Consider the following 72,089-nt stretch of genomic DNA (forward strand, 5'->3'; position numbering starts at 1 on the left):
ATCGATCGTGACTGACACGAACGTTTTCAACATTGTATATCTTTGTAAGTACCTCCTGCAGGTTGTCTGGCTGAAAATGCTTTTAGCATTAGGTCCACCTGATTGTACATTATTACTATTGTAAATTGTGCAATAAAGTATAAATAAATAAAAAAAATACTACCTATATAGTTCTATCGTAACTAAATCACGTGATTTCAGAACAGCGAACCAACAGAACAGAAACACTGAATACACTAATGATTCATTATCAAATTGAGATTATCAAGACTATCTGTATGGGTACTTGACTACCAGTAGGGACTTTTCCATGCACCTTAACTTAACACTTGTACAATACCTAAAGACTCCTTATTGCACACAAACAAAAACCTACAAAGTAACCTACAAACATGAAAAGAAAATAAATACTGAGCACAATCGGCGACCTTATTACTAAAAGTAATCTCTTCCTACCTACCCACCTACGATACCTACCTATCTGATAGGTTTTTTTGCCTACCTAGACATTCTATTTTGTCTGTACACTTCAACCTTATAACACCTCGCATTCACCACGGAGGGGTAATAACTCCACAGAGCTGGAAACGCCGCGGCGGCGTCGATCGATACCTTTGTCTGGTCGCTCGCTGGCAGACATTGTCATGTGTTGTTGTTAACCACGCTGCGAGAATGAGAGGTCTTGTACGGTTAGGTGAGTGCGTGTGTGTGTCTGTTTCCTGGCTTTGAGAGGACTAGTCTAATTGATGCAGTTTTAGATTGATAAGTACGAGTTATCGTTGGCTGGTCGCTCGCTCACAGACATTGTCATGTGTTGTTGTTAACCACGCTGCGAAAATGAGAGGTCTTGTACGGTAAGGCTTTAAGAGGAATGGTCTAATTTGGATGAAGCTTTTTGATTGATACGTGTTATCTTTGTCTGATCCTATATTAATTTGTGCCATAGGTAAATAAGTATCTCACTTACCTACCTAACACCTATACCTACGTTTGTATTTACATATCTCTATGTGGAACTTCATTGAAACTTTTATTTACTGAGAGATACTATTCCCATTTCTATACCTACTGAATATTATTTCAGTAATGTATGAAGCATATGTATTGTGGAGGCTTTATCTGTCCCCTATCGTTACACTGTCTGTAAGACTTAGGGCATCAGTACACTGAGCGTTTCTTTTCCTTTTTGAAAAAAAAAAAAAAAAACACGCACTCACGCCTTGTACTAATGTACTCCCTTGCGGGGTAGGCAGAGGTGCATTGCTGCACCCACTTTTCGCCAGAGTGTTATGTTAGTCCCAATGTAATAGAGGGAGGGCCTATTGCCATTTTACGGGCACATCCAAGACCCGAGAACAAATATTTGTGTTTAAACAAATATCTGCCCCAAGTTGCCAAGTCCTCAGAGGCAAAATGACTGGAGCGTATATGGCGGCTTATAGCGAGGAATGCGGATTCGTGCCCTGGGAACGCAACATCCCGAAACTCACTCTCCCACACAACAACCAAATGGTGGTCGTAGCTCAGTGTACCAGGATTATGCTAGAGGACAAAATCCTAGCAAAAGCGGAAACCATTAACGCTACCTGGAATAGCTGGACGATGCCCACCATCGCTTGGGTGAACGGGGTACCTGGATGTGGGAAGACAACCTGGGTGGTAAATAATTTCGATGTGAGCAAAGACACCATTATCACCACGACAACTGAGGCGGCCGTCGATATACGAAACAGGCTAGCGCATAGGATCGGGGACATGGTTAGAACTAGGGTACGTACGATGGCATCAGTCCTAGTAAACGGCTTTAGAGAACATGTCGGATGCCAACGCCTGATAATTGACGAGGCCCTGATGAACCATTTCGGGGCAATCGTAATTGCCGCCCGCCTGTCCCGTGCCAGTGATATTGCTCTAATCGGAGACATCAACCAGCTACCGTACATAGACAGAGAGAACCTATTCGAACTAAGGTACAGTCGCCCAACACTGGTAGCAAACATCACCCAGGAGCTGTTGTGCTCATACAGAAACCCCATGGATGTTGCATACGCCCTAAGAGAAGTATACTCAGGCATATACGCAGCCACAGCGCGTATCCAATCTCTGCAGCTGAAAAGGTTTACAGACGCAGCAATTCCAAAATCCCAAACCAACACTCTATTCCTGACGCATACACAGGAAGAAAAAGAGACCCTGACCATCCAAGGGTTTGGAGAAGGAACGGGATCACGCGTCTTAACCATACACGAAGCACAGGGATTGACGTACGAATCCGTCATTATCATAAAAACAAAAGATAAAATAAAGTTGCACGATAGCATACCTCACGCAGTAGTGGCGCTGTCGAGGCACACCTCCGCCTGCACCTACTTTTCGGATGACACCGAGGACGCTATCGGCAACCTCGCTAAAACGGCAATAACAGCACCGAAGAAACGGATCCTCGAGTACAACCTAAAGATGGCAATAAAAAATCGGGACAAAGAGGTCGTTGCCCAGCAATGAACAGCAAGGCTTTTGGCAACGCAAAATGGAGCGGAATAGGAGAATTTTGATTTTAATTTTATATTGACGGCCAAACAGTATTGCATGTATTTTATAGTTTTGTTATGTATAGTATATAGCATGTATTGTATAGTTTTGATATGTAGGTATTGTATAGTAGGTATATCATGAATTAATATTATCTGTATAAGAACTAACCAATAAAATTAAGATAGTTTTAAGAACACTGTCACACATTAACACCAGGCAAAACAACAGCGATGACAAAAGGAGTGTGTGGCCACTGACAGGCGTCTGTTAAGTTCTCTGAAGACAGCTGACACTGGCCCTACCCTTCAAATGTTTGTTGCCATTATAATTGTAAGTGTGGAAACAAAGAAAAAAAAAAAAAAAAAAAAACAAGAAATGCACAACTGGGGGTTTTTAGTCGGTTAAAGGCCGACACTACCTGGGTCCCCTTCCCAGGTATAGATTTTCCTCTGTCGGTATAGATTTCCCCTTCCCAGGTATAGATTTTCCTCGGTCTGTGTAGATTTTCCTCCAGGAGTGCAAAAAAAAAAAAAAATATTAATAATATATAGGTATATATATATATAAAAGATAAAATATATATATTATAAGCTTCCACATTGAGTAGTGAGTAGTTAAAAGATGAAGATAAAAAACAACCAAACTCTCACAATATATTGATCTCTCAAAAAGGCACGGACATAAAGTCTGTGGAGTGATAATAAAATCTTTAAAAAAAAAAAAAAATATCTGCCCCAGCCGAGAATCGAACCCGGGACCATCGGCTCAGTAGTCAGGGTCACTAACCACTACGCCATTCGGTCGTCGTCGTTTCCTTTTTGAGTATACTAATTTAACATTAGTTTATTCTCGGCGATGCTACTCTTGTGCTCTTTACCATACGATATAAGACTGACCAACGTTAAAACACCCGACATTCCACACTAAAAGTTGCATAACTTTTGAAAGGCTGAACTGATTTTCATGAAACATGGCTAAGAGCACTTGGGGTAACACTATACAAAAGAAACAGATCGAAAATTTGGGAGCAACGCTACCACAGAGACATACACACAAGTACACAGAAACCTACAGAGACACGTTTTAAACTTATAATATCAGTCTTTTTTCCGTCGGTTGTTAGAAACTATATCTGCTTCAAACCACATACGCCAAGTGTGCGGCGTACCTTATTTCCCGTACTGAGTGTCCACTTGGCTTATGATCCTTGGCGAGGTCAAGAAAAGATGACCTGTGACATAAAAGATGGAAAGGAAGTGCCATCGAGGCTTAGATTTACCATTATACAGGGAAAAGGGGCTTTGTGAAAAGTCTAAAAGCTCATTTTAGAAGGCTTTTGAGCGAATTTCCTTTGGTCTATCTTTTTTTGTCATTTTCTTAATTATTAGGTTGCTGCCTTATTTGTAAATATTTTAAGTGTGAAGATATACCACACATCATCCGCTGTATCGGTTTGAGAGAAAATTATGTTAGGTATTATAATATAATTGATTTTAATTTTAAAACATAGCTGATTACGAGTATAATCATAAAAGTAAAGGGGAGTCTTCTCTGACTCGGCTCGCAAATCCAACGGTGCCACAACACTCGCACTCGACATCCACTCCTATTTACCGACAACTTATTTACTAGCAGCCAGCATCCAAACGTCAATTTTCCGCAGCGTTCGGAAAACAAAACCGCGCCATTTTTAACGAGAAACCTCAAGCCAATTTCCGATTTCTGAACGCTTATTGTCCGTTCGAAAACTTTGATTGGATCTCAATTCCTAGCCATGCTCAATACTAGTCAATTATATTGAATACTGGGCCAATTATTCAGTGCTTCGAAGTTTTATTGTGAAGGAACCCGGCGTCTGAGCCAGGGTTCAATGGGGGTGTAATTAAAACGGTGGCTTCGTCATTTGTTTGCGAGGCGAGGCGCTATAGTAAATTATGGAGGTTCAAACGGAGTTTCGCTTAAAGGTTTTACTACAGTCCGCCGGACGATGTTCTGGGATAAGATCGTTACGTGTTTTCTTATTAAAAGTACCTATACAATTTTTTGTTCGCACATTAGTTATTTTTGTTTTTTTCAATACTAGGTACATGGTTTTGCAAAAGTGGTAAGCTATAATCATAATGTTTGACTCGGGGGCTCATAAAACTAATACACATAACCACTTGACGACTTTTTGAAAAACATTTAAATATCGATTTTCCAATAAAAAAAAAAAAATTGGGCCATTAAATATTTAGGTACCTAGGTATGTTCTAAATAAGCCCCTGAGTTAAGCCTTTTCGGCTTACTAAGTAGGTATACTATGTACTTTAGTTAGACACATCCAACAATTTTTTTCAATACCTCCCTAAATACATGATACATCAAAGAGTAACTGCAGCAGCAGACTCCAATCCAAAAATCAATACTTTACGTACGTGAGAACAGGTCGCCTCCAACCTCCCATACGCGAATTTCCATGGATTTGTCACAAGTACCATGGAAGACCCGTAAACTCCTTCACTTTTAACTTCCTACAGCTCTTAACTTGTGCACCGTAGGGGTTAAATTAGAATAAGTGGAGATGTAGGGTGTCCACCACTGTACGTGATTCGAGAACCCTCTCTAGTCGTGCACTATTCATATTGTTATACAGTATGTTCAGTTAAGTTTGAAGCGTGACGTCAATGAAGTAAATCTTGTATCTTAGAAGAGAAATATTTTTTGAAAGAAAATTTGATAATATGTACAGGACTTGAAACGAAATAGGAACTACGGTGCTGTTTTTTAATAAAAAGTGGTCAAAAGAAAATAAATTGCGGCCAAAATCAGTAACTATACTCTGTCCATTATATTATTGGTTTTTTGACATTCGAAATCCCATACATATTTGACGACTGCAAAGGAAAACCAACTCTACTCACCAGACATAAGGAAACGTCTAAAATACAATAACATAGTGGAAGCTCTACAAGTAAAAAAATAAAATACTTGCCTATGCATGCACCTTGTCCAAATCAAAATTTACAAATATTCATAAATATATTTTTATTACCTAATTCACAGTTTATAAATGAATAGTTACTTTGACAAGGTCGAAGTCTGATACGTCTAAGAAGCTGATGATTCGATACGCCATCATCATCATGACTGTATCATTAGTTACTCTTATACACTTATACAGTAAGTAAAGATGAATGAAATTATTGAAAGACGTTAAGACTGGTCAGACAACCTAAATAAGCCCTTGTCTTGAAAACGGCTGAGTCACAACCCTTCCACAGAGACATTTCGGCACGGCCTCTTAAACACCAAAAACACCAAAAAACCTGTGGGAGCCACAAATTCCGATAACCAAGGAGACCATGAATGATATAAACTTTTTTCGAACACTTTTTTCTAAACGGCTACTTTTATAATCACAACCTGCCAGGATTTTTGTCAATGAATTTTCGAAAAAGGAACCCCGAAAGTGTTTTATTGTACCGCCAACTGTTTTTTTTATAACTTCCTCTCCTTTAACTAGGACTTTTTGGGTCGTGTGTGTAAAATGTATTGCGTTTATTGGGCAGGTGTTATTTTATCATGGCGATTAGAATGTTGTTGTGCTAGTCGGTTTTTGTGTGAATGGCGGTTTATGACTGGCCAGTTAGGGTGGTTTTTTTTGTAAAATGTTACTTAATTATGTGAAATGACACTCTTATTTTAAAAATTATCGACCGATCTAGTGTATACTCAAGTATAACCTCAAAGCACTTAATAAATTATCGTGCTGCCGAATCCAAATATTCAAATACTGACTTCATTTGAAAGTTTAAACTAGCGTCTTTGTCTATTAGGTATAGTTACAGTCGTGTATATATATAATTATTTATGTGAGCGGCGCTGTGCGAAGGAGCAGATTTGCCTGACAATGGCTGAACCTCACGCGTTGTCTAGAAGGGGTGAGGGGGAGGTAGGTGTAGAAGGGTGACAATAATTTTGTGAAAATTATGGAACTTTGATAAGAATCTGCTTTTGCAAATAAAAGTTACTCTGCGTGCTTACATATTGTAATGTCATCATCCAAAAATAAATTCTAAGATGCAAATTTCACAATCAGGTATCTATTTATTTACAAACAAAAAAAAGTAATAAACATACATTCGTATTTATGAACATAAATTCACATTTGTGACTTTATTCATTGCTACAATGGTTGTCATTAGGTTGAACTTAAAACGGTTTGATAGTTAACAAAATGCGAAAAGCCTTTTGCTTTGTTTTTGTATGTGACACTGATACACCATCTTGTTCCTAGTTATATGTTTTAATCTTGGCTGGAAGAAATTGCTTTTTGGCAATAAGTCCGCCTTTGTGTGCTAACTTCTTCTTAATTTGTATTTTGTCAGTGTATGTTATTTTTTAAGTATGCAATAAAGTGTCTATTAATAAATAAATAGGTATACATAAAGATGGTCACCCTACCGGCTGGCAGGCGGGGTGTTGCCAGCACAACACTCAGCTGCGTAATATTATAATCGGAGCGGCGCACTTGCCATTAATTAAATTAAAAATTTCAACCGAGGTGCGCCGCTCATCTCTTTATCTATAGCCTTTTCAGTTATTATTATCATTCTTATTGCACGCATTATTATTATACCTTTTTCAGCTTGGGTTTTTAGGGACCCGCGGTGGATGATTAGAAGCTTTTACGTTACAATACTGTATGGTTTTATGTTTTTCCGATTCTTCTTCTTAGTTTTTCGGTGACAAACTCTACAACTGTACAGCCTCTGGTACAGGTATTTCAATTTAAGAAAACGGAAAAAGTTTTCGTTTTATACCGTCATCTGCATACGTTATCTGTCAAAAGTTACGTTTCTATCTGTAAACGTTTATTTTATACTTTTTGACAAACTATCAAACCTGTAGGTACCAGACGTAAGTACTGGTCTAGGGCTCTAGGGTCTGTCACGAACAAAAGATTTAGCCAGTCGTTCAAAATCGTTATACATATCTAAGTATTTGTATTCCTATGCGATTTATAATACTCTGTAAACGGTTAATCATACCTACATAATTACTATTAAGTAGGTATTAATTGGAAACTATTAATTGGCTTTTTGTTGTTTTTTATTTGTGTCTAATTGTACTGATTTAGCTGTAAGTTTTCCAAATAAACTAAAATAAAATAAATAAAATAACTTACAGAACCATGAAAACTATAAGTAAGCATGCTATATCGCTAAACTTTTGTAGTGAATAAGCTTTTAACTGAAAATAAAGCTGAAACAGTTGATATTGTGACAACAATGGAATGTGTGGTTATTGTTCAGATTCACAATAAATAAAAACTCAGAGACTGTAGGTAATTTTATTAAAAGTTGATACTATAAGTTTTGAAAAACTAATTCAACCAAAGACAGCAAGGGTATAATAAAAAAACATTACCCTCCTCCTTCGGCAGTCGGGTAATAAGGGTAATTCTTGGTTTTAATATTTGACAAAGAATCATTTATATGGAGGTACGGTGTACCTGATTCTTTACATGAAATTCAAGAATACATTACGTTTAGTACAGGTTTGATAGATTGTCGAAAATGTCACTTTGTATGCGAAAAAACTATAAAAGTTTCAGTTTTCTCGCATACAAAGTGGCGCCTCTAGCGGAAACTATCTCGAAACTTTTGACAGATAATGTATGCAGGAGACAGAAGAAAACCAAATTTTTTTTAGTTTACGTAAATTGCAAAACCTGTACTGTAGGCCCAGCTATTTTATTATCGCTAAGCTTTCCCCGATTCAAAGTCTAGATCAAGCCCCAAACAGACCACCCACACATGCACACACTCTCGTAGATACTCGTATAATACGTCAAAAGTACAAAACACGACAATACCCGGTACAGTCGAACACAAACGCGCTTCAATCGCGTTTTGTCGCGTACATGCGAGCACACACCCGCTCAAAACATATTTCCTATCGCGCGCACGGAATAAGGAGATGTTCTGTAAGATTTTGTTGATACACTCACGGGCAAAGAACTTTGCCGGTACTGCGCCTTTGGTCATCTTCATTAATTTCATTTGAGCCTAAAATTATCTTTCAGTCATGTTACTCCGACGCGGAGCTAAGAACTACAAAATGTTCTTCTCCACGCTTCTGTAATTATCCTGTGCCACTTCCTTCTAGAGCTTTAAAAGTCGCTCTGATATAACGCTGATCGTGAATTTCTAAAATATCTGCGATCCTTAAGTGCCAATTTCGCCCTAGTCTGTTGTCTAACCGACCAGTTATCATTGATAAAATTATAAGTCATCTCCATATAAAATTCATGACAGATGTGTCAAAAGTCAATCACTGCTCCCTGGTTATGCTCTAACCGACTATTGAGAAATTGGCACTAAGTGTAACAAAGTAAAACCATGCATCGAATTTTGTTTCTTCGAAAACTATCCATTGACATACTTCCATCCACTTATGTCCATACTTATGTCCACTTCTCCCAAGTGCCTTGTTCTAAGTATTTCCTCCTGAAACTCTCCGATATTGTGTTGTACACAAAAGCGTTTGTACGTTATATGAGAGATTTTGCTCGTATAATAATCTAATGCTATGGTGACTATAGCTGAAATATTACTATATATTTGTGTTGAATTTTATGTGAGGCGTTCTTTGAATGCTGTATTACATTTTTTTCCGTTTGAGAAAGGAGTTGTTACGTACTTGGTATTTTTATCGCAATACCTACATAAAGAAAACCAAATAAAATATTATTTCATGTTTTTCATATTTTATTCTACGAACTGTTGTTTGTAGATTTTAGTATAATTATGTAGGTACTTACCGATCCTATGTGTTTACAAAATAGTTATGATTCTAGTAGGCATTTCTTATAGATAGCCTCTAATTACAATAAATATATACATATATATTATAGAAAGGAGATACCGACTTTTATTGCAAAAAAATCTGCTAATTAATTAAAAATTACCAGCAAACCGTCTTGTCGTTACTGGTTGCTAACCCGAGCACTTACAAAACTGCACCCACTATACAAGTACTTTTGTATTTGTTACTGTAAAAGCTCAAACTACGGTAAATCCTAAGATTTACCAGTAAGTCTTAGGATTTACCAACATGAGTTGGTAAATGTAAGGATTTATGAAAATGGGTCATTTTTTTCGGGCTTTTACCATTATAATTTAGTAAATGGTAGGTTTTACCACTGACAGCTAGTAAAAGTCGGAAGTTGTATGTATTAAGAGTTGGTAAATCTTAGGTTTTACCCGTAAATCTTTGGATTTACCATTGTGCGAGCTTTTACAGTAACATATTCACGAATGCGTAAGTAACGCTGGCACTGTTTGGCACACCTACGCTGCCTTAAGCAAACAGGCTTTTATCTTCCACAATAGCACAATTACGATTAGCTAACACGCCACAATGGGTGAATGGCGCTTCGGCCCACATATTGCTCTACATACGGGGTACGGTCTATTGCATAAGTTTATCTAGGGGATAATAATAGGTAACATAAGTTTATATAGGATACATGAAGATTTTAGTTTCAAAACATAAAAATGGCAATATGGTTCGCAAACTATCACGTGAGTACAAAAATGTGCTGCGAAAAGTGGGTGGCTCGCTTGTGAGACGCTTCGGGGATTATAGTCGTGAGTGCATATATAATGTATATATGTATATACATATATATATATATATATATATATATATATAAATATATATACATTAAAATGCTTATTGATGAAATGGTGCTCAATGATGTCGATTCTAATATTTGAGCTGTCAAAACATTATTTCTTTGTTAAAAGACTCTTATGAGTGATTTGTAAATCTAGGCAAGAATCTAGATATTTTCATTCACCGTAAAAGTATGTCTAGTCATTGTGAAACAGAAGGTAACTATAATTATTTTAAATTATAATAATTGACAGGTATTTTATTTGTAACTCACCAATCAGACCAAATTAACACTAACAACTAACAACCCATTTCAAAGCCAAACAACACACATCTTTTTCCAACCACAATCATAATGCTCATTCAATTTTAATATAATTTCAATTGAGTCTTCTGGTAGGCGTGATATGGCGGGATCTAATTAAAAATATTGTATAGCACACGCGTCGATGGTATCTTCGGTATAATAGGACGCGCTGCCTCGGGGTCACTCTAGGATACGAAAGGAAAGCCAATCATTTGGTCGACGGAAATATATCGCCCGTAAAGTTTGCAAAGTTGTCGGACTCTATCGTTATTAACTCAATAAGGACTACACTCACGAGCAATGAAAAATATGGTGATACCAAATGTCAACCAAATGATCCCAATTTTTTAAAACATAATTTAGATTTCATTTTAACTTGCTCTACTGTTTCCTATCTCAACACATGATATTGGCGGAATTTACTGTGCTTGTCACGCACAGTACAAGTGCCATACAAAACAAGAATAATAATAATTTAGATTTACCTTGTTCGAAATATTTAGGTACCTACGTTTTCAGTTGGTAATATTCTGTTTCTGATGCGCTGTTCAATGTACTTCAATACTGCATATACGGCGACATTAAGCTAGGCTTTTCCGTTTAGGAGTAGGTAATTTAGTTTTATGTCCCTGGAACTTTTTCATTGAGTGTATTATTATATATTTACCTATTAAATATTTTGTAAAAGTTAGGTTCTACCTAATTCTAATTTTTTTCATTTATCATATCGTACCGATTGTACTATGCTAGAGTAACCTTCTTGATATGAATGCATTATAATAAGCTTGTGGCTCCTCTTTCTCCCAACTGTTATTATATGAATTGTATGAAGTTATCGGCTGATTTTGTGTATTGTCCCGTGATGACTGGGTGTGTGGTAAGTTTGCTTACTAGGTTTATGAATATCATTGCTTTAAAATAATGAAACAATCAATCGCCTTGAGGTATAAATTGCCATTTAATGAAGATACTGTTTTAAAATCGCCTTTATCATTACTGTAGTCAACTTTTATTTTATGATTTCTACTAGCTTTTTTGTCTACATCTTAAAAAAACATTACCCTCCTCCTTCGGCAGTCGGGTAAATATAGTGGAATGATGAAAAGATTTTATTTGCGATAGTAAAAAAAAAGGAGGACACTTTTAACCCTCTTTTGTTTTCTTGCTCAGCCACTTTTGCCCGTTAGCGTATATAGGTGTAGGTACATTTTGTACATTAAAGAACACAGTTGTAGTGTTTTATGGAACCGTGCACGGAACTCTGAAAAACCAACATGAATTTTCCAACAAACTTCGTTAGAACTTGGGGTTTCACGAAAACACATATTTTTTCGAGCTGTCACTTGCCTTCGACATCCATTGTGCTAACGACGAAGGGAATACCGGTGTTTATATGAAAAACACCTTTTGTCAAGAAACCCGGGGGATTTTAAAAATATCCACCCCATTTTATATTCCTATAGAGTCTTAGATCACCCTCTCAAATACATTGATAATTGAAATAGGAGGACTGTCATGTCATAATAGATTGATGGCATTGTACGTTTCTTGAAAGGAAAAACAATGATTTGGAAGATATTTTCTTTTCACTCCTATTGATTTTTACCGATATCTGTGATGAGTCAAAAGGTTGTTACCTAGATATATGGCTAGAATATTCTATATGATATCGATACATAGTGTTTGAAGAGACAAAATTCGATGCATCGTTTATAGCACTTACTTTTATACGAGTGATGTCATAATCTTCCCACAAGACCTGTCAACATCACTACGTCAAACAACCACTTAAAACGACAGCAGTACATCACTATACGAACTCAATAGATACTCGTATATACTCTCTCTCTCTCTCTCTCAGCCTTCCGCAGTCCACTGTTGGACATAGGCCTCTCCTAACGATCGCCACCCCAAACGGTCACCCGCCATCTGCATCCAGCGGCTTCCCGCTACCTTCCGCAGATCATCAGACCAACGGGTTGGGGGGCGACCGACACGCCGTTTGCCGACACGGGGTCTCCACTCCAGAACCTTTCTACTCCATCGGTCGTCGGCTCTGCGGGCTACGTGGCCAGCCCATTGCCACTTCAGCGTGCTAATCCTTTTGGCTATGTCGGTAACTTTAGTTCTCCTGCGGATTTCTTCATTACGAATCCTATCTCGCAGGGACACGCCTAACATAGCCCTTTCCATAGCACGCTGAGCAACTCTGAGCTTGTGGATAAGCCCTTTGGTGAAGCACCACTCTCGTATATACAGCGTGTCCAAAATCATTACCATCTCGAGACAAACACGAATGGCTCATCTACATCTACTAATAAATTGGGCAACAACGTTGTCCGTCTCTCTGTCAGCCTCGTTAGCGTTGACAGGTTAATGGCTCACTCATTAACAAGCCCACATAAGCAGTTTCCTAGCTTGTCACTACAGTTTTGACTGTATACAGCGTGTTTTATAAAAATACATTATTGAATTGTGCCGATGCAAGTTTCGAAGCTTGGAGAATTAATATGAAAAATACCGTTGTTTTACTATCACCATCATAATCATTAGTCCATACTACTTACTGCAACTTTCCTAATGAGCGTTAAATTTTTTTTACCTTTCTTACCTATCCAGTAAAAAAAAAAGATCCCGACGAATTGAGAAGCTCCTCCTTTTTTTGAAGTCGGTTAATTACATCATTACTTAGGTATCTAGGCACTATAATTAAATATTTAAAATAGTCAACCCAATTTTAATTCATGGATATCGGTATCATATCTAACATTCAAACAATCATCCTGTTTTATAAATCCAATTCTAATTTCCATAACAATTTTCTACACTTAACTGCGTTGTACCTCTATATTGTTTCATAACCATCTCAATTATTTTTGTCTATCATCAAATAATAATCATTTAAGTAGGTATGTTTTTTTATTATATTCGTTTTAGCAGCAACAGTATTTTGCTTTATTGTCATAAATTCATAAATTATCGCAATAATAGACACATACCTAGTTTAAAAGCAAGAACAGTCAGTCAGTCCTGCTAAACGACCATTTAGAAATAACTGCGCTTATAAATAAGGTCTTTCTAACGTTCTTAGTATGTCTAGTACAGGTTTGATCGAAAACTATGAAAGTTAACGTTTTCTCGCATTCAAAGTGGCGCCTGTTGCGGAAACTATTATGAATGTTTTGACACATCCTAACTAATATTATAAATGCGAAAGTAACTGTGTCTGTCTGTCTGTCTGTCTGTTACTCTTTCACGCCAAAACTACTGAACGGATTTGAATGAAATTTGGTATACATACGGTCTAGACCCTGGGAAAGAACATAGGCTACTTTTTATCCCGGAATTCCCACGGGAAAAGTTTTTAAGGCGAAGCGAAGCGCGCGGGAACAGCTAGTAATGTATAGCAGTAGACAGAAGGAAACCAAAACTTTCATTTTCGTAGATCGCAAACCCATACTATAGGATAGGCTAAGGTTGTGGACCCGGCAGTAAGTCACTGTCCTAAACTCCGCTCCCACAACGAGACGTAAAACTTACTATTTTTGACACAGCCCTGTCAAAATCCCGATAACAGTTTAAAGTGCACGCGCCGCCACGTGCCGGTTTGACAGTTGACAGTCGATCTACAGGGTGTTGGGTCAAAACTGTCAACTGCGTAAGGCGGAACAAAATAGCGGGGTGCGATAAACGCATTGTCTGATAAATTGATTCTTGGTTAAGAAAATTGGTTTTAATTTTAACCGCGTGCTGGGCAATGGTTTTGGAAGGTATGAGAATCAGGGGGGGGTCAGTGTCTTAATGGCGGAACTTTTAGTAGAAGGTAGTGCCATCTCTTTATATTACTCTTACTACCAAAAAAGATGTAAGATGGCGTTATCAACAAGACCATAGAACAATAACAAGACACATAGATAAGTAGTATTTGAATGTTAACATTGTCATGATCTATGGCTTTTATGAAGAAATTGCGTGTCAGTGTCAGTTCAGTTGTCTTACAATGTCTCGCAAATAACATTTTTGTAATAAAAGCCTATACTCTCGGTATATCGTTATTTATAAATGTTATATACCTACAAATAAAAATAAACATGGTGTGTCAAGAAAAAGCATCTTTATCCGCAAAAAGTGTTTTTATGAAATTCTTGTGACCTGACAGATTCCATATGGATCCAGGTTCCATGTGGTTCCACGGGAACCGAGCTGAAATGGCGGCACTGGCAAAGAGCGATCGACATCTTCATATCCGCTGAAGATTAAAATACTATGTGTACCAAACTGATAAATGTCGTCAAAGATTTGCCTCGCGAGGATAAATGATGCACTATTGGACGAATGACTTTATCACCACAAGTGACAAGATTTGCTTCTCTTGGGAAACATAAACTAGCAAAACATGAATTGGTTTTCATGGTGAAAGGAATACACACACCCACTCGCATATTATTTTACAAGTGACATGAACAAAACTGAACTGAAACATTGTTATAGGCGAGGTAATAAAGAATTATATAATAATTTGTTTTTTATTTATTGTTGCATGTAGGTAGGTACATAAATAGATTGAACTTAAATTTAGCTGATAAATGTAATAACTGTTGTGTGGTGTAACTACGTTAACGCAAATATGTCTTATATCTTTATAGATTGAAGTTAATAGCCGGATCCCCACCAGACGATCCAACGCGATTCGATCGCGCGATCCAAGGAATCTTACATACTAAACTTCTTGGATCGGGCGATCGGATCGCATTGGATCGTTTGGTGGAGATCCGGCTATTAACTTGTGATAACAATATCTATATATACAGGGTGTCCCAACAGGGCACCCTGTATGTATGTACAATGAGGTTGAGCAATGTAAAGAGATGGCGTTGTAGGCTCAGTATGACGTATAGAGTATGACAAAAAACTCCTCTAGATGGCACTCTTTCCACAATTGTTTATTTTTTCTCTATGATGAGAATATTGTCAGTTCTTGTCACCTTTTGCTTGATATGTCAAAAGGCACGTGTGTCAATAATTGTTATTTTATTTTATTGTAGCTGTACCTTATATTTTCTTTATAACTATGGCAGGTTACTTATGTATAACAAATAACTAATTTTTCACTTATGTACTTATAAAATTAGTTTGAAATTGCTAAAATACAATTTTGTGCTTTTCATAATCCAACCAATGCTTTTTACGTTAAAATAGTAACCAACCTACCTACATACAAACTTTCTCATTTTTAATACAAAAAACAGTATGTACTTACTCCATCAGCAACTATATGAACCTACTTAATATAAATTATAATAGACCCCTAACCCACAATTATCTCTCTTTTCCACCATCCCGCCACTCCAACTAAAAAGTGGCAAAACAAAACAAGCCATGACACCCCCCTCTAAACCACTCACTCAGCCACTCAGTGAATCAGTGTGTCTGAGTGAATTAAATCAGTTTTGTTTATATTAAAAACAATCGCGTCGTATCGCATCCGCCTGGCGAGTGTTTATTTTTGTGCGATTTCGAGTGATACGCCGAGGGTGGAGGTAATACAGGGTGTTCCTTATTTTGTTTAAGGAATGTTTTTCATCCAAGTTCGAAAAAGGACAGTGGTCGTTCTAAGAGAAGACAGACACAACGGGGTGCCCTTATTAAAAAAAATGTACGTAGTCGATTCTAAAGTGAAAACTGTTGTCTGTCAAAACATAAAGTTTCTCTATAGATACTACAATAGTTAGTAACTAGATAATATATCGCTGATAGCTAAGATTTCTCCTATAGTTTAAATTAATAAAATTTCTTATTTTCATCCCGAATAATCTTTAATTTTTTATCCCGCTGCTATATCCTCTGACATATACAAAAAGGAGCACCATGTGAACAGTAATAATATTCATTGGACCGTTTTGTTTATGTTTTCACAGTGTATTTCGCCCACAAAGACAGGCAGTTGTTGTTCTATGCCAATCGCAGCTCCCTCACTTTTCAACTAAATGTATGACTTGCCTTATGGACAAAAATATTAAAAAGCATTTGTGTTTTTAAATGGTGGTAATAGCACTGTGTAAATATACGTTTGAAATGCAATAGCTATTATAAAATGCAATAGCTATTATATTATTATTTTAGGGTTGATATTTTAATATAATGACGTACTCGGATAAAAAGTGTAATAACTATTTTAATAGCTGTCTTTAGAGAAAAAGGGATTATACCTACCTATTAAATATTATTTTGGTTCACATTTTGAAGTTAGATTAAAAAAAAACGAAATAATAGTAATTTTAGGTTACTTTATTAACTTTTTAATTAAGTACAATAATTATTTAACTAGTCCTATAAAGATTCTATAGTCATTCAATCTCAAGCGAACCAAAAATAGGTTTCTTATAATTTCTTTTTTCCATAATCTTACCAATTAATTTAAAATCGTATAAAAAGATATCAGTTCTGGATTTTTTGAATTTGTAAGTTGTAGCGAATAATTAATAACGTGGCAATGTTTCAAGATATCAAAGTCTTTTACAAATTTCTAAAGAAAAAACAAAATAATAATCTTATTAACAGTAGATTCGCTTTATAGAAATTCACAAAAGTCTTTGTTATCTGTCATTAATCTGTGGATATTAAATTTCAAATATGGCAACTGTTATAAATGCTTCAACATAATCTTTAAACCTTTAATTTATAATAGGTAATTATAAATATACCTAGTTCTTATCTAGTTATCTAGGAATTTAATAATCTTAAATAGTTGCTATTTACATAATGACACATCGCGTGAGCCTTTTCTTATATAAAGTAGTAGATACTTTGATAATTTTTCATTTATTTACAAAGTTATTAGCAAATATCGTTGTTCTCTGTCATCATTTTGGACTTTCAATATTTTAAAATTGTAGAACGGTAAAGTTTCCTTAACAAAGTAACTTAGGGCGTCTTGCACAACAAAGTTAAATAAAATTAAATCTATGACCTCTTGCTCTGACATTATACTGTCAGAGCAAGAGACAAACTATTTAATTTTATTTAACTTTGTTGTGCAAGACGCCCTTATTTCTTGAATATGGAAACTTTACTTTAACACAATTGAAATGGACTAATACAATTTTAACAATAATCTACTTTCTAATTCTACCTATTCATATTCTCTATTTACAATATAGGTACAACAATTGGAATGCATTATCTAGTAATATAACATCGAATACTTAATAAATACAAAGGAAAAATCAAAAAGGAACTTTGGATTGCCACGAAACGAATCGTGAAAAAAACTTGCGAAAATAAAAATAAAAGTGTTATCATTATAACTTAAGTTATCGAGTGATAACGTCCTAACAAATACATTCAATCAAATGATTGACAAAAGGGCACATTGAATACTAAGTCAAAACCTTCTTTCACACATAATACGACCTCTAAACAGAGCAAGAACAACATGCGCACTGGCAACCAACAATCGACCGAAAAAACAAATCAACAACAGCCAATCACCTAGGCCTGGTCAGGTCAAAATATGACAGTCAACGGCCTCCGAAACTCTGGCCCTCCCTGCGTGGGCTGCGCGTATTGACCCGGGTACTGCGGCATCGACAGCAGTCCCTGCCCCTGATAATACGGTAGGGAAGGCGACGCGTTGGACCCTGATGATGTACTCCCAGCTTCAGCCCTGTCCTGGCTCTTGACATTTATGTCTGGAGACTCAGCCGGGGACCTCGGGGATAAGCTTGAAGGTCCAGAGTTTAGAGTGCTGCTGTTGAGCCCGGCGATGGCGGCGGACGCTTCAGAGTACATCTTGTTGATGTCCATGGGGTAGGAGCGTTGTTGCTGTTGGTCCATGTACATGTAAGCTTTGGAGAGGGCGGCCGAGTCCAGGTACCCTCGGGAGGGGTCTGGGTACATGCCGTAGCTTCGGTACTTTTCAGCCTCGATCGAGTATTTCGACATATCCATGGAAGAGCCCACCTGTAACAAGGAGGGAATTGGTTAGGTTACTTTACTCAGTGAGTAGGTTGACATTAGGAAACTGTGTGGATTATCCTCAGTTACTTTTAAGGTTTTTAAGAAATTACTTATGTATTACGTATAGCGAAGTTAGGTACTTAACATGGTACCTTAATATCGAGTTAGTCTTTATGCCATGGAAAATGTTACTAAGAAGTTTTTAGGGTATTTTTTTGATGGTTATGTTATTTAATATAATGTACTCTAATTTGTATTTGGCTACACGGCACATTCGTTGTAAGAACAGCGGTGTTGCGCTCTATAAAGTTATCTGCAAAGATGTAACAACTCTATATATTTCCTTCAGAGCTCGCTTACCGCTCATCCCTAACCGCTGCGTCCGGGGCAGCGTCGTTTAAATATCGTTTTAAACGTGAAATACGCGCGGCGGCTAGTCGACTAAATCAGGATTAACGCGCCACAATGCGACAAGAAACGAACACTTTACTGCTGGGGGGTCACTCCAACAAACGCACGAAAGCTGTGATGCAATCGGTACGCTTAATATACAGGGTGTTGCAAAAAGGGTTATACTAAGCCGAAACCAGCATGTGCAGCATGTTATATCTAAGCCCGCAACTGAAATCAGAATTTCAAAATTCGTGAAAAAAAAACATTTTCCATAGTATAGTACAGGCTTAGTATACCCTTTTTGCAACATCCTGTACAACAGGATAAACTGTTGATACTTCGTAATCGAAAGCTACAGTAACCCCTTGGCCGTAAACGATGGAATAAAGTAGGTATAGTGGATGAATACAACACCTTCAGTTGAAAATCAATTCATATCACGAATGTAGGTACTAAGCGTTATAAAAAAACAAAATGATAGATTATAACAAACAAGTCCACTAATGTATTTGAATTTTTTGGAAAAACGGAACGTTGTTTTAAAGACTTTGAGTAGGTTCTTCTTTTTTTACTATCGAATTTGAGTAAGCTATATAAGGAGGTAATTTTTTTGGCATGTTTCAGGTACGTAGAACTATTACAAGTATGGGAAAGCGGTATGCTTGGTAAGATATTCTTAACTATTTGTCAAATTACGTTATATCATAATCAAGGTTTAATTAATACATTATATCAATCCTATTAATTCAGTATGATTTACTGAAGTAGTAGACCAACTGTGCCTATTAGGTATTAAGCTCACTGGATTAAGGGGGGGTTTCGTGACTTCGTTATATTGAGCATTATTCTGGGGCTATTGTTGTCTTTAGTAAGTGGAAACTGTATATTCGTTTATAGTTTGGTATGTGAGATAATTCGTGATCACGATTTGTGCGTTAAATGCCCTATATAGGTAGGTATTCCAGAGTTTGGTAAAGTATGTAGGTAGGTACTATGTATTAATAAAACATTATTGTTAAGGCTAATAAATTATACCGAAACTTTTGTGTTTCCACATAAGTACGATTAATATTTGAGCAGTTTATACCTGTTTAGCTTTTACAATATATTAGCCTAAGTTTAATTAAGGTTGAGCGTATTTTAATAATAACTTTTATAATATTTAATGATTGCACTCACATATTTATAATTTTTTTTTTCATTTTTTATTTCCAAGTTTTATTTTAAAAAATTGCAACGCATCCTTGTACGCTTATTTTATGCTGGATTAAAACTAATTCTAGAATTTAACCGAACTGCCTAATCTAACCTAATCTCCTTACCGGCCGCGGGGCAGGCGTGAAAGTGATTTTGAACGAAAGATAAATCACCTTTCGCGATAATCGAATCCGGAAATCACAATGGTTCGTTAAAATCCGATCGGTAAGGCTGTGTGCATGGTGTTTATTACAGGAGGCTATTTTACTTGACTAAGGAAAAAATTTGGATAGTTTACATACAATCAATCAATTTAATGCAACGTCGCACCCCGTGCTAGGCCTTCAGATAGGGTATGGCGCTCTGGAATATGGTGTTTGTGAAGCTGGATTGATACTAGTTAACTTCCAGTTAAATTGGTCATGTTACTAAATAGTTAGGTATCTACTATCTACTTATAATTTGAATAATAAAGACCTGCACTTATTCTAATTGTATATAACATACTATCACATTAATAATTTAAAATTAAAACGCTTTCTGCCACCACTAAGCGCTTTACCTTAACCGCTACCCTATGCGAAAACGCCGAATCACGTTTTTTAATATTCCACCGCCCCAGGTAAGCGAAAGGGGATTCGGAAGGACTATTCTCCATATTATTTTATACGGTTTCTGTAGAGATACCTTACTTAGTGTTAATACGAGGAGTGAGCTGATTATATTGTTTCACTCCTAATCTGTTAGGGAGCAATTCGGTAGGGTTATCGATCGTGATTATCTGACCATTGAGAACGCTATGGTATCTATGAAGTTTACCTTCTAAAGGGAATACCTACATACTTTTGAAACGTAAAACAGATAAAAATGTATACAAGTACGTATACAGCGTGCTTTGTAGACTGTTATCATTTATTGAACATCTTGCCGAGAGATAATGTACACAAAATACTGAGGCACTTTTATAATGGAGTTTAGATGGTTTAGATGGAGTGTACTGTTAAAATCCCCTGTGCCAACTGCCAGTACAACTTAGTTAAATTTTGCTATTTAAGAATCTAGAAATTTGATTGAGTAAATCTTCATAACCTTTATGCTAATAAAATATTCATTTTAAACCGACTTCATCCAGTGAGTATCTGAGTAAAAAATCAATATTTACCGAGTGATTTTCACAAATTTTTCCGTCACCCTTCCGCCGATCTATTAAAACAACACTACTTGACACAACTTCCCCAACAATTATCTGGGAGGGTCCAATAATTTGGTGGCGCCCTCTGGAGACCTCTCACATAAATCGCATCAAGGCCCTTAAGTCATGGCGGTTTTAGACCTGTGTGACCTGCAATAATGTGCCTTTTTCTTAAACATGAGCATGTCTTTAATTGCACTAAAACTAACTAAAAAACTAACATTTATTAAATATAAGATAATTGGAAATCATAATAAGTACCTATTTAATTTATGAAATCGATAAAAATTCAAGATTAAATTAAAATATCATACCTAGTCATAGAAAACATGCAAATAACTCGCAAAAATATTTTTATTGAATCTATTATAATTTGCATTGTAATTTGGTTAAACCAAACGGGGGAGACGGGTCCTAAACTGAAGCCCGATTTAAAACTCCTCAATCTTTCCCTCCGTCCTCTATTTGACGTTTAATCTGGTGAATGTGATGTAAATACGTTAAGGCCTCTGTTAGTTTGTCCGGGTTGACAACCGGTGAGGTGTCGCCCCTTAAGGGAACTTTATTTTTGGGAAATTACGACACATTACTGATTTGCGACGACATGTTATTGACTTGCAATGGTTTTATTTGTTTTGAGAGTGTTTATGGTTTATATAATTAATGAATTGTTTGTTTTCTTTACACATCCTGATCCTGATAGGAATCAGATCTATCTCAGAATCCCACCGCCAAATTATACTTAAAAGTATTCCTTGTCACTTTTGTAACGTACCTTTAGACATTTTAATATATAATTCTTAATTAAAACGATACATTTGATTAATAATTCTTCATAAACAATGAATACAGGTACAGTAATAAATTACATTCCACATCTACAACCAAGCTTACTAGCGTATAAAACGATCTTGCCATAATTGAAATCTATGCTCATCTGAATGCGTACAACCCCATTCGACGCATTGTTTACTCTCAAGCGCAGTGAATCGTCACAAAATAATTAGCGAGAAAAGCAAGGGGCCGCGTGACAGGGCGAAATTTCACTAAACAACGTGCAAATCGGCATAACAGAAATATCATCCCCTCGCTAATGGTTGTGAGCGCATTACAAGATTTCACGACCAACGCCATCTGTGATCGATCCGCCGAAACACATCGCAATCTCATTATACGCTTGTTAATTCGGTAGCGTCAATTAAATTTTAAGCCGAGTTACCACCTTAAATTTTACGGTGGCTTGCAGAAAAAATGGCGGCTTCCAATTTGATATTGTAAGATGTTAACTTACTGCGTGTGTCAGCATATTTTAATTGTATTTTTCACGTTGGTTATTAAGTTTAGGTGATTTGGATGCATGATTTCTAATTCCACGGTCGTCCCATATTGCATCGATTTTACGGTTTATGTTCGGTGCATTTGTAACAGTCTCTAATTAGTTGCCTTGCTAGACTTTAACATGTAATAAGGAACCATCTAAAAAACATATTTTGTTACAAAAGTGATATTGTAAGAAAAAAGGAATCGTCCCCACCTAATACCTACTGAAAAACTTTTGAAAATTGGTGAAAGCTAAATTCTGATTCCCATAGTAAAAAGTGGCTGGACCAACAAATATAATATTATAACTATTGGGAAGCAAACATTTTTTCCGACAACTTTCCAATGTCGTAAAGTACGTAAAGTTCAAATGACCCCTGACCCCCCTTTTTAAACACCTGTATAGTCTGTATACACAGTACCAGACCAACCGACTACCACTAAAAGTACCAGGCTCACATAAAACCCGAAGAGTTTACCTGAGCGTTCGGCGTGAGTGCAGCCGAGATGGCGTTCTGTTGCGCCGCCGCCGCCGCCGCCGCTGCCATGCTGGCCCCGAGTGGTCCGTACGCCGCTCCGTAGTACCCACCCATGGCTTGACCCATGCCGCCTCCTGCCATACCTGGTGAAGAGGAGAAATATGAGGTATGGTCAATAAAAAATAGATCTAGGTAGTCTCGGTAGAAGGTAGGGCGAGTTGAGTCATCACAACTAAAAAGTACTATATAAATAAATCGTTCTTACAAAAAACTATAGACTAGACAAAGAGAGTGTAGGCCGCCCTCCGGGTAGATGGGTTAACCACTTGCGAAAGGTTACGTACCTTTAACGGGTTCGAAAGCTGGAAATGATTGGATGTGGAAAGCTGTAGATCGCATCCAGTGGCGTGCTTTGGGAGAGGTCTACGTCCAGAAGTGGACTGCTAGGTATAGGCTGATGATGATGAACGGAAGCAGGGTGAAATAACAATACTTCGTGAAATCCAAATCATATACCTAACTTATTCATGAAACCCAACTTTTACAGTCTGACTACCTATAAATAAGTATTAATATACCTACACAACAACAAAGATTACAAAACAATGCGGGCGGCGATATTGTTACCCTTTCACACTCGTAGATCACTAGCCAAACTAATTAACACGGCTTCCTAGTCAAAACGGCAACTATAATTGAGTTAAGGGACTCACCCTTAATAAACAACGCGACTTAAGGCACTGACCGCTGCCAAATTAATAGTACTCGAGGTCTATGGATTAACGTGTACAATGGGAATAATTAATTGGGGCTAGAATCAGAGTTCGCGGCTGGTCATTGTTCTGAGCTCTCGGGGCTATATTGGGTTTCACGCCTGTTGTTGTAGTGTGGGCCACTTTAGGACAGGTGTCGGGTTTGGTAGGTAACTATGTAGTTAGTGGTGTAAGTATTAGGTGTTATTTATAAGCTGACAAGACTTATTTATTATGAAACGCAAAATAAAGTAATTGCGAATATTGATTTTGTTTTTGGTAGCAGTGATGATTGTCCATGGATACAATTCGTCGATGGCAGCACAGTTAGGTTAGATTTAAGTACTTAATTTAATTTTCCTAATAAATATTGTATGACAACTAAATAAAAATAAGTGGGCTGGTACTTAACAAGTCAGTTCCTACTTAAGAATAAGGATGCTTAACACACTTTTTCTTCACTGATTTGCGGCCCATATATTTTAAAACCCAATTTGCGTCACAATTGTCAAAACCAGAATAAATACGCGACAAATAAATTAGGACGTCGTCGAGTGGAGAAATACTTGACACACCATCACATATATAAATCGGAGGCGGCCCTCGCCCAACGGCTTTTTCGTAAAATATTCGAAATATAAAATTAAAAAAATAAATTCACGAGACAACCCTATTATGCAGCCGTCAATCGGGGCCGATTCTATATTATTATGATAAAGTGCGGACGCGGCGAGATTTTCTTTTATTATGTTTTATAAATATTTAATTAAATTCCTGTCATCCCTTGCGGGTTTCCTTCTGTATGCCGCTGGCGGGAAATTATTGGCCGATCGCCATGTTCCCTGAAGTTCTGTTCTGTAAATTGACTTTGTTCATTGAAAAATAATTGTCTAGTTATCTCTATTTCAGCTTATTCCAATGTTATTAGTAATAATTATTATGTGTATAAGTAATGATAATATTTTTAACTGAGTTTAATGCACTAACTTGTATAGTCAGTGGTATTAGCTTGGTAAAAGTAAAAGCTGAAAAAACAAGAAAGCGTTGAACGAACAAAAATAATTTCAACTTTAACGCAAGCCTTACAAATTCACAAAGGATTCATATTTCACATCCTTTGCCTGGCGGTTATAATGACCAAAAGAAATACACTTCAGTGCCAAGAATCGAGTCCCTTTAACGGATAAATTTGAATTTCGTTCCGCCTATTGTTATACAGGATCAGAGCGGTGTAAGAAGGTCCACTTAAAAATATGTTTATGTATCATACATTACAAGAAAACAGTTCCCTACTGAGAAATATATTGGAACAGAACTATTAGGTATGTACAAATTACAATTTAATTGTGGGTTTGAAAAATGTATTCTATCAAAACATTGTAATTGTGATAAGTAGTTATAAAATGACTTTAACATTTTATTTCAAGACAATGTACAAGTTTTTTTTTACATTTTCAATGATTCTATAATTGTATATTCTATAAAATATATTACTTTCTATTCACTATTAAAACCGCCTCAGTCTGAGATTAAAGCTCGAGTCCCAACTTAAATACATAGACAACAACCTAAATAGCAAAATTTACGATGACGCAAAACATCCTCAAGCCACTGCATAAAAATACAGTAACATAGAGCAGAATGAAATGAAAAGGGATTGAATTGGGAAAGGTCGACCACGGCAGCGCTGCAAATGGATTTCCCATAAGGGTTTTCCGTAGTATTCAAATGTACTTTTGTACCCCGCATATTAAAGGTTTCAATGGTCATTCCATATTTTCGTTCTCCAATATTATCAGGGAATTGCTACTTTACTTATTCTATTTTCAAAAGGACAGTATTATAATATCTTGCGATAGGAAGGCAGCTAGCCAACTTTGTAAAACTATGGTTTATTGCAATGAAGTCTTATCCAAAAGTAATGCAGAGAGACACGAAGAAATTCATTTAATTCGCTATTTTAGGTAAGAATAACTAGGTAAAAACATACATATTATATTTTCAAAAGGACTTTATAATATCTTACGATAGAAAGGCAGCTAGCCAACGTTATTGGACTATAATAGTTTATTGCAGTGAAGTATTATCCAAAAGTAATGCTAAAGTATACGAACTTAATAATATGTACAAAGAGACATGTAGACATTCATTTAATTAGTAACTAGGTAAAAACCTTTTTCCCTATTCTAGAACAGTCCTAAAAAGGAGTGTATTTTTCACCACGAGGCTAACTTTTATTTAGATCACCGCAGAAACGTGTAGAAAAAAACTTTTCCAGAGTTTCAGGTCGTTTAAATGACTGGACAAAATAAACATGCTTTGAAGTTTACCTTCAAAGGTTTCTGCAGTTACTAATTTAACCCTTCTTGAGGGAGTTAATTGAGTTTTGTGGCCTCTTTGTTTGGATTGAAGTTTGTTAATGTGTTACAAAGTAGTGCACTGCAAGGAGGCTCGTACCTAAGGTTTCTAATTATAATGAGTTTATTATTAGTGTGTGCGTTAATTGACAATTGAATGGCGTATTGGTGAGAAGCTCTGACTGCTGTGCCGGAGGTCACGGGTTCGATCCCCGGCACGAGTAGATCATTGTTTTAAGTCAAATATTTTGTACTTGGGTATTCAGTGTTAAATTTGGTGTTTCTGATATTTTATGCCCAACAAACAAGTTTTATTCGTGGTGGATGATAGTTAACGAACCGAGACGAAAGTGATAGATTACTCACTGTCTCATTTCTGCCAAATCATTGAATGTTTATAATGTTCGATCCTTACAGTTGTACGAACGAACCAACGAAAACAAAAGAAGATAGTCTTTCGATGGCAATAGAAGCTGATTTGAAAAATACGTATACGGGAATTTAATAACAAATATTTAACTAGTGTTATGACTGAAATTATAACCCCAAATTTTCTCAAACAAAATGACATTTTATTTCCCTAAGGGCGTCTTCTTCCCTCGAGATCTCAAAGTCGACTGTCATGCAAACGAGGTCACGTGACCGGAAGTGAGTTTGGCGCTCGCGGGGAGGGGGGGCGATATCCGGTTTGCGCACGCGATTGCAAACTTCCGGCTGGTAACAAATGACATTCTTAATATGCTAATCATGATGGAGTAATTTATCGGATTATCGGTAATTTCTCGAGGGGATGATGTTTGTTTCTTGTTTGGTAAGTATACTTACATGATAAATGAATTAGTTTTTATTTGGTAATGTTCTGATGCACTGTCAAATGTACTTCAATATTTCAGACGGCGTCTTGAAGTTCCAGTGAAAATAGCACCAATGTTCGCCGTTTAGGACTTTTTCATTTCTCGCGAGTGTTACAAAGAAATCATTAGCAACTGCAACCACGAACATAACATTGGTACCAACACAGTACCTACACGTATGTACACAGTCTGCAATAATTGGGTTATTGTTCCACATGGATAAATGTCACAAATAATATTTGCCTCCCAGTTAACTATTTAACTGTGCTTTGTGATGCAAATTGAAACATATGGACCGAACAATGTTTCAGAAATTTATTGAATGTACCAACAAACACGGCCATTGTGTCTCAGCTATTAATATTGCTAATGGACGTAGAAAAGCATTGTTTTTATGTACTATATTGTTTATTGGCGTCATGATCGTAAATAATAAGAATAAGCTTACGATGCTGTAGGCGTTGGTAGGCAGAAAGAAAAACAACTGAATTTTAGGTAGGTACTTACGTGTATTTTTTAAAGATAAAGATAAGATAAAAGATAAAAATTCTTTATTCGGTACACCACACAGCACACACCAAAAATCCACAAGAAAATACACAAAAAAAGAAAATAATTAGGCAAAGAATTTTCTAAAATATGTAGGCAAAGTAACATCGAGACCTACGTAAGTATACCTACCTATAAAGGTATATGCAACAATTGTTAACGAGCCAGACAGGGAACCAGTTGTATCAATATACAATCCTAATTATTTAATGGGGTGTTACCGTACTAGTCCGGAGCACACACACATGTAAAAATTCTAGTAGGTTTTTAACTATAAGTATTTACAAGTTTATACTTACTTGAACTTATAATAATAATAAAAAACTGGTTACGTGTATAGTTCACGTGGTTTCAGTTTTCGGGGGCATGTCATTTACACCCTGTATATACTTCACTTATGGGACTCTAAAATTAAAAACAAAATAACAAACATTTTAAGTAAATCATTTAATGTAAGTCAAAAAAACATTAAAATGACTATGCTTTACATCTATGCCGACTATTTTGTTTTTTGTAAAGCATCGGTGTTAGTACTACATAGTGGAATGTAAAAAGATTGAAATTGCTCCCATTATTTAGCTCCTCTCAACATAATCCTCGATGTTTGCTTTCTAAATGACAACACTCTGTTTAGTCGCAATGGAAACAAACAATATAAAACACGATGGAATAAAATTCCATTGTACAAAACGAGAGACAATACAATACACTGAATACTGAGAATAAATCCACTTGTACAAAGCTTTGAATTTATTGATCAAATAAAAAAGTGTCCTGACTGTCATTGTTAATAAGGTATATTGTATACTTAAGTAAGAAAACGTGTTGAAAAGTTTCATAGTTGTTTGTCCAGTAATCGTTAATTAAAGTTTGTTAAGTACTTTTAAAAGAAACTGTATGAAGTAGAACATTTATTTTATTTACAACTTCATACCTCCATTATGTAGTAGGTGAGTATATGATTTACATTCTTTAGTCAGACACTGCTGGGCATGCTTTCTACCACCAGCTAACAGTAGCAATATTGACAATCCATCGATTATCTGTCTAATCTCAGATACCTAGGTAAATTGAACGGATCTGACAGATGTTTGATAGATAAGCCATGATGCTTAGGGCCTGTTTCACAATGTCTGGTTAGTGGCTACCTGTAAGATAAAACACATGCTGTCACTGTCAAAAAAATAATAACAGAGAGTGACAGCATGTATTTTATCTCACAGGTAGCCACTAACCAGACATTGTGAAACAGGGCCTTAATCTGTCGATAGCTGATGTGTCGTGGTGGTACGGTAGCTATAAACACTATCGTCTGCGGTTGTCATGCGACAGGAGTCGCCACGTGTGCGGCGACCCTTAAGTTAGGGTTGTCGCACACGGTGCTTTTAACTTAATTGCTGTTCTGAATTTATGTTCAATTTGTGGGGGGGTTAATTATTACGCTGCGCGGCTGCGTCGTTATGACAATTAATTGTGGTTTTAAATTGGTGTTTTTGTCGCAGTGTTCGGGTTTTCAAGGGTTTGTTAAGTTAAGACCCAATGTTTTTAAGGAAGTCGTTGTGTATTTATATAATTCATCGATATTTTGTTCATATCCAACAAAAAATAATATATATACCTAAAAGTATATGAATATAAAATATTAAAGTTTTATTTTGTCTAGTTCAATATCGCTAATCGCTCCATTCGTACCTTGTAACATTCTTATTATTTTCTGCATAAGGATTAAAATTGATTGCAAAAGTTAGATGTTGTTACAATATTTTCCTTCTGTTGATATATTTGAATTTTCAATACAAATGAAGTAGCTCTTATTTCTAAGTAGTTATTCGCTAAAAGCTCATAAAAAGGGCGGTTGCACACGCGGCGCGCGCGTGTCACAACAAGTATTAGGCTGAGGTCACACTAAATTCAACATTAGGGTCGATGCACACTGCACTGTAAGGGCGACGACACACATCCGACTCCGCCCCCGATAGTTAAGTGGGTAATTTTGACCAAAATTAATGGCATGTTTGGTCAAATCAAAAGTTGCGAGTGGAAATGACACCAGTTAAAATACTACAAAATAGGTAACTGAGAATTCATTTTCAACTAAAACTACTAAGGACTTGTTTCAAAATGTCTGAATAATGCCTACCTGTAAGATAAAATACATACAGTCACGGTCTCTACCTAATTATATTTTAGACAGTGATAGCAACACTTTTATCTCACAGGTAGCCATTATCCAGACATTGCAAAACAATTCCTGATAGTAAGTAATTAATTTCGACAAAGTCATCAACTGCTGGACATAGGCCTTTCTAAGGGCGCCCCAAAACTCTTTCCTCATCGCATACTCCCATGCACACGGGAAAAACATCAAAGATACTTACACAATTTCTTTAAAATATCCCCTTAGTGTTCACCACCGCGAAAATGTCCACGATTAAAAAAACCTCTCAATCATCCATCGGATGTCAATAGCCTCGAACCCGTGGATTCTAAATTTGAAAAGCTGACGGACCCCAAACTAACCCTACTGTCACTTTCACTTCGACAACACGGAAAACTGTCAACTGTCAAACGCATTCAAGATGGCGGCTTTAAACTAAGCGCTTTATCCATTGTGCGCATAGTTTAGTAGGGATAACAACACTGAACAATGCCAAGTGTGAACAATGCGAAAAAAACATATAAATTATTTTAAAATAGGAACGGGAAAAACGGATATTTATAGAATTTTAAAGGTCTAGCACTAAGGACATAGAACCAAACGTAAATACATAGATTGTAGCTGTTCATGCTGTTACCTTTATACAATATGGATGAATCATAAATAATGCCTACCTAGTCTACCTACAGGCATTGGCCATTTAACAGATCAAAACATTTTTTTTCTCAAACCACACCGTTATGCTACTGTCAACAGTTTGATTCAGTGTTATAATAGGTAGGTATACTTGGAACAACAAAACTCCATCTGCGGTTCATAATACAAATGCAACTAAAAAAGCTATCGATAAAATTCCTACTCTAGGTGTCACGACAAAAAATCGTGATTGTATAGATAGACGACTTTTTATCTACAGGTAAGTATACAATTGCGGGGCGATTGACCTACAGAAACGCGTGTGCCTCGCGTAGTTGACCAAACTTTGTTGTGGGCATAAACGCTGTAAGAGTAACATAATTCTTTTGTAGGATATTTTATTTGCACAAAAGATGCAGTCGAGTTATTAATACGGAGGTTGAGGGTAGAAATTTATATTTTTTGTACAGTTAACAATCTTTGTTAGTTTGCACAGATTATACAAAACAATTAAAACTCTGTAATTTTAAATAAAAAGTACATACATAGATATTACCTACACCCTTTTGGGTCGGCAACTACTAAGGACACAACCAGGAATTTCCCGGTTAAAAAGATAAGAACAAGAAGAAAGATTAGGCCAGATAAGGAGATCTTGATCTAACCACACTCAACCTATCGTTCAGAAAGTCGAAAGTGCAGGTTTTCACGTTTTGATTGCATCAATTTCACCAAGAATGGTTGTAAAGCGACACATTTTTACAACGTGTAATGTAAGGTTTTAAAGATGATATCGTTTGTGTTTATTTAACTATCATGCGGTAGGTACTTAGTATGATTCTAAATCAAGGACTTTCTGTGTTGTTGTATAAAACATAAATAGTACTTTATATTATTCGAGGTTGTCAAATTTCAGCAGCCATCAAAGTATTTTAGGAATAGTAGCAATAAAATCCGAGTTATAATGTTACGTATGACAAGTTTTACAACCTCTCTACACGCATTTATTTTTTAGGAAAAATTATGGTGGCAATATACCTAAAGTCATTTCGCTACACATCCATCTCAGAAACCCATAAATGTTTATATTATTTGCTTCAAAAAGTATGCGATGCAATAATTTCATCTTTTAATAATCTGTGTAAAAATGGACCATGACAAAATAATATTTTTTAAACTTAAGTAAGCTGACACCCTAAGTTATCCTGGCTACTTTTTATTCCAGTATCCCCGAAAACTTTTAAGATGTCACTAATATTATTATGGCCAAAGTTTGTGAGTGTGTATGTTTTATGTTTCTTATTCATGTCAAAACGGCCGAGCAGATTTTAACGAAATTTTATATGGAGCTAGTTGACAGTGACACCCTGGATTAACACATAGGCTACCTGAAAACTATTTAAGGCGCTTCGCTCGCGGCAATAAACCTAAAAATTATAATGCAACACACTCACCAGCTCTCAACGCATCCATCGGCACGCTCGGGTACGGTATGGAGTAGGGGTACCCCTCCTTCCTCAGGGTCTTGGGTTTCCGTCGCGGCCGGTACTTGTAGTCGGGGTGCTCCTTCATGTGCATGGCTCGCAGCCGCTTCGCCTCATCGATGAAGGGGCGCTTCTCGTCTTCGGTTAGGAGCTTCCATTCCGCGCCTGTGGAGGAGGATGAGGTTAGAATTTAGGCTGTAGATTTTTTTATATAATAGTTTTTATATGTTATTCTTGTAGAATTCTTTAGTGAAATGGACCGTCCATAATCTTTTTAATTAATAATAAAATAAAGTATCTTTATTTCCAGACCAGGTCCAATAAAAAAATGCACATCACAACCTGTAATGGTGGTGTATGTAAAGATAAATAAATAATGGATCTTGTAAATCTGAAATAAATAAATTGAATTGAATAGAATAAATAAATAATATATAAGTAATAAGTTTTTAGTACCAATTGGTGTGTATTATATGTGTTATTGATTGGCAGATTTGACCATCTTTGAGTAACATAAAGTAGTGGATAGAGGGTTGTTGGGGTTGATCTATTCGCAAAACAAAAGAGAAGCAAGAAAGTTATATTAGACCTATGTCCAGTTATTCATCCTTTATCAAAGCCTATATTATAATCTATTTTTCAGTTTGAACTAATGGAAAAACCGACTAGATACATTATACTGTTTAATGTTTTACATTGTATGTAATAATAGCTGCGGCCACGTTTGTTGTCCGATATAAATTGCTACTATTACATTTTTAGGGTTCCGTAGCCAAAATGGCAAAAACGGAACCCTTATAGTTTCGTCATGTCCGTCTGTCCGTCTGTCCGTCTGTCCGTCTGTCACAGCCGATTTACTCGGAAACTATAAGTACTACAGTGATGAAATTTGATGGGAATATGTGTTGTATGAACCGCTACAAAAATATGACACTAAATAGTAAAAAAAAGAATTGGGGGTGGGGCCCCCCATACATGTAACTGAGGGATGAAATTTTTTTTTTCGATGTACATACCCGTGTGGGGTATCAATGGAAAGGTCTTTTAAAATGATATAAAGTTTTCTAAAAAACATTTTTCTTAAAGTGAACGGTTTTTGAGATATCAGCTCTCAAAGTCGTAAAAAGTATGTCCCCCCCCCTCTATTTTTATAACTACGGGGTATAAAATTCTAAAAAAAATAGAGGTGATGCATGCTAATTAACTCTTTCAACGATTTTTGGTTTGATCAAAGTATCTCTTATAGTTTTTGAGATAGGTTGATTTAACTGTAATTTTGCTGCTACGGAACCCTTTGTGCGCGAGCCCGACTCGCACTTGGCCGGTTTTCTTCATAAAACATACATACATCTATTTTCCAACACAACTGGCAATTTATACCACCATACACTTTCTTTATTACTATTGAAAACAAAACAGAAAAGTAATTTGCTCTAACCGTCCTTATTCTGGGAGACAATGCTATTCAATCGATACAATATAATCGAAGCCTCAAACAACCTGCCTCCACTCCGATTCAAGAGACCAACCCTTTGTCTCTGGCCATTTATTGAAGGCTGTATTCATCATAGATACCACGGCGGAGGGGTGCTATCGGCCATTCACGTTACAGACGAGACAATCCCGATTCAGACCCTCGAACACAAAAGAGAAAACAATGTCGCCAACATAGAAAGGGACATTCGGGCCCGAAGGACCGTTTTCTGTCGCGCTCGCACGCACCGCGGCCCCACATGTCTGAGAGAGAGGACGACAACAATGGCGGAAAGCGCCGCCTAATGACGAATTTGCGCTTTTCATTCCGCAACAGAAGTTTTTCCCTCATTATTCTGTCGATACTTTGGAGGGTATTTTCGTCTTTTGTCGCGCACTGACGATAGCGATCGTTGCGTAGTGAGGAATATAATGGATTTGGTGGATCGAGCCGTGTTTTGTTGATGGAAAGTGATGCTTTTTCGTACACGTTTTAATAGGGGAAATGAATAATGTACTGATATGAGATGTATGCATTCCTCCTCGGATTGTATGTACCCTTTTGGTTACCAAAACACTCAAAAACGCACCTACATGCTTAGATGCCCGATCAAGATTTTTAACAAGACAAAGACAAATATATAGTTGAACGGAACAATGCTAATCACCTGTTTTAGTCTCTCATTAATTGCATATATTCATACACCTACAGGCTGTTATTTTCTTGGCACGCCAAGCATTGGATCAAAACAATCGGCTGTTAGGACAATAGCAGTCCAGAACGACAGTTGGCTATTTGCTTCTCTATGTAACTTTTGTTGTTTACAACAATAAACTTGCCTACATAAATTGTAACACTGTCGCAATTACATACTGTCATATTACATTCTAGTGACATTGACGTACAATTGTAAAGAAAAGCGTTGTAATTTAAACAACAGCATATGTCGTGCCATTTAATATTCGTTATTTGTTCTACACAACCATTCCTTGTCTTTTCTTGAACATCATCAATGTACAGGTTGGAAAATTAATGTTGCCTCGTAGGAAAACTACTTACTTTAAATCTTTAAGTTGGTATTATAGAACTAGACTCAATTTACTAAATAGGTCATTTCTTTATTTAAAAAAAAAAAGAAACTGTTTATAATTAAACACAAAAAACGTTACCTCCCACACACTTATAACTTTTTAAACTGCGACCTCTTTTGTCCATTCCATTTCATAATTAGAACACCAATGGCAATCAGGCGCGCACAAAGTCACGTGTCCCGGGGTTGCCACTCAACTGAAATTATTTCCTACAACTCGCTGCAGCTCATTATGGCAACGAACAATACTGGCAACACTGAACAAAGAGTAAATAGCGCGGATGGGGCAATAGGTAGTGAATCATTTGCTTGATGTCGCCAGGGTTTTGTTTTGAAAGTGAAAATTACAGGACGGGTGGTGGCTATTTAAGGCGACTGATTTAATATTTTATATTAAAATACCTATAGATTTGTCATGAAATAAAATAAAGTACTTATAATATTAACTGATATTTTGATAAAATTGGGGAAATTTAGGATTATTTCTGATGTGAAACTTATTGCGTTGGGTAATATATAATTTATGTCTACTTATATAATCTATGCCGAGTCAGCCAAGATTATTAATAATAGAAAACCAAAGTGCGATATTAAGAGCGAAAAAAGCACTCTTGAAATATATCGATTCAAGACACGATACATGCAAACACCCAGATACACGGTTGAACCTCAAACAGCCCTCTTTTTTGCATACGTCATAAAACAGACGCCATTTTCCTACACGCCACTAAGCGCTCCAATCTACATTTTTCAGTAGCACACAACACTTCCTACACAGCGTTACCAAATAAAAAACATCTCTCGAAAAAGACAAAAGAAAAACGGGAGACAAAACAAAACAATAACACATATGACACACACACATACGCACCATTCACCCACACAAAGACATTTCCTCTCCTCTGTTGTATTAAAGCAAGTATTGTGCTCAGAATGGGACGAAAATACTCTTCATTACGCTGAAAGCCTGTATGCGACAATAGCCTGTATACAGAAAGCCCCCCCCTCCACCCCTCGGAGGGAGGGGGTAACAATGAGGCATGGCAAAGAAGGACCACCCTTCCACCCGGAAAATTGAAATGGGAAAGTATTTGGGTCATGATTTTATTAAATGTTAATAGATTTTGTCTCGTTTTCCTTATTAAAAGTGTTAGTTGAATGTCACTTTCAGTTTGATCATCAAAATGACACATATAATACGATGAACATCCGTATGAAAGTACTTACGTAGATAACGTAACAACGTACATATTAGCAGCACAGATTTTTCACCCCCGACAAAAAAGGGGTGTCTGTGTGTAGCTGTCTGTGGTAGCGTAGCCCCAGACAGCTGAACCTATTTTCGATTTGTTTTCTTTGGTTCATAGGTACCTAATGTTACTCCGAGTGTTTTTAGCCATATTTTATCAAAATCGACTTAGCTGTTCAAAAGTTACGCGTCTTTTATAGTGTTAAATATCGGGGGATTTTCACATTCGTTACATAAAGTTATTAAATACGGAATTCCGATTTTAAAAATGCTATACATTAAGAATGTACTCAAGTATACGACAAAACCTGCCATCATCCATTTTCGATGACACTCCAAAACAAAACAATTGCACATCAAACGTTTTCGCCCCTTAACGACAAGCAAACGACCATCGCACACGCACAGACAGACAATACAGGAATGCTGCACAAAGACGTCCCATATTCCTTGAAAGCCTTACAGAGGTATGTGGGGTATTGTTACTTTGAATGTACCCGTTTGACTATGGTATGTAGGTGTGTATGTTTGTCATTTTTAACTAGTTTAAGCCTTTGATATCCAGTACAGGAGCAGTCACGCGTAAATTCTTACCGGATGTCAACCAAGCTTACCGGATTACGCGAAGTGCCAAACTGACCCCTGCTCACGTACAAATGCTGACTGGACATGGGGGGATGGGAGAGTATTTGTACAGATTTAAACTCAAAGAAAGCCCAGAATGTGAATGCGACCCCAACATCATTGAATCGGTCTGGCATATAATTCTCGACTGCCCCCGTTTCCTTGCTGCAAGACAAGATCTGGAGACATTGATAGACAGGAATTTGGTGGAGTCAGAATTAAAAGATATTCTGGCAGACACCAAGCATAGACCTCATTTTCTATCATATTCAGATCGTGTCTTCAGAGTAGCAGCCAGGAGAAACAGCACCATACCCCGCCCCGACCCGCAATCAATACCAGTATTTCAAGCCTCAGTCACAACCATCACAGCACCACCACAAGCAACTCCTAAAGAAACAGCAACACATTAGCTGTTGGATTGTGGAGAAAAAGGAGAAGCTAGACTAAGACTCCGAAGCGTGGCTCTGTTCATGGACGGAAGCAGTGAAAGACTCGGCATCAGCTTCTGTATCTCAGGGGCGCGAAAGAGCGTGGCCATATCACCCGGCCTAGCCTCTCTCCTAAATGGGAGCACATCGAAGGCTACCATGAAGCGTAAAGCCTACGACGCATTGCCAGTAACCCTAGTGGGAAATCAGCCCTGCAGACTAGTGCGATGGCGTAACAAGACCATCGCACTATTCGAGTGGGCCGACGACACCCCGTTCGTTCAGGCATGCTCATGGCTCAGTAAGCTTGGAGAGATAGCGCTAGACAGTAACGTCCCCAGGATAATAAGCGTAGACGCAATGGTGATCGAGTATAGGAAAGGCGAAATCGTTGACCAGCTGGGTTGCCTAAAAGCCTCAAAACATCATGAAATAGTGGTGTACGAGGACAGAGGCGAAGATCTAAGCTTTCTCAAAGGTCATATACTTGCGAGGGGCATTGACAACTGCCACCAACAAGCCGAATACTTGGTCACCGGATCTGAACGCCTACAGGAGAGGATGACCGCTGGGGCTGTCGCCGCTTCAGAACAACGGAACATGGAAAGGAGGATGCACAATTTAACATCGCAAGGGCGTGTCCAAGGGTTCCTCCAGGCTTTTAAAGCAGCTGCCTCAAGCCTTATAGGAAAACCACAGAGGACACCCGAGAGGCGCCAAATCTCCAGAGAACCTAAAACTGGAATAAGGCTTGCCCAGAGGAAAATTACTCGAGCGGATATGGGCCAGGTGGTCCCACCGAAGCTGAAAACAGCTACCACCTCAAACGACCATCTAGAGAATGCCGCCATCGAATTTATGGCAATTACAACCGCCACAAAGCAGGTAAATCTCTTGTCCTGCAAAACGATCATGCAGACCTACAGGCAAGAGAACGAAAGCCGGCTAAAAGTTTTACTCGAGGAGGCCGAAGCCTGCATATACGATAACAGTAGTTGCCAAGTCCTCAGGGGCAAAATGACTGGAGCGTATATGGCGGCTTATAGCGAGGAATGCGGATTCGTGCCCTGGGAACGCAACATCCCGAAACTCACTCTCCCACACAACAACCAAATGGTGGTCGTAGCTCAGTGTACCAGGATTATGCTAGAGGACAAAATCCTAGCAAAAGCGGAAACCATTAACGCTACCTGGAATAGCTGGACGATGCCCACCATCGCTTGGGTGAACGGGGTACCTGGATGTGGGAAGACAACCTGGGTGGTAAATAACTTCGATGTGAGCAAAGACACCATTATCACCACGACAACTGAGGCGGCCGTCGATATACGAAACAGGCTAGCGCATAGGATCGGGGACATGGTTAGAACTAGGGTACGTACGATGGCATCAGTCCTAGTAAACGGCTTTAGAGAACATGTCGGATGCCAACGCCTGATAATTGACGAGGCCCTGATGAACCATTTCGGGGCAATCGTAATTGCCGCCCGCCTGTCCCGTGCCAGTGATATTGCTCTAATCGGAGACATCAACCAGCTACCGTACATAGACAGAGAGAACCTATTCGAACTAAGGTACAGTCGCCCAACACTGGTAGCAAACATCACCCAGGAGCTGTTGTGCTCATACAGAAACCCCATGGATGTTGCATACGCCCTAAGAGAAGTATACTCAGGCATATACGCAGCCACAGCGCGTATCCAATCTCTGCAGCTGAAAAGGTTTACAGACGCAGCAATTCCAAAATCCCAAACCAACACTCTATTCCTGACGCATACACAGGAAGAAAAAGAGACCCTGACCAGCCAAGGGTTTGGAGAAGGAACGGGATCACGCGTCTTAACCATACACGAAGCACAGGGATTGACGTACGAATCCGTCATTATCATAAAAACAAAAGATAAAATAAAGTTGCACGATAGCATACCTCACGCAGTAGTGGCGCTGTCGAGGCACACCTCCGCCTGCACCTACTATGCGGATGACACCGAGGACGCTATCGGCAACCTCGCTAAAACGGCAATAACAGCACCGAAGAAACGGATCCTCGAGTACAACCTAAAGATGGCAATAAAAAATCGGGACAAAGAGGTCGTTGCCCAGCAATCAAGGCTTTTGGCAACGCAAAATGGAGCGGAATAGGAGAATTTTGATTTTAATTTTATATTGACGGCCAAACAGTATTGCATGTATTTTATAGTTTTGTTATGTATAGTATATAGCATGTATTATATAGTTTTGATATGTAGGTATTGTATAGTATATCATGAATTAATATTATCTGTATAAGAACTAACCAATAAAATTAAGATAGTTTTAAGAACACTGTCACACATTAACACCAGGCAAAACAACAGCGATGACAAAAGGAGTGTGTGGCCACTGACAGGCGTCTGTTAAGTTCTCTGAAGACAGCTGACACTGGCCCTACCCTTCAAATGTTTGTTGCCATTATAATTGTAAGTGTGACTGTGTGAAACAAAGAAAAAAAAAAAAAAAAAAAACAAGAAATGCACAACTGGGGGTTTTTAGTCGGTTAAAGGCCGACACTACCTGGGTCCCCTTCCCAGGTGTCTGTGTAGATTTTCCTCCAGGAGTGCAAAAAAAAAAAAAAATTATTAATAATATATAGGTATATATATATATATATATATATATATATATATAAAAAATAAAATATATATATTATAAGCTTCCACATTGAGTAGTGAGTAGTTAAAAGATGAAGATAAAAAACAACCAAACTCTCACAATATATTGATCTCTCAAAAAGGCACGGACATAAAGTCTGTGGAGTGATAATAAAATCTTTTAAAAAAAAAAAAAAAAAAAGCCTTTGATATCGATCTTGTTATCTTGCTGCTGAATTGTAACTTTATAAGCTAAAAGCTATGTCGGAGGTGCGTTTAAAATCGAAAAAATATTCTACATGGTAATTATATTGATTCGTATTATAAGTCTTTTAAGAATGGCTGAAAATATTATGTATGCCGAAAACATATTGTAGTTTCAAATACTTACTTATCAAATAGCGACAAACATATCAAAATTTTATTGTAGGTTTTTTTTAGTGATCAAAATAATTTAAGTGTATTTTTGAGAAATACATACTTAAAATACAATACCTATATTTTAAAATAGTCTATGCTAGATTCCGTCCTATATTATGTATATTTACCAAACCTCTCCACATACCTAAGCGCAGGGGCTGCTTATCTCTAGCATGCAGGCTTTGTCCCCCTCCCACCCCCACCTAAACCGATGGTGGGAGGGAAACAAAAATACTTCTGTTTTCTTACTTTGTTGCAACGATAGAACAAGTCATAAAGGGGGTCGATTTCGGCCGGAGTTTTTGTAATTAGTTGTTTTACTTTCGTTTCATGGTGGTCGGTAATAGTAGTGTGTCACTCGTGGTTAGGTTAAATTACAGTTCATGCTCTGTTTAGTTTGACGGACAGTGGTTCAGGGTAAATGTACGAGTGATGGTTAGTTTTGATAAACGAGTGTCTTTGCTATAGAACGTAGGGGAGGATTTCATAATAATAATAACAAAAGTGTCTCGTATAAAGATTCGTGCTTAAAATGAAATTGTCACAAGTCAATCCTACTATCTTGACTACTAGTATTTTACCTGTCAATTTAAAAGTTATACAGCATTTCTTATAAGCGAGTAGTAAATAACAGTAAGATTGCAATTAAACGAATAGAAACAGCTCGTATTGATACATTTTTAACGGTAAACTCCGTGTATTAAACAGTTGCGAAGTGAACACGCCACAATAATACACTCAGTATTATACCCGACTCATAAAGGAGAAATACAAAAGTCACTCTCGAAGAATTTACCACACTATAGACTAATTTTAATAGAACCCGAACACACAAAGCCTATTTCATTAGAATCGAAACGCTTTCAACTTTTCTTCGTCGACAAAAAGCGTTAATTTTCATCGGGAAAAAACAGTCTTTGAGCCGCAACGTAGGGGTCTATTCTGGCATTCGTTGCGGTCCTACTATTGGGCATACCTTCATGGTTGGCCGGCCCATAGCCAATAGACAGGGAATATTGTAGCCACGGCTCGCGGCTTAATTACTACATCTGTCGAAAAAAACCGACCGGGAGCTGCGAGGTTGAAACAAAAAAGATGCATGAAAAAAACAAGAAAACAAAAAAGGCAGGAATCAAAAGAGGCATTCGGAGGGCTCCGTTTGGACACGTTTGGGTTTTAAAGATATTTTGTTGTTGGATACACTGTTAGGTGCTGTTTGCATAATGTATCTAATGGCCGTAGGTTTAGCTTTAGTGCATAACTTTTATAGATTTAAAAAAAATTATTTCCAGTACAGCAAAAATACAAAACTCCTATGAAAATAACATGGATATCTAACCAACCTACCTATCTTTGGACATAAACTTTGAAACGTTTAGATACGATAACCGTGGACCCCCAAAATATAAATAACGTGACACACAAGACAGAGCGGGGAAAATCGTAGTAAATTAACACCGGATCGTAATCGACATATTATATTGCATTATGTAACAATGCACCAACGCAATATGGCCGCCATATACTGTGACTAAACCGACTTAATCATACGAAATGACTTTGAATATTAAAATGGGAGCAAATAGACAACAGATGCAGTGTCGTTGTTTAATATTTTTTTTTATTAATATTGATTGGTTGCGGTCGAAACAAAGTAATTAGGATAAAAAACTAGAACGCATACTAACAATTTTTCTTATTTAAGTATTTAGTAACATTATGGCTGTGTCTTGCAAAACCAATATATTTTTGGATTAACTGCGAGTCTACCATATTAGCTAAGTTAGGTAAGTATTTCATATCAAGATGAGGGTTAGCGATATTAAGAACAATTAAACCAAAATTTTAGAATTATTTTCTTCAATTTTTTCCTCGCATTAACAAACCGAAGTAGCGGTTTGGACGAGGGCCGCGTGCGCAGGGCGACTCGCCGCATGACGCCGCTACCAAATTAATCACAGTACCTTCCCGTAATTACAAAACAAAACCTTTGTCTTTCCACCACATTCTGCCCACAGACTCCAAGAAAAGAATAAAAAAAACCAACATGGCCGCCATTCTGGTGGTGACGGCGAACGGAAACGCCATTTTCTATTTTCCTTTTTTTTCTATGTCAATAATGTTACCCGCTTCTTTTTTGCGAATCGCCCGGCGAAGGTAGGGCTACAACGCTTCGCTTACGTAAAAGTGGACCGCTTTTGTCCTGTGCAAATACTGAGTATGTTTTATTCATGCAAGTGTGTCTTTTGAATACCGGCGCGCGCGTGTTCGTGTGGGTAAATGGGATATTTGTTTGTGCATGTACAGACATTTGTTACGGTTACCGAGAGCTGACAAATGACGTTTTGCCGTGAAATCTGTTGACGCTCGCTTTATTAAGTGTGGGCTATCTGTATCGTTCTATATTCTATGATTTTGTGTCGGCTTTTGTCATTTTCTCTCTATGTGTGCCTGTTACACATTACGGTTTTACAGGATTACAATAAAATATGCTTCACATTGTTTTTCACGACGCTAATTGCCGGTGGATATTCGTGTTCGTTTTCGCTAATAAATGAAACCCAAATTACGTGTAATGATGCAATAATACCGCTGGTTAACGCTGATGAAATAATCAAATTAGAGCACATGTTTGTGCCGCCCACCGGCCCACTTATCGATTTTGGGGTGCTATTATCAAAACTACACGGGAGATGCGCACAGTAGAATCGCTTAGCCGACTACAATAGTGCACGACAACACCTTGAAGGGTGTTTGGCGAAAACAATTGTTCCCGTTCTGTTGTACGCAGGTTTAATTAATATTAACAGAGGAGCAGACAATGTTGGAGCAACACCCCTGGCAGGAGTGTAATGAAGGGCAGGGGGGTCACTCTATATGACGAAATTCCCAGATTCGAAGCGCTGCTGCGCGAGACACGGCTCAATCTCGTTGTATTAAACGTGCCGCTCGCCACATTTCGTTCGTTAGTTTTTCGTCAGTATAGAGTAACCCCAGGACAGGTTGCAGCGGCTGACAAACAGATGAACAAAACGGTAGCCGCGGCGCAGCGTGTGGGCGAGACCCTTTTGGAAACTTGCTGTGGAATTGGAATGCGTTTTTCAAAACTATCGTGCATACATACATATGCGGTTTTGTTTTAGTGCAGGAAAATGTGTACCTAAGTAGTTAAGAAGTTTGATGAAGTCAATGTTTAATAAATCAATACTTAATTAAGTATTTGAGACTATAAGGGCGTCTTGCACAACGAAGTTAAATAAAATTAAATAGTTTGCCTCTTGCTCCGACATTATACTGTCAGAGCAAGAGGTCATAGATTTAATTTTGATTAATTTTGTTGTGCAAGACACCCTTAATCAAAAGACAGATTTAATAATTATTTAAATTACCTACTGTTAAAATTTTTATTTAATGGACTTAAATTATTGGCGCCGTCAGCATCGCTACCATTAAACAATCAATATTCTAGACAAAAACAATATCCCAAACGAATAAAATCAAACTTCGCCTATCATACACTCGCGAGCAATAAAATAGTTCCAGTGACATATGGAACCTCAATGGCAGGTGGAACTATTACTCGTGCGTATTATTAGAAATAAAACTTTAATTCCGTCCAACAGAGACCTGTCAAATCCAAAATGCCAATTCAATTCGAATAAAACAATGCGGATACAAAACGAACGCTCCACGAATAGGGCCCGAACTATTGTATTATCGGTCGTCTTTTGTCTCTGTCGATCAATAGGCATTATTTTGCCGCGTCCCGACAGTTCGATTGGAGCGTAAATAGTGTGTTTTGTTCCCGGCGATTGATTAGTGCCAATGTATGAATGCGCCATTCAACCTGCTGCAGATGCGTATGGGATCAGTTACCTTGCGTCACCCTGTATAGTGTGGGCGGCAAACAATGCAAGCATTTTTGGGTTTAATAATGGAGGGATGACCTGCCTAAATCAGGTCTTCGTATGTTGCGGTTGTACGCAAGTAATTTTGGTACGTGGTATACCTACTTATTTATTTATTGTGAACGACCCTTGTCATGAAACTCATAGATATTACGAATAAGCATATTTTACAATCGTTCCATTTCCCCAGTATAATTTAAAAAGAGACTTTCATAATTAAGCAACATCAAAATTGTAAGATTGAAGGTTTCTTTTATTAAGTTCTTGGTGCTAGTGCTGAAACACGTAAGTACTCCTATTTCCTATTTCTCTGTTTACAAATGTAATCATTTCAAACAATTCAACCCTCAATATGAAAAATGTTCATGACCAAACATATAACATAATTATGTAATCTAATCTGCGCAATTTGGATAAATAGATAGCATTTTCTTGTACCCTCTTTGGATATAATGGACCTTTTTACTAGATTCCTGCGCGTCATTATTTAGGTTGGCTGTTTGAAAATTCTTTTAGTATTAAGCCCATCTTCTGCTATATTTATGCAATGAAAAGATAACCAAATAAACGTTGTATGAAACAACAAACCACCATCTCACTCACCAAGCCGCTTCGAGATCTCCGAGTTATGCATCTTCGGGTTGTCCTGCGCGATCTTGCGTCGCTGCAGCCGGGACCACACCATGAACGCATTCATTGGCCTCTTAATATGTTCCTCTGGAGACTTCTTCTGCTGCTGCCCCATGGAGGGGACCATGGAGGTGATGCCCATGGACATGGGGCCCATGGGGAAATGCCCCATGGAGGCGCCGCCGAAGCTCGTCCGGTCGCACATGGCGCCAGCGGCACTAGAACAAGGGGATGGTTAGTGTTATTGTGGTGTTTTTATACAGGATGTTGCAAAAAGGGTATACTAAGCCGAAACCTACGTGTGCACTGTGTAACATGTTATATCTAAGCCCGGAAATGAAATCAGAATGTTAAAGGTTCTGTGTTCACTATCTTCTTAAGCTAAGGGTCCACCTATCAGTATCGTACGTAGACCAAATGGATTTTCATAAATGTATGCTGAAACGGCGTCGGCAGTACCGTTGAAGTGGATGCAGTTGTGAGAATTTTTGTACAAATTGCGATTTTTCCGTTGTATACGATGACGAAAGGAACAAGACCTTACTTTAAACCTTACGTTCTTATGTGGTAAATTGACAGTCTACATTAAACCTTTAATGCCATCATCGTGCACACCTAGTGAGAGTGAAGAGTTAACACTTGACAGATAATTAATATAGTTTTCTAATTACTTATACGTAGCCATCAGAAAAATATCGCATTATACCTACTGTTGCTGCCTGCACTGACAACACACCTCAGTCGTTTTATTCCACCTACTAAAGATACACTTTTAAAATGTAATATAACACCCCAATGTATTGAGTCGTCCCCAGTTTTAAGCTAAAGCTATAGTAAGTATTGACACCTTAATTTCATACCCTATGACGGTTACCTTTAGGTTCCAAATCGTATGAATTGATCGCTTTCTAAGTGGGAATTTTATAGCACCCTCTTGAGCACCACGTGTATGCAATAACGAGTGTTACTTTTTAATATATCAGGGACAAATTACTTAACTCATAACAGTGGAAAATATTAATCTTCCTTTCGGAGGGAAACTTTTAATAGGTAGCTGACGGAATATTAAATTCATGATTCGAATAAGAGTACCTAATAAAGTTATTGAATACTTTAATAAGGACTTTCCAGATAACTCAATAGCTAGTATAGGTATTATTTAGATATTATTATGCTAACTGAAATAAGAGGTTAATAAGTCATAATTAATAACTTATTAAACATAACCTTCAAAACATTGTAATAAAACTGCAACCGCAGCGAAGAAAGCCAAATGAGTCAAACCAACTGTAAAATTAAATTTAAGCAGAAACCACAAACCCTCGACTAGGGGTTAAATAAAACCATTTATAATCCACGCGACTGAGTCGATCACATTAACAAATATATTCCATAAAACATATGCACAGTAATTGTCATTGGGGGAGGGTCTTAGTGTGTGTAAACACACAAAACGCTTGCATGTGTGCGTGAGTGTTCAACCATTCTTCGCGCATGCAGACTTTACATTAGTGTGCGTGCGTAGGGTGAATATAATTAAATTCAAATCACGGATTTACTAAAACTTACTTAAGGAAACTTCCCGTTCGTAAAACTATTTTATTTTCTAGGAAGAATGTTTTGGGACGGAATGTGTTTGTCCTCGAAATATGTCAATATTTGTCGTGGCTGCTACCGGGACCTGTCTGTTCTATTTACACGGAACCCCAAAAGGTAAGGCATGTATTATACTTTTTACCTTCGGAAATTAAGTATACGTTGGCATCTTTACTCTGAGCCTAAAGTTGTTTTTTTAAACACCAATTCGGTACATAGGTAAAACCTGAATAAAAAACAGTAATCTAAGTCTATGTAGATAAATTATGGAACAAGAAAATATTAACTTAGGTATTGAAAGGAAATTTTACTGTAATTGGCCTTAACACGTCATGTATGCTAATATAACAGCAATTGTTCAAATATTTCAACAGATAAATTATTGAATTAAATTATTTGTTTTTATTCATTGTTTAAGAATTTCAAGCCATTGACTTGCGTCATCGAAACTTTATAGGTATTCGTATGTTATGAAACTCACAAAATGAATATTTATTTTGCATGGCACATTTGAATGAAAACTAATTATTACAATTGGACCAGTACAAAAAGCCATAAAGTACAAAAGATTACGAATTAATTAGCTATCAAATTTTATGCTCGTTAAATTAATATTTTCATTGAAGTATGACCTTTAAATATTATGTAGCTATAGAAAAGATAACACTTATAAAACTCCGCACACTGTGGTACAAAAAGTACAATACAGCCATTTCAGTGAGTGACTGGCCAATCTATGAACCACGGTGACAAGCCCTAGTCCAGAAGTAGTGTTTCACTGAAACGCTAAGATGACGAGCGCCGCAGCATTTTTTATCATCTTTCTGTCAGTTTTACACCTAGAACAGCAAATTCACACATTGAATGCCGACTACGCAATATTTCGTAGGTACGTACCATTAGTAATCAAAGGGTTAAGAAGAATTTTGTTTGAATACAATGCTGGAATTAGCTTGCCGTTGAGTACCGACAACTTAAAGCCATGCTTAAGTAGATTTACTTAACTGAGAAACTGGACCTCACTCTTACCTACTTACTTAACTATCCTACTTCCTACTAATATTATAAAGGCGAAAGTTTGCGAGTATGTGTGTGTGTACATATATGTTTGTAACTTCTTCACGTCAAAGCGGCTGAACCGATCTTGATGAAATTTATTATAGAGTTAGCTGACACCCTGGATTAACATATAGGCTACTTATTATCGAGAAATTCTCACGATACAACTTTTTAAGATGAAGCGAAGCTCACAGAAACAGCTAGTATAATAATATATGTCACTTGTTAGCATTTTACAGGCCTATGTTATGATAAACGATTTCTATTATCTCGTTTCCCTTTGAATTCCAGTTAGAATACCGAAGACAAACGTTTTCGCCGCCGCATTAGTAAATGTTGCCGTCTTCATCTTTGTTTAACCAATTCACGGTGCTATGAGATCATGGCATAAGAAATTTCACGGCTGCTACCGAAAATCACTACACACTTACTACTATTGTTAACCAAAGTTATAAAGCTGCTATAATGACAAAAATAGGCTTGAAATTTTCATGAGCTAAACCGTTTTTTATTTTATATCGTACGCATTTCAACAGTTTCATCCAAATTGGTGTTTAATTATGTATGTATATTGTATACTCTCAAATAAACAGGATGCACTATGATACTGAATTTATTTTATAAACACAGATTAAAATTTCTACCTCAATTATTATAAACATTAAAATTTAAACACGGATGTAAATTAAAACAAGATATTTATGTAGTCAGATATGCCTTTTCGGTGCCTAAATATTTTTACTATTGACCTACCATTACTAATACCTAATTAAAAAACACTAATAAATACTTAAGTTACTGCGTTGAATTCTTTTGTATGGGACATAATTTCGTTGTAATTTCCGAATTATTATTATATTTGCTTTGTGTTTCTTTTTGAAAATAACCACTCTGCTTTAAAATTAAAGCTCCTCTTTCTCATAAATATCTAAATATATCTACTAATTAGGCGTTTTAGTACTGAAATTATTACTTACTACGCTATTAGTACCAATTACATCCGGTAGATGGCAGTATTAAACACTTAGGCCAAATAACCCTAAAGTTTATAATCCAGCGGCCATTTACAAAGGGGTATTTTTATTATAACAAAGATTGCATACAAAAGTAAAAAAGGCTTTACAACGCACGTTGTAAATGTGCAGCGATTGTGCCTTCATTAGAAGTAAAATAATTATTGGGAGATTGCCAATTTGACCAATTTTTTCGAGTCTTGCTGATTTTTTAGGGTTCCGTAGCCAAAATGGCAAAAACGGAACCCTTATAGTTTCGTCATGTCCGTCTGTCCGTCTGTCCGTCTGTCCGTCTGTCCGTCTGTCACAGCCGATTTACTCGGAAACTATAAGTACTACAGTGATGAAATTTGATGGGAATATGTGTTGTATGAACCGCTACAAAAATATGACACTAAATAGTAAAAAAAAGAATTGGGGGTGGGGCCCCCCATACATGTAACTGAGGGATGAATTTTTTTTTTTCGATGTACATACCCGTGTGGGGTATCAATGGAAAGGTCTTTTAAAATGATATAAAGTTTTCTAAAAAACATTTTTCTTAAAGTGAACGGTTTTTGAGATATCAGCTCTCAAAGTCGTAAAAAGTATGTCCCCCCCCCTCTAGTTTTATAACTACGGGGTATAAAATTCTAAAAAAAATAGAGGTGATGCATGCTAATTAACTCTTTCAACGATTTTTGGTTTGATCAAAGTATCTCTTATAGTTTTTGAGATAGGTTGATTTAACTGTAATTTTGGTTAAGTTATTGTGCTTACTACGGAACCCTTTGTGCGCGAGCCCGACTCGCACTTGGCCGGTTTTTATTCTTGATTTGGAATCTACTAATTGTTCAGATGACCTCAATATGTGATGCCCAAGGTGACATATTGATTAAGTGTTATATACAGGGAGGACTTTTATGCATGTGATTGCCGTCGGCAGGTCTTTGTACAATATACGAGCTTGTACCTATATCATGTCATGTCTCAGTCTTCTGGTTGATTCCGCTATTTAATTGTGTGACTAAAACTAAAATAGAATAAAAATGTATCAATATTTTAGATATTTTACAATTTTGATATTTTAAAATTAGTTATTACTAGCTATACCCGCGAGCTTCGCTTCGCCTTAAAAAGTTTTCCCGTGGGAATTCCGAGATAAAAAGTAGCCTATGTTCTTTCTCAGGGTCTAGTTCATATGTATACCAAATTTCATACAAATCTGTTCAGTAGTTTTGGCGTGAAAGAGTAACAGACAGACAGACAGACACAGTTACTTTCGCAATTGTAATATTAAATATTATTATAGTGATATTATTTATTATTATTTTCTGTAAATATGTATCTCATAAGACTCTATGTTGGAAAAATATATTTATGTATTTATACTCTCATAAGACCGTTTCCAATTTGAAATGATTATAATTTTCTAAAATGATTGTATTGTGAATACCTATTTTGAATTACCGTTTAACCAGTAAACGATAATTTTATCTGTTCTTATTAACCAAAATAGTTTTTTTTACATCAAACTATTTTTTTTTCAATCAATCAGTTAATCAATTGTTTTTTTTTCTTTTTTAATGTCTCCATAAATAAATATTTTGAAAATATCTTTATTCTATCGAATCTCGAATCCAGTCCATGGGTCCCAGAAATTCTAGTGAAGTATATTCTTTTTATTAAGTAATTTTTCAACAAGTGCCTTATTTACAAGTACCTAAATGCGTCTTGCCGATACCTAAATTTTATCTTCATTTCAACAACCCTGAACCTACCTGTCGCTGTAAAGATGCTCTGGCTTGTGTGACCTACGATAAGTAAGAGACACTCTGTTTTCCCCACGGTTATTAATATATATTTCCCATTCTTTAGGTAGGTAACGTTGCTTCAAAGTACAAAACAAAAAGTTTAAATCCAACTTTAAAGCAGAAAACTTGTAGTAAACTTACTGGAAACCGTTTCGGTGCGACGGGTTCCATTGTTTTCCGAGCTGCCCAATAAATGTCACGTTTACAGCTAAGACAATACAGTTGGAAATTAAATAACAACACAGAACCAAGAATACCATAAAAATTAATTGGTTACAGGTTCAACGACTCTCATAGACTAGTTACCTTTATCCACTTTAAAACTGCATGATTATGTCATTTCAATTAAATTATCTTATCATATTAGTGTAAGATGTCGATGTTTACCTCATGAAGTGACCGCTGGCCCGTTGGTGCAAATCCAGCTCCAGTTTGCAGCCTTCAATCAGCCTTTCCGAAACAACCGACCGTACCGCACAAAACACGAAAATAACCACAAATTATTCGCTTCAATCAAAATTTATTTGTACAATTATATTATTGCATCATTGTTTTATTGTCAACCAATCGATTTAACCCAATAATGGGATGAAATCACGTGTTGCGAATCTGCTAGCGGTCTCCGTGCGTCCACCGCTCTCGACAAAGGCAACAATCGACTATCGTGCCCGCTGCGGCGACGAGTCACCCAACAAATCGAGTGATAACCCCAAGCGCCTCGGCCAATCAGCGCGCGACAAAACGCCCACGACGGCGCGCCGCGCGACGCCATTGGCCAAGCAACTGCCATTACCTTATGGATGGCGTTACGCGAAGTAAGACCAACTATTTAAAAATCGAAATAAGAATTTAAACGCTTCCCAGTTGACGCACAATGTAATTTGGTAGCGCGGGCGGTGGCGGATGCTCCCTTTTGGATGAGTTGTTGCTTCTGTCTTGTTGTTTGTCTATGAGGGAATAAAAAAGTGATTTCGTTGGCGAGTTGTCTGATTGTTTCTGTATGGATAATAAATGGGCTACTTAGCATTGGTTGTTTGCTGCAATAACTCGATTGGTAAACAGTGGCTTTTCATTATCGTGATTAGTAGCGAAGGATCCTATTATTGTTAGTTTTCCCCGATGGGTAGATAATCAATGTTTTCGCTTTACTGTAGTAGGTAATGATAAATAAAGGAAACCAAAGGGTTTCTGTGTTTATTGATGTTATTGAAAGATTGACTAATCTTATGTCGCTTTTAATTCGTAGGACTTAAGGCTGAATTTTCACTGTACCAACCTAGCATGCAACCTGTACATAGGTATTATCGATAATTTTGTCAAAATTACAAATGATAGCGGCCTAACTGCTATCATGTAATGCACCTATTAGGTAAAAGCTCAAAATAAAGCTTTTGTAACTGAATTACTTTGAACTTACCTACATACCTACCAAAGAGCAAAGTAAAAGGTACGTAGGTACTTATCTACCTACCTTTATTATGCAGGATAGATAATAATTGACTACTATGTTAAAGTATACTTGGATATAAAACTTAAGTATCTATGATACCACTTAGGTATCTACTCTACTTACAAAATTATACCTACATACCTATGAGTAAGTGCACTTCCCTCTAGTATCAGTTTATGAAGACAGGGTGGCGTAGTGGTTAGTGACCCTGACTACTGAGCCGAAGGTTCCTGGTTCGATTTCCGGCTGCGGCAGATATTTGTTCTCGGGTCTTGGATATGCCCCGAAAAATGGACTAAGACACTGGCGAAAAGTGGGTACATTAGTAGAAGGTGTGAGTGTTTATACAATTTAAAAAAGATAAAAACAAAAGTAACAAAAGTTTCCCATAAGTTTCCTCAAAAGCCAAGGCCGTCGCATGAGGGACTGCGGGCTAGACATCCGCTCTGGAGCGTTTCTGATGCAGAGGATCTCTCTGGCTGTACAGCGAGGCAACGCTGCCAGCGCCTTAGGCCTTGGTCTCCTATTTACGCCGTAGGTCGCGTCCAGCGTCATGCCGTAGGCCGCGTCACGATGCTCACTATAGAAATGTACTGATACGGTCTCCCTCACACGCCGACGTTGGCGCGTAGATGTAATGAGCATCGTGACGCGGCCTACGGTGGTGACACTGGACGCAACCTACGGAGTAAATAGGAGACCCGGGCCTTAGGGACCTTTGCGTCGGATGCGTTCCGGAGCGAAGACACATAGTTTTTTTTTGTTTATAGTTAGGCTAGGTACCTATAGTCATAAGTTTTTCTTAAGTTTAGAATAAGTTATTTAGATTGTATTGTGTAAGTACATAGATATTTACAGTATACCTAAGTAATGCTTCTGTGTTGCACAAAATTTTTCAGCACTCGCACTTTCCGCCAGAAATTGCCATTTTAGCATTTGTGATTTAGTGCCTATTTCTCCATAGTCCGTTAGAGCATAACCAGGTATTAGTGGTTGACTTTTGACACATTTGTCAAGAATTTTATATGGAGATGACGTGTAAATTGATAACCAATCCCTGTTCGGTTAGATAACCGACTATGGAGAAATTGGCACTTAGTCTTCTAGGTTGACGTGACATCTGCAAGGTTGCAGGGAAGCAGTGGACCAGAGCGGCACAGGACCGGTTGAGTTGGCGTACAAATAAGGAGGCCTATACCCAACAGTGGGCGATAGAAGGCTGATGATGATAATGACGCGTCTTCTAAAGTCTAGGTTATACCTACTGGGTATTTTGAGGTAGGTTCTAAAAAAAAATTAGCCAGAAGAGGTTGTTAAAATGACAGTTGTGGGAAAAACGCTTTCAAATGGAAGTTATGATTTTTTTTCAAGTGTCTGCTTCAACACTTTCTAGTTTTCAGCTAAAGCTGCGTACAGACCGGCCAAACACACGCCAACGAACGGGTTTCGTTGACCTTCGTTGCTGCAATCTGCCCTGTATTTTGTATGATAAATATCCATCGTTGGGCGTTCGTTCGGCGTTCGTTGGGCCGGTCTGTACGCAGCTTAAGATGATTCTGTGATGTTATGGAGACATTGAGTTTTACGATTTTAGAGATATCCCATATTAAATTCGTCCGTTCACCTAATTGTATGCGCCATAATTAATAAAAAAAATGATAAAGATACAGAATTGGCAAAAAGCGTTTGTGCATACCTAGTTAAAAAAAGACGGTTACAGGAAGGTACCTACAGCTTGCATAAGTAATTATATGCATCAATGGTGGTAGTCGATGATAGGTAACGTAGAATATGTATTGAATGATTTATATTATTGACCTGGCTCTCTTGAATATATATTATTTTATGTACCTACTTTTTCAGAAAAGCGTTTTTATTTAGAGCTGTGGAAAAATCTAGAATGTTCAGGTTTCAGATTTGTAGGTATTCGGAAAAAAACGTTTTTGCTGCTAGCCTGGTACAACTTCCTTTCGTTTGTATCAATGGATAAAACATCCAAACTAACTTGCGGTAAAACTTTAGTTGACACATCTTTGGTTTCTACGAACTTTTTTAACAACCCTGAAATAAATTTCAAGTCACGCCAAAGTTCGAATTAATAAGCTTTCTTCCGCATAAACTCTAAAAAGTTAGGTATATTTTTTTTAGTTTGTGTAGGTATCGTTTCATTACTATTTTTTTATTTTATTATGAATTTAACACATCTACCAAATTATAATCTCATCATAAAATACGTAACGTGGATAGATAGAAGTACTTAACTAGCAAAGATCGTTACCTTAATTTAGATGTACATCTATTATGTACATAATCTGTGAACATTATATAGTAGTACCTACATAGTAGTATTATAGAAACACTTGAATTTTGATCATATAACCAATATTTTCAATAAGCAAATTACAATAAAAACCGTTACGTAATGTATTATAATGCTGGGAATTTTACCTTACCATGCGTTCGATTTTTTTACATAAATAGCTTCTAACAAAACTCAGTCTGATTGAAGAATAACAAGATGTTATAGAAATCTGACGAACATATTCAATTCTTTCACTTGACTGGTAACGGATTCCTTTTTCATCAATTCTGAAGTAGCAGTTACTCTCATAACTTCAATTTCGGAAATTAACATAATAATTTGTCCAAGACATGATCCAATAACTGCACAATGCTAGGACATGCAAATGCGAAATCGATACAAAACCGATGTCAATCGCGAGAAGCAAAGGAAAACATCCGAAATGTCATTCCTTTTTCAAATTCAAATTTGGAATGTCAAGAAATTGACACGGCCACCGAGAAATATGACGACCGTTTAAAAAGTATAATGTTTATGAATACGGGACAAAACGGAGCGTCGATAATTGAATTGTTACCATGCATATGTTAAAATATTTGCAGAGATTGGGGCTGCGGGATCACGCCCTCCGACCCGGCAGAGCAGGCCCGACCTAACAAAGTTCACACAATGTGTGGTCTACAAAGCCCGTACGCAAATTAACTATGTACCCATTCAATTTTTATTGGCAATTCAATAAAAAAAAGTCTTTCATCGATTCACGACGGCAGGACATGTGCCCCGAAAAATGAAATTTAAATGGCGTTAAATGATTTTTGCATATGACTGTACCCGTGATATTTCGGGGCGTGCTATCATTTCTGCTTATGGTCATGTAAATTTCGACATGTGTGAATGCAGGTAGTTTTATGGATTTCATTGCTTTGCTTGTAATTTAAATTGGATTGTTCGATTTACAACGGAATGTAACAGACCGTTACAAATCTTTTTATTCGCGAAAGCTTAAGTAGTCACTTTATTTAGCGGAAGCAAATGAATAAATAACTTAGTTTTATGTTGAATGCTGTATACAGATGGCATAATTTTCACGGTTGTTGTACCCCTAGTGTAAGTTTTGATAGCTGGAATAGAGCATGGAAGTAGAAAAAAATAAAAACCTTATTTTCTACTTCCATGGCTTACGCAAAGGAAAGATCCCGTGTAGGTATCATTTCAGTTATACTAAGATGAATACTGCAGTTGATATTCTGAAGCCATTGTCAACATGATGATGTGTGAATTATCCAAAAACTTTGTCTTGCACTGTAGAAATCCTTTATGACACTAAGAACCAATGGTCTCACACTATTCAGGTCTCCTCACATGATAGGCAACTTAAATGTCATTGTCATTTAAAGAGGCAGAAGTGTGTGAATAGGAATAGGTAAACGATGAGACAAAAGACTGCACATCAGACGATGACGCAAATAAACTGTTTCAACATAATATAGATCATCATCATGACCCATCACGTCCCCACTGCTGGGGCACGGGTCTCCTTCCAATTAAGGAAGGGTTTTAAGGCCTAGTCCACCACGCTGGCCTAGTGCGGGTTGGTGGACCAATATAGACCAATATTCTTTATTTGTATATAAAACAAGACTCAATAGTAGATCTTATTCTTAAGTACGTACAAAATGCGGTCTAACCACTAAATGCGATTACGTAAATAAAGCTAATAGATGAATTGTGTATTTGATTGATCTGCAAGTCAATAGACACAGAACAGCAGCATATTATTATCTACTGCATGAAAATGAACACCTCAGGCGCCTTGTTAGTTACTCTAAGACCAAAGTTTGAATTAGCCAGGTTGACTTACCTCTCTGAATTGTCACACATAAAGATGTAGAGAGCAGGATGATAAGGCAAAACATGTGACTGCGAGGTTTTTTTATATACATTAGCCAACCGGTGTACCTACACAAGAAAAATATTACGAAAAAAATACTAACTAATATTCAGTGTAAACCCAATTACAGGCTATAATAACATGCATGATAATACCCAACCTAATAACTTATTACATAAAAAAAACACGCACTCACGCCTTGTACTAATGTACTCCCTTGCGGGATAGGCAGAGGTGCATCGCTGCACCCACTTTTCGCCAGAGTGTTATGTTAGTCCCAATGTAATAGGGGGCGGGCCTATTGCCATTTTACGGGCACATCCAAGACCCGAGAACAAATATCTGTGTTTAAACAAATATCTGCCCCAGCCGGGAATCGAACCCGGGACCATCGGCTCAGTAGTCAGGGTCACTAACCACTACGCCATTCGGTCGTCTCACTAACCACTACGCCATTCGGTCGTCATTACATGTATTTCTTTATAATAATTACAAATAAGTAGTTATACCAAATTATAATGCGAAAGTGAAAATTAACGAATACGAAAAAGAGCTCTGTTAATATCGCATTCAACTTTTGACTAGAAGTACCGAACTGATTACCCACTTTTGTTTAAACCGGTGAGACAGATAGAAAGACAGATAATGTACACACATATACAGGTAAACTTTATGACACTGTTGTTTATTAATCGGGTACAAAAGTGCAAACAGAAGCCCGCAAACAGTAAGTCCGCGTTTTTGTTAGCAGTTCCAAATTTAAATTCATTGGGCTCCTAATTCTGCAACCTTTGTTCACATTCCCCTTTAAACTAAGCTAACCTTTTTAATTTCGATCGAGCGAAAGCGACCAGTCATTAATCCTGTTGATCATTTGGTGACATTTCGTGCTCTCTACGCTTCACAACATAGAAGCTAATTTACAACAAACACTTTATGAGAGTGCAGTCGAGCGGCCATTTGTACGGATTCTGTGGTATTGTGACAAAATGCTGCAAAAATTACAAATAGAATTAATTCGTTGCTACTTTGATGAACACCGCTTTATTTGCTTAGGTGCGTAATTCTGGGTGCAGGCTTCAAGGTGGATTGTGCGTAAAAAAAACTTAAAAAAATATGTATGGGTACTTAATTACTTATAGTGGCAAAGCAACTGTGAGAAGCCTCAAAAAAATAAATTACACCCCCAAATTTTATGTTCTTGACTTTATCCTTTGATTGTCCTCTAAATCGTTTAAAATGACCTAGAATATTTTACCTATACGTAGGTACTTAGATTCTCCTAACAACCGGATATCCGTTAGCTAGTGTATTGGAGGAAGACATACCCTAATTCTTAGTATTATACTATTTCACTTCAGTTTTCATAAAGCTATACCGTTAACATTTCACATGTCTTCGAAACGTTCTCATCCCCAAAATAATAATACCTACATCTGTTGGTTTTCAAGTCTTTATGGAAACCACTTCATTATCAAGTACTTAACTATACATACTTTCTAAAGAAATGCAACAACAATTTGCCAACACGCGTTTCACATTAAAACCCCTTAGAAAGTCTCGTTCACAATCTTTTCTACATCTGTCTGTAAGAGCTCTTGATTTAACAATATAATTGTATCTTAATCTTGCAAAAAAATCAATCGAATGCGGTTCAAAAAAACAATGGCCGGCCGCTTTGGTCCGGTCCAAAGCGGATATAACTGGATCGTTGGCCATTTAGGCGCGCATTAACGGAGATAACAATCTAATTCCGAATGCAGATTTCAATTGCATTCCGAATTTAAATTCTTCGATGAATGACTGGCTGGTAGCTGCATTTTGCAATCACTGAGTTATTCCTACCGCCATATTGACTCTAGTTACCGGAGCTTTGGAGTTGAGAATACCGTGGCACGGACACTTTGTAATGTTGTAAGGATTTCAAAGGTTTGATTGTGCGGGATGAAGTGCAAAAGAGATTATCGATGTCCGATCCCTTTGCGGTTTCGTTTCCCATCAATGTTTGTATTGACATGGCCAGTTCGGTGGGAAATCGTGGGGTTTGTCAAAGAATTAAGTAAACAAAATTAAGAGATGCCAATCTTGAAACTGGGCATCTTATTCCCACAATAAGTTGTAGTTAAGTTGCGAGCCACCCGCTTTTTGCTGTTCATTTTATCGGTTGTGCGCTGTATCGCCATTTTTGAATGACGTATGTTTACAATCTAGATGTGTATGCATGAGGTTTCATCACGATGTTCTAATTCTCCGTAATAGTAGGTACGTGGTCGTGTAGGTACTTAAATTCCTTATTTCTACATAACTCAGTACGTGGCTGAATTTGAGCCACGAATGAGAGAATAAAATCATAATAATATGTATGTAAACAAGTAGGGACGTACAATACCTACATAATTTTCAGATTAAGTACCTAGAGTGAGATATTCTATAAGTAATTAAGGTCTAGGACCTAGACCTTAATTACTTATAGAATATCTCTATATATTTTGTCAGGTCTCAAGATTAAAAAACTGCTCTTTCTTGATAACATCGAAGATTAAAAACCAAGGTAAACGTAGGAACTATACCTGGTCTTTAATACTATCGATGGTTATCTTTTGTCGCACAAAGCTACCGTAAGGGCGGTTACACACTAACCGCTCTTCATTAACAAAGCATTAACAGTTTGTGTAAATAAAGGAGAGATTACACAGCGAACGCTACAATGACACGCAATGTGTAACCGCCTTAACAAGAAAAATCTACGGATGTTGTTCATTCATTTTGGTTATTGGCTCTCTCACTATTATGTCACATCCTTAGGGTGTTTTCTAGGGATTGTGAGCTGAAACTCGTTGGGTTTAGGTTGTATGTAGCTTGTAAGGTTTTTAGGGTGTTTATGCGGTACCGAAGGTGTAGGAGAGGTGGCATTGTCCAGGCGATTAGATGCTTAGCGTGAACGGAAATGAGTGGATAATAAGTAAGTAAAATTTGTTATCTGGTTGAAGTACCGCACAATAGGGCGGAGTGAACTGTCGCAGTTACAAAATTGTGAATGAACTAGCTTTTTTAAAACGTAGAACGTTTTCAAAAAGATGAGTGTAAGGCAGTAACAATTTACAACAACTGGACTGACTGAATAATTTTGTTACTTTTTTATATTTTTAAGGGAATCATTTTTTATAACTACTACTTTTCTCCGCTATAGATACTTAGATAAACTAATTTTATTTTCATTATGACTTTCAAAGAAAGAAAATAAAATCACACTGGTTTGGTAATTTCTACAACACAAGTTCTCTAAGTAAGACCACAAATAGGCAAGCGTGTAGTATGTAACGCCCTCATCCCAAAGACGATAGCGGATAATTAAGGCTAAGGAAAGAGCAAAATACACTGCAGGGAAATGAAAAAGTTCCACACAAAATGCCGGCAACAAACGATCCCATTTCATTTCTTTTAAAATTTGAACATAATATTGCTGTTTTTAGTTGGTAATATCCTTATGCTCTGTTAAATATACCTCAATATTGCAGAAGGCGTCAATAAGCTAGCGTTTTCCGTATAGGAGTACTTTGGTGCCTTTCTCTGTGGAACCTTTTCATTGCCCGTGATTGTATATCTGTGAAGTTAGTAAACTAAAGTTTACATTACATTAAAGTTGTCGTCAACCCGTCAAATTCCTACCCAACAGTTTCTTTCTGTATTTTTTTTAAATCAACGGTCTGTCGTCGCAGTCATCTGCTGCATTCTCACGGAACTTATCAATGCTGTTTCGAACCTGTGACCTGTCATTGCGAATATTGAGCAATTGTACACTACGCCTTATGTTGTGTGCGCGCTTGGCAATTGTACGGCGCCCGGTAGGGTTGCCAAATGTGATCGATTATGTAAGTAACATTAAATGAAAATTATGAAGATGTACCAGAAATTACACGTGTTTTAAACATTAGGTTACGTTGACTGTTTTTATTTGTTTTTTTTTTCAGTGTTATATATTATATAGATTTTTCACTGTCACAAGATAAATGTTAGCTTTGAACTTTATTTTACTTCTAGGGTCTACATATATGAAAATAAAATAATATGGAAACTTTAGCATAGCGATCATTATAACTGTTATACTTCGTTGTATCTATGTCATTATCTCATGATTGTCTTTACGTATCATGGCTCTGTCTAGCCGCTAAAAACAATATTTTCTCACAAAAACGGTGACAGCCCTAACTTCACAAACAGGAAGTACAGGGGTGTGAGTCGATATGACCTCAAGTTACCCAGTAAGCGTACCCCTTAGGGTACATCTTCAACTTTTTTTTATCGATTTTTTTTAATACAATTGCATTGTCTAATATCTGGAGCATTATACGGTATTCATTCGATTTGAAAAAAAAAACGCTATAAATATTATTCAATTGCATTTAAAAGGGTTTAAGATTTAATATCTGTAAGAATCAAATGCAATTGGGGTATGGAACCCTTTGTACAGTAGAACTGCAAATTCGAAACGATTCGGTTTTTGCACAATTTTTTTAAAGTTTTTTTCTAATGATTGTCTTCTGCAATTCGCTTCGTGTCTTCAATATGACAGGACAATAGATTATTTTTCTTAATTTTGTTCCTATTCTTTAAAAATACATAGAAATAAAAATCGATGTAGGTAATGAAAGTTCGCGATGCCCTAAAGCAGTAAGTAATTTTTTTTCAAGAACAAAACTACGAAAATAATATGATGATGATGATATTGTTTAATAGAAAAAAAACACTACGCTCCATTTTCCTTTATATATGTAATTATTGTAATATACAGGTATTTTGCTATTTTTATTAAATGTATACAATAACCTCAAAACAAAAAGCTTATTTAAAAATCTAGTTCTGGGTCTCCGAGTCACCATACCAATTAAATTGAATTTCTAACTTTAAAATAAATTATCATACTGGTCATGCAAATTTTGATTTCTCGTACCACATTTTTGGGGTGCTGAGATAAATAGCAATTTAATTGCCAGCAATCAAAGGATTAACTTGGCATCTGTAAACAGGTATTTGTTAAACGCGATCGCCATAATAAACATTTGCATGTTTTTTGTTATTAATTATTTTTTGACACTGACTTGCTCTTGAAAATAATATGAGTAAGATAGTTATGCATTTACTTAAATTCATTAATTCTTTTACTAAACTATACGTAGGTATAAAGCGTTTGTTTTATTAAACACTGAGTCACACCGAATATCTTGTGTTTTTTAACCATATTTTTACAATGAAATTACTAACATCCAAAAATTTAAATAACTCATGAAGTAGATAGGTGCATATCTGAGAAACATGGACCTATTAGACATTTAGAAATGATGAATTGTTAGCTATTAATGGAAATCTATGTAGGTATGATTGTGAATTCATCGTTAATAGTCGTTAACACACATGTTGCATAATTTTGAGATAAATGTCAGAATATGTATGTTACATTAACAACTCAATATTCCCCACAAACGAGGGGTTATGACATCTATCTCTTTCCGTCCTTAATGTTTAGAAAAAGAGAGTTCCAAATTCAGGGGTAACCAACGGTACAGAAACATTAAATCTAAGATTATTGCATTAAAATCTCGTGAAAGGGGAAAGTAGGCGTATCTTTGTGTCACATATAATAAATTGATTGGAAGGAGCATACTTAATGGTTTTGACATGCATACTATCTTCAAGGGTTGCTATTCGTAACCACCCGGCGGCAAATGAGGGGTGTTATAAGTTAAACTTATCTGTGTATCTGTATCTGTCTATGGTAGCGTAGCTCCAAAACGGCTGAACCGATTTTTGTTTTGTTTTATCTTAAGTGTTTTTGACCTCTGTCTCTGTGAAGTACAACTTGAGTAGGTATGCATCAATGAATCCACAATTCGTTGATACTAAACGTATGAACCCTTTTTGGTTTAGTTTATTTGGTTATAGATAGGTAATTTTAGTCCGAGTGTTTCAATATATAAATTTTTCATGAAAATCTGTTCATCCGTTTGAAGATCATAAGCTTATTGTCTTATGTAAATGAGTAGGCTTGAAAAAAATATGATTAAATAATAAACGTATTCTACTAATATTCAATTCATTCATAAATTGCTTACGTATGTTACCTCTATATTCTAATTAGAACGTTTTATTTCAACAATACAAATAGGAAAATTAGGAACAATGCATTCTCTTTGTACTCAATACCCATAAGTAAGTATCTAATTCTTATAAGATTCGTCAAGGCGGATACACACTGATGTAGCGAAACCCCATAGGGTTAGCCGTGCTCGCTAAGTGCCTACATACTTGCATAGTCAGAGGCCATCGTTCAGCTTAAACACATCTGACAGTTGACCACTTACCAGATAATTTTCTCAGCCCAAGCTCACTTGTGTTGGGGTCAACCAACCCGCACTGGGCCCGCGTAGTGGACTTGGCGTACACCCCTGGAAGGCCCCAGCAGTGGGGCGTGATGGGTTGAAAAGACGAACCGTGAACCCTATGTGCATGAACACAGTATTTCAACATGTTTCAGCATGTTACGTCATAGCAGTGTGTAACTGTACTTATTTGTATTTTGAGCATCCGTATTTCTTGAAAACTGCCCTGTACTTATTACAGAACAACGTAGCCTCTGTCACTACATTACTCCATCTCCAGTCATCAAACTTTGAGATTATGTCTTGACCATCTCCATTTTTGTCCCGTAACGCAACATAATCACAAAAATACCAATAGACATACGTAGTAGTAGTGTACAGGTCTATAAAATTGAAAGTACCAAGTTAGTACATACAAGACCAGAAAACGTTGACGTAGAAAACGTTGTTAGGTATATCGATTTGCCATTATACCACTTCATCGAGCAACAGTAGAAGAACATAGATTGGAGAATTAATTCTAGAGTACTTAGAAGGTGCTTAATTACCATTATCCAACACCTTAATCGTGCGTTGTATGAGCATTTTCATTAGCATCGACCTGAAATGAGGACTGTAGAAGTTAAACTTTTATAGGCATAAGTTTTACGTGGTAAGACACTCATTAGTTTAATTTATATAGGTACGGTGAATAATACCTACTTCCTTTCTTACTTAAGACCAATTTATTTTTCATAGTGTAGTTTCTAGGTAATAATTGTATTACAATAAGCTCAAATAATAAGTACCTACTCTCATAAAATTTAACGATAGTGGACATTGTATTTATGTTTATCTTTTTTAACTTATATAGGACTTACTGCTGAAATTGTTAGCGGATTGCGTTGTTTCGAAATGTATTCAAACATAAGTATTTTTGAAAACTTTACTGGTGTGTGTGTTAGATATAGATTTATATTTGTAAGTTTAAGAATATACACTGTATGTTTTCTCTTCTAATAAAATAAAATAAAAATAAATAAACGTACAGTGGTACCGATTCTGAAGGGCGCACTTCCTAATTTTAAAATGAGCTAAAATCTCTAAATTTAACTGACAGCACTAATTTTTGCTATTCTGAAGGCAACGATTTTAACGGCCAACTAAATTTAGAAGGCTCATTTGACGTCTTTAAAATGAGTGTGGCCATGTACTTAAGGATATTACAATCGAAAATATCGATTAACTTTTTTAACCTTAAAGTACTCCAAATAAATTTAATTATCCTAAATAGTAGTTGAAAATAATTAAAAGAATTAAATACCCTGCATTTATATTGGTTTTCGTGATAATTTCAATTATTTATGTAACATATTCATAATTCATTATTGCAACTGGTAACTCTGGCTAGAAAATGCTTCTATGATGTTCTATGGACATTTCCGAGTGATTTAAAAAAATATAATGGAGTAGAGGTGGGGTAAGTTGATAAAATAGTTAGAATAATCGCATATAATCGATTATTGCACTAGAATATTTTAAACAATAGTTATTCAGTAAAGTATGTAGGTAATAAGTTCTACATCTATGTGTTATCCACAATATTTAATGTAAGTACTTACTTACTTAAATGTTAAATAGTTGATGATGATTATACGTTAAATACTTAAGTAGATGACTGTGTAAGGGATGATATTCATATAAGAATATAAAAAGTATCGAATACTTACAAAAGCACAAATACCTTATCAGTACTTACTTATTTCCGATGAGTACGTATTTATATTTACCAAAAACGCATATGATTATAATAAAAGTACCTACAGGAATCGATCCAGCATCGATTATTTTTTCATTCAAGCATAGTTCGGAAGCAAGTAACATTGCACTAGGTACATCTCTATGGCGCATGCGCGTTGCGCGCTGGACTGCAAGAGAGGCGCGCCGCCGCCGGCGCGGCGCAATCACCGCCATATTGAATTTTCCGCCGATAAGTTTGCCGCTATTTTTTTAAAGTATTTTTGTTAAGTCTTTACAATACAAAACAAACATCTATTATAAATTATTATGTTTGTGTTTGCAATATGCAATTGTAAAATCGATAAGGTGCTTGTGTGCAAGTTTACGATTTATTTTAGGAAGTTACCTACGTAAAATCTAAGGAAATATTTTTATCAGTTGGGCATCTGGTTATTAACTATCTGGTTACTTATGTTTGTGTTCTAGTGTTTTCGTTTCTATTATTTAAAGTTTTGTGTAAATAGGTACCTATAAGGATAAGCTTATTCTGTCCGTACAACTTACCTATACTTACCTACTTTATTTTTCAGTGGCAACAACAAAGAAAATGAAAAATCAACCACACCCATAAACTAAACATGAAACGCTGTATACAATATATTAATTCCTCTCCGGGACAACAATACTAAAACGACCATCAGACCACCTAGTTACCTACCTACTAACTAGAAGCATAATGGAAATAAGATACAGAAGTGAAATCAAGCAATTGTGTATTTAAGTATTGGTGTCAGAAAAATTACTCTACCAGTGTGTGTTGTGTGTGTTATTCACCCAAATAAAGACGTTTACGTCCATAAAATGTATTTCTTCTTTGATAAAAAGTAATAGTATAGTAGTAAGTACCTATATAGTTTCTTAAAGTCAGGCATATTTTTCAGATAAAAGGTAACCTAGGTAGGTATAACTTGTTTTTTCCTGTAACAAAATAGGTAGTTAAATATTTGAGCTATGTAGAGACCACTTTGAGTAAAATATTCTTACAAGTTGAAAGGGGTAAGTAGAGAGTTAGGTAGGTACCTACACAGGTAGGTGAGTTAAGGTTAAGGTGTTCCTCATGTATGTAGAGCCGGTCCGTTTGGAAGAGGAAAGCAGAGGTGTTAGGGCTAGTGTAATCCTGAAGTAGATCGGTAGGTGTGTTGATTAATTTTTACACCTAGAACTATAACTTAAGTTGTTTTAAGCAACCCGGTTCATGCCTACCTTGTCAGTAACACGTTTTTCAGTCATTCAATCCAAAGATCAGAAATAATAATATGACAAAACAGAGTCACTTTCACATCGTAGTTTCGCAAAAAATAATAAGTTAGCGTCGTTGTAATTAGCTTTACATGCTTAAACAACACATCAGCTCTAAGTTAAATCCATATTTATGCACCTACAATAACAATTTCCCATATATTTCACGATTTTACTTTAAGAAATTTTAGTATAATTTTAACAGGCACCTGTTTAGACCCCTTTTAAATTTAGGAAGAAAGTTGCTAATTTTAAGTTGACAGCGCTAAAAATGGCACCTTCAGAATACCAATTCGACCATCTAACCTAAGTTGAATAGTTTTAACGCTGTCAGATTCAAAATTTAAAGTGACGTCTCTAATTTTGGAGATAAACGGTGCCTTCAGAATGCCAAATAAATTTAGAGAGAATGTAAGCGTTTTTTGACAGCGTTAAAATTAGAATGTGCCCTTCAGAATCGATACCAGTATCCGTGTAAAAACGAGCGGTGTATTAGGCAAATTTGAATTAAAGTATCGGTTCGGCTGTTGATGGGTACAGCCGAACCGATACTTTAATTCAAATTAACAGTCATAATCTACATTCCACTACACAACCGAGGCATTTAAATGAAGTTCCTATAAATAACAACACGATTTAAACCTTCCCACTTTAGCAATACAACGAAAATATAATTACACGCCATGTCTCGTAAAGTTTCTTAACAAAGATTCCCTAGAAAATGGTCTAAGGAAACCGAGCCTAATTAAATTGCTCGCGCACAAAGTGAGTACAAAGCCCTTATATTTATGGCCCACGTTTTAAATCTTATTTTATGGGAATGGTAAGCTATGTGGTTGGCACGGCTTAGGTCTAATATAGCAGGTGTTGCTTCTGACCGAGGGGTCGACGGTATCGCAAGTACCATCCTAAACTGACCCCTGATTCTTCGCACTGGTCGAAGAAAGGTGGTGGAATAAAGTGGTCGATAGTTTCACACCACCGTTAGGGTTCCCCTGATAAATCACTTCGGTCCGGTTTCGGTCTAGGATAGTTTTGCCGTGTCATGTTTTTTTCAATGTTTGTTCAAGTACAAGCGTGATTTGTGGAACAAGTACTTTAATGCCGTTAGTAGCTGTGAAATATGAAATAAATTTTACGCGGTAGTTATAAGGATTCAGGTATTATGATGATACTTGTCTAAAATATGGCTGTGGCACATGTAGAAAAGGGTATTTCAATATAATATTCTGTACTTACCTACTTGATTGTAATAATTATCTATGTAGACATAAAAACCCGTACAATCCATAACCAAAGTTCTGACATAGACAGATGTTCAGAACAGTTGTATTTTCATTGAACAAAATGCACAAAATTTTATGTAAATAAATAAATCTAATTAAATATACTTTCCTCACAAGTCCACTACTGGCTATGTCTGACCATATGGTAGGTATTATTTACCATACCATTACCTAATTCGGAGGCCAGTCAACTCATTCATTCTCTTCATTTTCCAGTCCTTATTCTCCACCAACTAAACACAGAAGGGCGTATAATATAAACTACCCAATCCCAACAACAAAACAATGTCCAATCAGAGAGCTCAAACACAACATTCGAAGTTTGAATATACAAAGAAAAAGTAAAAGTCATCACTTTCGGTTCTCAAGCTGAAGCTGTAGGATCAGCAAAATGAGATTGTCCTGCGCGTGTGATGATAAAAACGTGCGCGATCACCGCTCACGCGCAGGTGGCGACAGTACACGCTAGGTTCACAGAAGCTACACACACTAAGCTATTAGTCTATGCCCTAGCTTAACAAAAAACTAAAAAACATGAATTTTCATGCAATCGAGACGTTTTGCAACCAGGTCCTGAAATGTGCTGATTGAAACATTAATTCATGCCATTGACGAAACATTGACACTGAACTGAAAGTAAACTGAAGGTATTTTTGGCAGTAGACAACCAAATAAAATGCTATCAAATAGGAAATTTCCAGATGTTAATTTAAAGAGTATAGGTACGATAAGGTTAAGATATTAGCGAAAAACTATTAATCTACTTCAGTTTCCAAGTAGAAATAACTTACTGCAAAATAATATTATTATAATCGTTCTTACCATATACTGCATAACTTGCCACCCGTTTAATACCCACAGCCACTCTAAGTTATTCAAAAATATCATTCCTAACAAATCAAAAGAATAAAAAAGGCATTAAAAATATATTCCTCATCGAAGATAACGCTCCATAATGACATGGGTCAGCGCGGGCGGCTAGAACAAACAATTCAGAACCGCCATCTTTTTTTTCTTACCCATTGAAAGGAAAAGCCAAGAAGCTATTGTTAGCTCTGTCTACCCCACGAGTCCAGCATAAGCCAAAGTGGGAAGGAAGCGTGCTGGCGAGCCAGGTAGTGCCATCAAGTCTGCTGTGGCAGACAGAAAGGCACCAAGGGCCGCTTTGGTATTCGAATGTGTTTTGAAATGAATTTATAGGATCCTTCACATGTACCAATTAAAGTTATTATTACCACATTCATAAAACCTTTGGAGGCTCATGTTTATTGGGAGCCAGTCTTGTGGTGCCCGGTTTTTATTTGTGGTGCATGCAGCTTTTGATTTTTTTACTGTATTTCCTCTAATTAAGTGGTTCCCTTGAGCTGTAAAAATATATGTACTGGACAATGGGAATGTTTTTTATTGTGCAAAGAAATGCTTTTTCGTAAAAAAAAAGCACAGAAGGCATAGAAAATCGGGCACATATGTCCAAACATAATTATAATCAAATTAAATGAAGCTACAATAATTACTAAACCACATCGGGTGACATCGTGGCAGAGACACAATGACATATGGTGCGTGATTCTATTTGACTGATTGATTGATACGATCCAAACCAACAAACGTTTCAATTATATTACATACTAGCTGTTCCCGCGCGCTTCGCTTCGCCTTAATAAGTTTTCCCGTGGGAATTCCGGGATAAAAAGTAGCCTATGTTATTTCTCAGGGTCTAGACCATATGTATACCAAATTTCATTCAAATCCGTTCAGTAGTTTTGTCGTGAAAGAGTAACAGACAGACAGACAGACACAGTTACTTTCGCATTTATAATATTAGTTAGGATGCATGAGTAGGTACATGAATGCGAGGTAACTTCTAAAAAGCACTTTCTTTCATTTTGTAATAATGTGAGTACCTAATTTTTTTTCATATCGAATATAGTTAAACAATTTTAGTGTGTATCCAAATATAAAAAACAAGAAACAAAACACACACTCACGCCTTGTACTAATGTACTCCCATGCGGGGTAGGCAGAGATGTATTGCTGCACCCACTTTTCGCCAGAGTGTTATGTTAGTCCCAATGTAATAGGGGGCGGGCCTATTGCCATTTTACGGGCACATCCAAGAACAAATATCTGTGTTTAGACAAATATCTGCCCCAGTCGGGAATCGAACCCGACCTTCGGCTCAGTATTCAGGGTCACTAACCACTACGCCATTCAGTCGTCTAAATATATTCAAACAAATAAAGTACAGCTAAAATAAATGCATTTATTGCGAACTCACGAGCAATGAAAAAGGATCACCTGCCATTGCCGTTTCATATGACACTGAAACTTTTTCATTGCTTGTGACTGTATTTAAATAAAGAATTAGGGTAAATCGTGGTGTATCTAGCATGCATCAGTAACTGGTACTTGGATGTACTTGGACTATAAAAGTAAATATATTAAGCTTTTGCATATAGCCATCTTTGTGTGTAGGTACTTATTTTCACCATAATGCCCATCATCTTTGACACACACACACAAGCCCCAATAAAAATGTTAAAGGTAAACATCAATCGACTGAAGCATGTTGTTATAACTGAGAAATGATTTTCTATTCGGCACAATCAAATAAAACTCAAAGCTAATCGCTCACAAAGAGTTTTCTTTCATAAACCAAGTGCTCGTTTCACCTAATACTTGTTCTTTTGATCTTCCAGTATGGAAATCAAAAGTATTACCTCGTGTAGAGTAGTAGAGAATACAGTAATAAATATAAACTTTTAAATAAATATATTTGCTAACCTATGGCTCATACATATAATTGATTCAGAATATCTAAGTAATTTGATTAAACTACCTAATGATGTTTATTTTAATTAATAATTTTAATCTGTAAAAAAGTTAACCAATTTGACATTTTGTTTTATTAAATAAATGTCTTCTAAGAATGAAGCTGTTCATAACCTAATTTCTTATCTCTCAATTCATAACTGGTATTTAGCTAAGATTATTTCCAAAATCCACTGATTACTGTCTACTCTATGTGATTGCGGAACAAATAAGCTTCGTGGTTTGGAGTCCCCTAAATGTAGAATGAGCGTGGAGGGCCCTCTAACACATTTTCCGCAACCGTGACCGGAATTTGTCCATGTCCTTGTATGGTGTTTCTTAAAATTTATGCCATTTTCAATTGAAAGGAATAAAAAGTATATATTATATAATTTATCTAAACTAGCCATGTATGAAACTGTAGATTATTCCTGTTTTAGAAGGACGATATAGGCATAGATAGGTTGTAGGTTGACTGAGACAGTATTATCAAAAAAGACTTTTAAACATTATTTAATAGGGTGTTACTAACGAAATTTGGCAGATTTATTAGACAATTGATAGGGCTTAATATCTGTTAAATACCGTCTAAGTTTTTGTGGTAAGGCCCAAAGTGTCTCACCTTAAACGTGCTTCCATAAACTGGTCACTCCAACTGACCCCAACCAACCATGAAGGTCGCTACCCAAGATAACAATTACCCAGAAGTTTGAGTCCATCTCATGGGGTGTACTCCGCACAATTACTTAGAAACTCGACTGACTTGATTTGAAACCAGTTCGGTATAATCTGGACTTAATCCCAAATCTTAGCCGCCAGACATTTACCTAATAACTGCTATGGTTCAACACTTTGTGTTAAAGGACTGGTATATATTTGGTCAAGGATATTTGTTGGAAGTCCGAGGGTGGTAGCATTGTGTACAATGTTTGCGTAATTTTTGTAACAATGTTGAGCAAGTTAGAATTATGTAAAAGCCCTTTTTCACCGAGTGTGCAAACTGTTTAAAACAAATGTTTCTTTTTCTTTTTGAAACATAGGTAACTTATTAGAATGGTATTTTTTGTACGAATAATAATGTTTTTAGTTGTTGAAAAAGTGGAAACTTTGGAAAGTTATGGAAGATTATGTTACATTATGTTTTAATACATAAGTTTGTTTGTTTGTGTTTGATATATTCCTAAATTGGAATTTTGGTGTAGTACCTATTTTTCAGTTGGTCAAAATTTTAAGCTTCAGTAGAAATTTTCGAAAATACACCATATTCTATATTCCTGAAATCTTCTAGGAATGTGCAAGTCATGCTGGGGCTTAAACACAACTGAAGGGATTTGCAATAATCAGATGCTAGAGTATTCAGTTTCAACTTACGAGTATATTTAAGAACGATACCATAATACAGCTCCATTACAAAGATTTTAATACCATATAGATGCATGCTGGTATATTTTGTTATTGTGTCATCAATGTTATGCATTACACAGGTTTATCTGCTGTGAGTGAGTGGGCGTCGCTGCTATTAATAAGGAGACAGGAAGTATTATGATAATTTGATACATTCTTTGAATGTAATATTATGTTTCTGAATGAACTTATGTACAGTGCAACACACCCTCAATTTACGACTTTCTCATTTGAATTTAAACTTTACAACACATGAAATAAAGACGGTGCTAAGGTGCTCAGGAATCGTAGCATATGGTTAAATTTGAGGTGTATTGAGAATGCTGTTATGTATAATCACCTATTAAAAGGCGGTGCAAAGATCTTTCATATATAATATCTCCCATTATCAAATAGTTATTATCAGGCCGACTTATCAAATCAGGACATATACCATATTATTACAAATAGAAATTGCATACAAATAGAACCAATAATACCAATAATAGTAGGTAGTGTAGTGACTGTCCAGAATACTGTAAGAGTGTAACCACGCATTGACCATTCATACACAAAAATGAAGCCGTTTGACAAACACAAAGACACTTTGTGAAAGTCACGAAATATTATGATGAATTTATTTACAAACGTGAAGTGAGCTAGTTTCTAAAACATTATGAATGGAACGTCGCTGGCACATCCTTCACGGGCATTAATGCCATTAATATCTGGCCAAATATGGTGGAAAGACACCGCCAGACGTCCTGGGCCCGGCCATTCATGGGACAAAACGGGTCCCTTTCACGGCCGAAAAAAGGAATCCCTAAGCATTATTTATCTATTCCGATTGTGTCGTGTGTTCGGCCCGATATTAAAATACAAATATGAACAATGACACTTCATTGTTGAAAGAAGAAAAAAGATATCAGAAAATTTATCTTGACCGCCCCCGCGGCCGGACAATGGCGGCGCAGTGAGGGGTAAGGGGGGCAGGGACGTGCCTAAAAAACCATGAATGAACGGGAACCAACAATGGGAGGTTTATTTTTGAGTCTCACTCGTTCTGGGAACGCAGTCGGTGTTTAACTAAGGGCTTAGACGTCGCAAGCCACCGTAAAATTTGCGAGCTCTCGCCGTTCCCGGTAGCTCCCGCCAGCTCATTACACCAGCGCTGTTTGAGGAACAATCGGCTTGTTTCATTGAATATTGTATTCAATAGAATATAGGAGAGGAGCGGGAGACGATCTCGGGCTTTGTTGCGGCGGCCATTGTTGCAGAGATGAGTTTGGAAATTGAAATTTAATGGAAATATCAAATGAAACACTTACACAAGAGAGAGTTCTTTGGATGCTCAGTCTGTAATGGCGTTTCTGTCTTGGAATTGAATGATAAGTTTCTATGCCATTCACTTGCAAGCAGAACACTACGCATCTAATTTTACAAGTCGTAAGTTTAGAGATTGCATATTTACCCGGTGTTGATCCTACCTATGTACTCATTCCGTAGTTGAGATTCAATTCGAGGTTAATTGAAAGTAAGGTACAAAGTCGGTCGTATCCGTAAGTCACCAAAAGGCGCTATTCTGATTGGCTAATCCTTTCACCATGGTGACAAACCCTAGGCCTCTAGTGTCTCGAGTTTGACATAATAAAGATAGAGATAAAATACTCTTTATTGCAAACAAGCAGAAATAGTTTCACAAACATTTACTCAACAGAAAATAAATAGTACAATCGGTGGCCTTATTACTAAAAAGTAATATCTTCCAACATACCTAGATAGGAAAAATAAAGTTAAGAAAAATCTGCGTCAGCAAA

The 72,089-nt window shown here is 36.8% G+C and overlaps 1 protein-coding gene across 1 annotated transcript; it reads right to left on the minus strand.

Moving 5' to 3' along the window:
* Positions 1 to 16,774: 16,774 nt before the first annotated feature.
* On the minus strand, positions 16,775 to 50,422 carry LOC105394033 (transcription factor Sox-21-B). The gene is made up of 5 exons (XM_011565871.3): positions 50,142 to 50,422; positions 44,267 to 44,511; positions 31,808 to 32,002; positions 23,048 to 23,190; positions 16,775 to 18,469 (listed from the first exon to the last, which is right to left on the minus strand). The coding sequence occupies exons 1-5, from the start codon at positions 50,144 to 50,146 to the stop codon at positions 18,014 to 18,016; spliced, it is 1,044 nt and encodes a 347-aa protein (XP_011564173.2). The 5' UTR covers positions 50,147 to 50,422; the 3' UTR covers positions 16,775 to 18,013.
* Between the last annotated feature and the right edge of the window lie 21,667 nt (positions 50,423 to 72,089).

This window comes from Plutella xylostella, chromosome 4, assembly GCF_932276165.1.
Source record: "Plutella xylostella chromosome 4, ilPluXylo3.1, whole genome shotgun sequence".
Taxonomy (NCBI): domain Eukaryota; kingdom Metazoa; phylum Arthropoda; class Insecta; order Lepidoptera; family Plutellidae; genus Plutella; species Plutella xylostella.

Excerpts from the sequence above, each read along its gene's own strand:
- LOC105394033 (XM_011565871.3), bottom strand. Across the intron at positions 23,191-31,807 it reads GATGGATGCGTTGAGAGCTG|GTATGGCAGGAGGCGGCATG; the intron begins GTGAGTGTGTTG and ends CCTCTTCACCAG. Across the intron at positions 18,470-23,047 it reads CACTCACGCCGAACGCTCAG|GTGGGCTCTTCCATGGATAT; the intron begins GTAAACTCTTCG and ends TCCTTGTTACAG.